General features: G+C 36.6%; 1 protein-coding gene and 1 long non-coding RNA gene across 4 annotated transcripts in view; both read right to left on the bottom strand.

Annotated features, from left to right (window-relative positions):
* LOC127935051 (uncharacterized) overlaps window positions 1-4,708 on the bottom strand; it is a 6,561-nt gene extending 1,853 nt beyond the window's left edge. Inside the window, exons 1-2 of the long non-coding RNA XR_008147961.1 lie at window positions 4,543-4,708; window positions 177-244 (exon numbers count right to left, since the gene is read on the bottom strand). This is a non-coding gene — a long non-coding RNA (uncharacterized LOC127935051). The remainder of the gene's footprint in view (window positions 1-176; window positions 245-4,542) is intronic.
* Window positions 4,709-32,804: 28,096 nt separating this feature from the next.
* On the bottom strand, window positions 32,805-71,200 carry LOC127934840 (histone deacetylase 9-B). 3 transcript variants are annotated; one of them, XM_052532369.1, is made up of 12 exons: window positions 71,046-71,200; window positions 69,293-69,359; window positions 58,631-58,845; window positions 57,234-57,396; window positions 56,069-56,189; window positions 55,866-55,987; window positions 43,016-43,147; window positions 42,571-42,668; window positions 39,715-39,837; window positions 38,348-38,498; window positions 35,702-35,919; window positions 32,805-33,184 (listed from the first exon to the last, which is right to left on the bottom strand). In XM_052532369.1, exons 2-12 carry the CDS (start codon window positions 69,315-69,317, stop codon window positions 32,891-32,893), a joined length of 1,662 nt encoding a protein of 553 aa, XP_052388329.1. In that variant the 5' UTR covers window positions 69,318-69,359; window positions 71,046-71,200; the 3' UTR covers window positions 32,805-32,890. The 3 variants fall into 3 exon arrangements, with proteins under 3 accessions (XP_052388329.1, XP_052388328.1, XP_052388326.1); XM_052532368.1 differs by lacking the exons at window positions 69,293-69,359; window positions 71,046-71,200 and adding an exon at window positions 64,819-65,372 and having other exon boundaries at window positions 35,702-35,913; XM_052532366.1 differs by lacking the exons at window positions 69,293-69,359; window positions 71,046-71,200 and adding an exon at window positions 64,819-65,369.
* Between the last annotated feature and the right edge of the window lie 889 nt (window positions 71,201-72,089).

The raw sequence follows: 72,089 nt of genomic DNA, 5'->3' as shown, positions 1-72,089 counted from the left end.
ACTGTACCTTGAATGCAATGTTGTAATGTAAGTGACTTTGAATAAAAGTGCACGCATAATGGATAAATAGAGATGTTTAATGTGACAAAAATTTAAATGTGGACCTTAAAAGTCATGCCTGAAATGAAGGATGTTCTAGGAACCTGAGAATATAAAGGACTGAGTCATTTACTGACCTGTTTCACTAAGATGTATGAAGCTAGCTCCCTTCTGACTTCCTCTGTTTCTCCTCTGGATCAGATCCCTGCTTGGAACAGAAAGTTATGAGCGTGCTTTATTCTCCCTGAATAGCTGGAATACACACCAGGTCAAATCTATTCACTGGAAACTTTTAAAAGTGAAATATTTTCATTAGACTGGACCCTGAAGCCATGTCCGTTTTCACGCCCCTCGCCAGGAAAATCTGATGCTCTGGATCAGACACACAGCGCTGTGCGTTTTGTTCCTGGTTGACAAACACAGACCATTGTTCTCGAGGTACACGGTTTGGTTTGGTGTTCACAGATTCAGCATGAATTAGTTTAATTGTGGCGTGATCTGGATGTTTAACACATCGAGCAGACAGACTTGAGGCGTTGGACAACTGGCGATTCATCCAAAACTGAGTGTGCATGTTTCTAGCAGTCAATCACAATTTCCCATCGTTTCTACTATCTTATAAAAGATTACGAAAAAAAAACTTTCTTGTGGAAAATACAGGTTTATCACATCACATAAAGTGCACATAAACATAATTCAAAAGTTAGCATCTGTGGTAATTTCACATGTTTTCAAACTCTGCTCTAGATTCTGATAATGGGAAGTGCATTGAGAGCCGAAGTGCATTTCTTCTTAATCTGCTCTTTAACTCATCGTTGGAAATGCTGCATGAGATGTACTTTACCCCTGTGTATCAAACAGCCACATTCTGACAAACTAAAGCAGAGAGTCCTGCGCTGCACGGCGTCAGGGGAGGTTAACGTTTCAGAGAGATCTGCTTAATGCATCTTTGTCAGGCTCTCCTGGAGGGGATCTGTAGGGGGTAAATGCAGACCAGCATCCCCCTGGGGGGTAATTAGCCTTCAGTGACACCTCCAAACATTCTGCTGCCCCCCTCCAGGCAGAGCTTCAAGGCTTGATTAAGCCTCGTTGACTGGTGTCACCCTGACAGAAATGCTGAACAGATACACACGTGTATAAAGTTCATCATGACCGCATGATTCGTGCTTCTTTTCAACATGTCAGCCAGTTTGCTCAGGGTGCATGCATTGTCAAAGCTACAAAAAAAGAATACATGCATGCATGAATGCACCCAGGTTGTGACTTATATATATATAAATATATATATATATATATATATACACACACACACACACACAGAAGTCACTGCCCATGTGTGTATGCATTCATATGCAGCCAGGTGTAAGATTTTGGATGTAAACATACATCTCTCAACATGAAGTTCTGTTTGCGAGCCGTTTAATTACTTTGAAACTTTGAAACTTTTTTACTTTGCAAAATTATTCAAATAAATGACAAAGAAATGGCAAGTAAATTTTTAAGTATTTTCTAGTGAAATGTACTTTTTTTTTTTTTTTACAACTTACAACTTACAACTTAAAATAATTATTTACAGCGTAAAATTAAAAAAAGTACTCCAATAATCTTTGTTTTATTAAAACAATTTTTTTTTTTTTTTTTTTGTGGTAATCTTACATATTTAGTTTTTCAATAGGAATTTTTTTTATTATCCATCATAAATATTTTTTTTCAAAGGCAGGGCATGTTATTTAATTCTTGTATATAAATTATAAGAAGATAAGTGCAATATAAGATATATAATTTAAGGAATACAGATACAATATATAATTTAAGGAAATCATCAATCATTAAAAATAAATTGTATGAATGCAAAAAAAAAATATATATTTTTTATGCATCAAAAAATCAGAATGAACTTTATTGCACAGTGTGTTTTCATGTCAGTCATGATGCTGCCTTACTAGGGAGCTGCCTGTGTAGACAGCAAGGCAGCTCATGCTGAGTCACAGCTATGGCATTTTAAGTGTGTATTGCGTTCCTGCTCACCTCAGTGTAAAAGTGATTCAAACAGTTTCACATCCTGTCTGTTACTCTGAGTACTTCAGAGGAAACAAGAAAATTACTCTGCATTTGAAAAATCTTTCCAAATGAGTGAGCTTGTTTTTTTTTATCCTTTATGAGAAGATGTTGTGCACACATGCATCATGTCATTGCTAAAGTATGGCAATGTGATCCTCGAAATGTCAAAAACATCAGTGAAGATCCAAGAAGTGAACACTTGCATGCAATCCACCCACCAGAAACAATTAAACTGCACATGCTGCATTTGAAGAGCGCTGAATTATTACACGTTCGTTTTAGTTTTAATGCATGTTCCAGAAAAACATTCCTGAGAAGTGAGTGTTGAACTTTTATTAACCCTCATTTGTGGGTGATTAAAACCCCATCTCCCAGATCCAGATTCATGAAGCTTGATTTGCAAACTCTGGTCTGAATTGCGTTTGCCTGCTCTTCTCTAATGAAAGTTCAGTCTCACTACAGTAACGTTTCCTTCTGAGACGGTCTCTGATTTGTAAACAGTTCGTTGGTTTGACTCAGATCTTTTCAATGAATCAGATTTTGTGCTGCATTTTACAAGATCAAGCAACATTTTAAGTTTTTAATATTGAACTTAAATTTGCAGTGCAACAATGTAAAATGTATTTTATATTTATATCATGTAATATAGTTAATCTATATCACAAGAAGAGTGCCATTTTTTCTCCAGATATCAGCATCAAAACAAATGTAAGATTGATTTTATACAACTTTAATAAAGATAGCATTAGCTGACTTATATTTTGACACAATATTACCTGTTTTTGCTCAGTTTTGCAAACAAAAATAGTTCCAAACAAAGATCACAGCACTGTTTTGCGTCTCTGAGAAATGTTTCCTTATTGAATGTATCAGCTTTTTGAACAAATCAGTGGAATGAATGCTTCAGGGACGCACTCATTATCACAAGTACATGCTTTGTTCCTGAATGAATCACCCGTTTTAATGAATATTTTTTCATGTTTTAAAAATGTATTTATAAATAATAATTTATTTTAATAATAATAATAATAATAAATTATTTCAATGAAAAACCATCACATGTGAGCTGTTGAACTAGCTGACTTGATCATATAGATTTAATATTTTTTATTTTACTGTAAATTATAAGATGACTATATTTAATGGTATTTTACTGTAAATTATAAGGTGACTATATTTAATGGTATTTTACTGTAAATTATAAGATGACTATATTTAACAGTATTTTACTGTAAATTATAAGATGACTATATTTAATGGTATTTTACTGTAAATTTGCATAAAATGTCCCAGCATATTCTTTTTTTCACCATATATAGTCAGGAAAAGTTGACCATTTAACATGTTTTTTTTTTACATTTTTACCGTCTTTTACTCTTAAAACTATGATAAATTTAATCACGATTATTTAATGGTCTACACCACGGCTTTCAATCTGACTGAAATTTATTTTGGATTAGTTTAGGTATTTCATAGAGGCTTTTCAATTCAGTTGTGCCACCCAAACTATTACAAAAAGACAGAAAGTTACTTTTAAAAGTAATGCATTACAATATTGCGTTACTCCCAAAAAAGTAACTAAGTACATTACTTAGTTACTTTTTGTGGAAAGTAATAAGTTACATTCCTTTTTTGTTACTTTTTCCCATGATGGCTGGGCTTGCTTGTTAGTTTTTAATTAAAAAAAGAGTTTACAGTAGAGGGCGCAGCTCAAACAAAGCTTTTAGCTGTGAAATCCATTCTGGATTAAATTATAGAACAGGAGAAGAAAGTTCAACACTCTTCATCAATAAAAAAGTTTAACAAATGTTATGTTTATGTAAAGTAATTTTTTCTTATTATATGGTTGAATCGAATCATCAAAGGTCAGCAAGAAAAAACATTGCTTAAAATTTTTTGATTAAATACGAATTTTTTTGTTGTTTAACATATTTAATTATTACAGGATTGCAACATATTCTGAGTTTGCATTTCACAGTTTTTATTGATTTTGAGGAACACTGTGTGAGTGAAATGAATAAATGCATGTTGACATTTACTCTAGATCTTCACTAGCATCATGTTCACACAACGTGTAAATTAAAAAATAATGCATAACTTTACTAGATACTTGAAAACAGTAATCTGATTATGTAACTTGTTTTACTTGTAATGCTTTACCATCACTGCTAACAGATGGTTTGGAGCATGTTAATGTAACTAGTGAAACTAACTATATGCAACAAATATCAACCTAACTAACTTTCCGGATATGTCAGACCTTCAAATATGATGCATAATATTTTTTTTTACAAATACAGAATCTAGAAAAATAGGAATGAGTTTCAGATTTTCTTCATTCTGAGATCCAAAGTTGCTGATTTCCAGAGGTCAGGAGCAGGTATCTCCTGCTGCTCTGCATGCACCATTGTACAGAGGATGAGAAAAGTAAAGACAGAAAACCTGAAACAGATGGTCCATCGCCCCATGCCGTCTCAACCAACAAGCGCCGCTCTAGCATTCATCACCCCTGTATTTTCTGCCCCCCTGCAGGGGTAAAAGAGCCCCTCGCCCCCTCAGCTCCTCCGCGGGGGCCCGCCAGGACTATACGGAAGTGTGAAGCTCAAGTTAAAAGTTGCAGACAGATAAGAGGTTTTAAAAGCCCAAACTGGGTTTTTATGTCTCAGTGGGGTGTTGTAAATCCTTCCTCATTAGGTTTCCGTTCCTCCTTCTTCCCAGGATCTGTTTGCGTGTTAAATTAGTTTTTAGTGCCGTTTGCAAAGTCAAGCATCACTCTTACTATTTCTCGAACTTAGGGTAATGATTTCAAACAAATAATCCTGAGAATTAAACTAATTTGCATAATGCATGCAATGCCATTTGTGCTACAGTTGCATGTAGCAACCCCCTGGCATCATGGCAGCACAGTTTAAATCTATTTGACCTTGTTTTCATTAAAACCTGTAATTATGTCCTGTCTTTATATATTCAACTGAAATACCAAGCTATAATTAATAAAAATAAAACTCGTTCCACTCATTTTTTCCACTTTTCTTTCTCTACTGTCCTGCCAACGCTTTCTTATGAATTCCTTTATGAACGGTAATGTGCAGATGAGGTCAAACCCAAGCTTTCAGTTGCATTAAAGGGATAGATTTACTCGCCCTCACAAAATGAGTTTCTTTCTTCTGTTGAACACAAAATCACAAGAAAATTGGAAGTTTGTTTGATAACGGTAAATTATTAATTTCTTTATATACAGTAAAACATTGTAATAAAACTAACGATTCATGTAAAATATTGTTACATTTATAGTTTTTAAACGTGAAAAAGAACAAGTGGTAGTATGATTTATTTAATTTAATTTTATTTGATTACTGTAAATGTAAGTAACTTCAATCCAAAAAACGTAAAAAGCCTTTTTTTCTTCTTTTTTTTATGGTAAAGTTCACTCTTTTTTGATAATGCTATTTTAATACAGTGCTGCTTTTAAATTAATCATATAAAAAAAGACAAATTTACTTACAAAACAGTCACAAAAAAAAAAGAATAATTTACTGTCAGAAAATGCTAAATGAAAAAAAAGGAAAAAAAACATCTTCCATTGGTCATTCAAACAGATAGTCCCGCCCCCAGACTCACGCCATTGGCTGAGCCACTGTTGCTGTGTTCGGCTCAAACTATAAAACAACAACAACAACAAAAAACACCACAATGTTTTAACCCATGAATGTCTTTCATCTCTGCATATTAAACTGAAACAGGAAGGTATTTAAACGGAGCAAAACACCAGATAGGCTACATCACCTGTCATTAATCATTATACTGCGTGAGATTCCCATCCAGTCTTCAGTTTTTCTGCACCTCCATTTGGCAACCTTTCAAGCCACTTCCCTCCACATTAAAAAACCAATATGGATCAAATACATAATGACTCTTTTCCTGTGCTGCAAACTCCAGCAGCAAACATGCGATAATTAGAGTCTTTAAAGTTTTAGAGACTTCAAACAGGCCTACGTGAACATAAGAGGGAGAAAAAGAGAGAGACACTGACAAGGAGAAAAAGAAGGAACGAATAAATGGATTTGAATGAAAACATAGTAAAAGAGAGAGAGAAACCGAATATATTTGGACTAGGTCTGGATTTTATTAGAGCCAATTACCTTATCTGTTTCATCTCTGGAGTGACCTGCGGGCACACTGGTCCAGACACACACACACACACACACACACACACACATGTAACCATACTCGCCGAACATATTCAAACACACACGCAAACTCCACATGAGTGCAAACCTACCAAAAGAGAAAAACAGCCACGCTTCACTGCTCTTAACTTCAGTGCAACTCAAAAGTGCCATGTTAGATTATTTCCCATATTAAAGTAAGAAGAAGCAATGTTTTTCTCTCTTAGAGGCTTTTATTTACATAATGTTCTTTAGTGAAAGTGTTGATTCAAAGCGAGCCTATTCGAACACAACAAACTTCATCTAAAGACAATACAGCTGTGTTTTGCTGCTCAAACTGTTGTTAAACATCTGTGCAGCACCAAAAACCCTCAAAATGCAAAATATTAAGGCCTGGTTTAATAGATGGGGTTTAGCCTAAACTAGGAGTAAGCCATTGTTCAATTAGCACATTTAAGTAATTGTTATAAATATGCCTTAGCAAAAAAAAAGCATCACTGGTGTGCATCTTAAGACAAAACAAAGGCACTGACTTGTTTTAAGATCAGTCATTGCGAGTTTCTTTCAGTTGAAACAGCTTAGATTTACATTTTAGTCTGGGACTAGGCTTAAGTCTGTGAAACCAGGAGTAAAAGCATGGCATTTTCTGACGAAGATGTGCAAAACTGCTCCCCAATAAAAAGAAAAATAATTTTAACGGTGAAAAAATGCCACTATTCATTGGTTAACAGTAAGTTTTCTCACTCAATATGATAAAAACTGTAATACTGTAAAATAAAGCTGTTCAAACTTATGAAACATTTGCTGACAGCCCAGTGTTAAATTGTGATATTTTAACAATCAAACAAGTCTTTGAGGCTTTCCTTCAGTACATTGCATGCAGATGTAGCTAAGATGAGTGTCAAAATCTTAAAGATTTTTTTTGCATTGCATTTATGTATCATATCTTGTGTCGTTTGATTAATGCATACCCCCAGTTGCTATTTGCTTTACTAAATTCATACTCGTCCTTACCAAATATCTGTCCATCGTAGCAATTCAGCTGAAGGAACCAGTGAAGGAGACAGAACAAAACAAACAACGACAAAAGAGTCGACTCGCTAACCTCCACTGATGCTAATTCTGCCTAATGAATCGTGACACAATCAAACCCAACCGCAGAGAGGAAACCGCTAAGATAAACACATGCCATGTTGCTAAACCTTAGCTTGCTTTCCTTGACTATGAAATACAGTGATCAGCACACAGAGAACCAAACACGGTCCAAACCGAAACCTCTGAGGAGATTCACTGTCAGGTTTGATTAATGGCTTTGAATATGAGAGGAAAACAAACTTTATGCTACGCTAACAAAGTCCCATTGCACTTGAGACAGATGGATGGGAGAAAAAACCCTCAACTTAAACCACTTAAGACCAGCTTGGTATTTAAGATTGACCAAACTAGTCTAAGATAGCAAATGCATGTCCTATTACAGACAAAGACTAATCAAAGCAGCTAAGAATCAGCATAAAACCAGCTCGATATCCAGGGTTAAGATGGTTTTCATCTGAAATGCATGAAACCCAGCTTATCATATAGAGCGAGTTACACGGTTTCCTTTGACTAAAACCCAATAGGATTTTTTTTCAAATGTGCATTTTGAAAAGTAGAATAGTTTGCATGATTGCAATTATTAACACAATGAGCGACTAGTGAGTAGATGAGTTTATCTGCTGGATGTGATGGTGTTTAATGTCTCGATTTAGCTACTTGTTAGCAACTGCCTTTTTAAGACAAGTAAAAGCTTCAAGAGGGGATTACTCTTGTACTTTATCTCAAAGAATAAAATATTAAAACAAAAGAATAAACACGGCACTTGCAAATGTATCAAAACACAAAGTATTCACTCATGACATTTCATAGCCGTGACCTTCATCATAATTGTTGATTGATATAATAAAATATAAAAAAAAATCTTGAGCTTGTGTTAAACACTGACCTTATTTCAAACATTTAACCAAAAAACATTTAAAGAACCCACTGATTTTAAGACGACAGACACTGAAGTTAAAAAATGCAACTCGTTTCTGGGTTTCAGACTCGTGAGGAGATTTTAACTGCAGCATTGATTACCATTAAAAAATAATAATAATAAATGGTTAAACCTGTCTGAGATGGTATAGCAAGTGCCCCCAAACCATCAAATGTGGCCAGACCAACACAACACAACACAACACAACACCGTCTGGTTTATGTTTTTTTCCTAAACTAAAATGTCTTAGTGGGGAACCATTGTTTTCTAGTATAAATATATATTAAATTTAGCCTTGGCATTCATTTTTATGTTTTGTTTATAGTTATTTTATTTTTAATAAAAAAATAAAATAGCCTTGAGCAAAACATAAAGTATCTTTAAGTTTGTAGCACAATGCACCTTATTAATGTGTAACTTCCTGGAGTTCTTACATTAGAGAGAGAGAGAGAGAGAAACCTTCACACTCTGGTTCTGATGGCTTCCATGTGTGGCGAGTCCAGCTCTCTGTCCGATGTCATATCCTGTTCCAGTCTGGATGTGCTGTAGGGGTCTGCCGTGTCACAGAGGGGGAGTCTGGGTAATGACTGCAGGAGACCCTGCAGGTGTGCAGCTCTCCTTCCAGACACACATACCATGCATCGCCAGAATCTCGCTTTTTTAATACCCAATAAAAACCCATGTTTACCCCAGGAGATGATTTTCAGCTGTCTGCCAAATACCTACATTTAATCCATGCTTAACTTTCAATGCTTAATATTTAACTGAAAATATATTAATTTAATGCATTTAACGTTATCTATACAATTAAATTAATATCAGCTCATGTTTTGTATAAGACTTTTAAGGGTATTTGTCACCTTCAGTGCTTAGACCCATTCATCTCTGACACTGATACTTTCACATACATGTCAGCTTAGCTAGTATTAATATATTCAGTGGGTTAAATTTAAATTTAAAACAATTAATACATTAATAAATACATAATACATTTTTAAGAATTTCATTTTAAATTAATTACTGTAAATTCATGTGTTTAAAATATGTTTGTGTATATTACATGTAATCTGGATTGCATAATTAGATTCCAAAAAGAAATACTTGAAATTAGATTATATAACATTTTAAAATATGCAGATTACAGTAACTTTTTTATGGATTACATAACTACACATTATTCACAGAATGCCAGTAAAACCATTATTGATTGATACACCCCAATTCTTTCCTAATGTAATTCTGAAATGTAATGTTTCATGCATTACATGATATTGATAACAGGGAATATATTTTCTTTCTTTCTTTCTTTCTTTCTTTCTTTCTTTCTTTCTTTCTTTCTTTCTTTCTTTCTTTCTTTCTTTCTTTCTTTCTTTCCTCAGTATGGTACACAAAAATCCCATTCAAGTCTATGTGAGAAACGAGATAGGTCAGAAGTAATCTAAAAGTGATCAGAAAGTAATCAGACTACATTACCTAATATGTTTAATCTAGACTGTTACTAACAACAGTTTCCTCATGTAACGTAATCAGTAACAGACCACAATTTGTAAGTAATCTCCCCAGCAGTGCATATAGATGATATCCTCAGTGACAACGGATATAAACTAAAAATTATAGCCTAGTAAAAAAAACTGACGCTAATTTCAAGTAAAAACTTCAGAATTTTTTTCACATTTTAGTTAATTTATTCAGACATGTGATCTGTTGACTTTGCATGAACCCCAGAGTAAAGCTGTCAGTAAAATAGTTAAGTTATGTGTGTGTGTGTGTGTGTGTGTGTGTGTGTAGCATCTCCACCTGAGCAAACAGGAAACATGGCTGTCTCAGAGAGACAGATGAAGATAGTCAGCATATGACAGACAGACTGAGGAGGAAAAGAAAGAAAGGACTGTTACGTCAAGGATGACGAAAAATCACTGAGCCCCAACCTAGTGCCACCAAAACATCTCTAAAGCTAAATGCACAAATGTAAACACAAATGCAGATCACTCTGCATGACTGAATCTGACATGTTCACCTATGCACATTTATTTATATTTCTGGATTCGGAGCATGCCATGAGCAACACCAAGGTCATGGGTTCAATTCCCAGGGAACTGCTACAATACAAATGTGAAGCTTGAATGTGTAAGAAATGAAGAAAGTAAACTTTCATCCTGTCACACTCTCTTTTTTATCATTCAGTTCTGTCCAAATGGATCAAATCAAGATCTCTGTCCTTGTTCATTGAGAGGTTCAGAGATAGTAGAGAGAAGATGTTTCTGAGATGCACAGCTCCTCCGTCAGTCAAAGCACAACACACACAGCAGGAGTCCTTTTAGTCCTGCCGACCGCTGACACACACACACACACACACACATCTGTCTCTGCTTGCATGCAAAACTAAAGCTTAACTCGACTACAGAAGCACATTTACTTCACACAGCAGCCGAAGAGACTCCTGGTATTAAACACAGGCGTCAAACAAAACAGAAGCAGACTTTCACAGTCTTTGCAAAGCCTTCTGATCATTTAAAGTTCACTGATATGGGAATATGTATGGTATATTGATAATGATGCTGATAATACTGTAATTAGATGGGTCCAGTGTAATTATACATATAATACGGATAGAGTGTAATGATAATGTGTCATCTGTCTGGAATATGAACACGTGATCTAAAAGCTTATATCTTACTGATCAATTAAGATTTTCGTTGATGCAGGACATTTTTTTTCTTTGTCACTGGATGGATATCGTCCTCTGTGTGAACAGGCTCATAACAGATATTTCAGTATCATTGATAAAATATACATTTTGTAAAAAAAAATATTTTCATATTTTCTGTTTTTACGTTCATGTTTTAATACTTTTTGTACTTTTTGTATTTTTATTTATATATTTATTTATTTTTTTAGTTGTAGTTTAATTTACTTTTAGTTTTTCAAGTTAAACTAAATGAGATACGTCTTGGGATATAACAGAAATAATAATTTTTTATGGTTTTAGTTTTAGTTGACGATGATAACCCTGATCAATATGAATGCATTATTTCAAAAGATCAGAGTCACCAAAGCTGCATTGTTTTGATCACAAATACAGTAAAAACAGAAATATTGTGAAATGTTAATACAATTTAAAAACGCTGTTTTCTATGTGGATATATTGTAAACTGTAATTTATTTCTGTGATGCTCAGCTGTATTTTCAGCATCATTCCTCCAGTCTTCAGAGTCACATGATCTTCAGAAATCATGAAAATATGATGATTTACTGCTCGAGAAACATTTCTGATTATCATCAATGCTGAAAACAGATGAACAGAAAGCTCAGAAGAACATTATAAATGACTTTACTGTCCCTCTTGATCAGTTTAATGCATCCTTACTAAATAAAAGTATTATCTTCTTCCTGACCCTAAACTTCTGAACAGTAGTGTGTATTTTAATGTGAAGAAGTCTTGTGTTTGGTATCCATCTGCACTAACCTAAAGGCAAAAAAAAAAATCCTGTACAAATACAGAACAGTGATTGTATTGTTTTCAGTTTTGGAGCCAAATTGGATTTGTGAATTTTCCTCCATGAATAAATACAGAAATACCGACGAGTGTTGTTAGTGAAGTGTACTGTATTGTTGCTCTTTTCTTTGCCGTGTTAGTCTAAAGTCGTTTTCCATTTCTGGGTTCCTGAACCTCCAAATCCACAAATCCTGCTGGATTAGAAACAAAATGCCAATAGAAATAACCAAGACAGAAAGCATACAGTCTCGCTGTAATACCACCCTCATCCTCGACCCCCAAACAACACCAGCCCTCCAGCCCAAAGCTGACTCACAACCTCTCTGCAAAACATTATTCTTCATCTAAAAAAGGAGGAAAAACAGCTGTCTTTGTTCTTTTCAACTAAAAGTCTCACTGGCTTGGGTTTGGACACGGATAGCCTTCACGGTTTGGCTGAAGTGGAGCAGTTGACTCCAATTAAAGACTACAGTACTACAGTAAACGTCAACCTGACACGATGCATTCTACACTTTCATAATGGATAGTACGTATTCCTATCCCTCAAACTCTCCGCCAGTGTTTTTTCTAGCATGTAAGTCATGCATTAGAAGCTGTGCATGTTGGGAAGTCACGTGGCTTTATATTCCGAGAGATTCGTCTTCTGGAATTATTTCGTAATCTCTTTCACAGCTGGAGTTGCCCAGGTTTGAAAGGCAGTTTTGCAACCGAAAGCGTGATGAACCAGTTTATCATGCCAGGTAATGCTGTCATGAAGTGCATCTCTCCGCCTGTCTCCATGTCTATCTGTCGCTCTCTCTTCACACCACTTCATTCATCTCCAGACTGCTCCGTCCAGATAAGCCAGTTCAATATTTTTGATGGACCTGTAAATTATAGTTGTTGAAATCCAGGAGAAGTCCAAAGCATCGGTTAGATTTGCTCTGGCCGAGATTTACTAGGGTCATATTTATCTGCCGCCCCAATGGACCGCTTTAAAAATAGGGAGGCTCAATCCAGCAGCACATGAGATGAAATATAAACTCCTCCGAAACAGAGGATCAGTCAAATAAAGGACTATTTGAGTGGAACACAAATTTTCACTTCGAGAAAATGTAAAAAAAACATCACTTTATGAAATGTGCAACCATGTTTTACTGCTCAAGATGTTAACCATATTTCCAGATGCCAGTGTAGAGCTTAACAGGGTCTTGCTCCATTAAATTCCTTAATTTCAAGTGAATTATTGATACGATGCAGAATTCCCAACTGAATTCAAATGTAAGGCAGCAGGATTCAAGATTCAAGAGTTTATTGTCATGTGTAAAGGCCTTTCACACTATACACTGAAACTGTTACCCTATGAATCCTCTCAACATAAACAAGTTAAGGACATAATAATAAAAGACACAATATGTAAATTACAAAATTACTACAATTACAATATCCTGATAGTGATTTTTCATTAGACAAATTTTATTCATTAAAAGAGGTTAAAAAGTTTTGCAAATTATAAATATACATATAAAAAAATTATATATATATATATATATATTACATTTTTAAAATGTTAAAATTTAGTTTTAGTTAACAAAATTTTAGATACATTTATATATCTATATATATATTATTCATGTAAAAAGAGAAAAGAGATTTCAATATTTATAATTACATTTTTAAAATGAAATTTATATTGTTTTTTTTATGAAGTTATTTATAAAAAATATTTAATATTTAATTAGAATATATACATAAAAAAGTTAAGGACATAATAATAAAAGACACAATATGTAAATTGCTAAATTTGTCACGCCCCCGGGCTGATCTGTCTGTTTTTCCCCTTAGTGTGTGTTTACACTTACCATGTGCTTCTGTGTCACCGTGGTGCCCGTCTCCGCCCTCTTGTTTCATTATTATCTTGTTATTGGTCACCATCACCTGCTCTGCATTATGATAATCACTCCTTCTCTATTTAGTCTCCTCATGTGTGCTGTCTGTTGTCAGATCGTCGAGTTGTTCGTCCATGTCTCAACTTTATCCACATCTCTTGTTTAGCCTACACAGAGATCGTGCCCGTTTTGTTTTCATCCTCTAGTTTGTTTGTTTTCTCCCACTTCCTCCTGCTTTCAGGCAGCGCTACTCTCCAGCCTTCCGTGTTAGAGCTCTCCGATCGCTGTCACTCCTCTTCTTCGCCGCGCCACAGCGCGCCACCAGTTCCCCGCCTCAACAGCGCCCCCGCCTCCCTGTCAGTTTGTCCGGGCATTGCATCAGAGGATTTCCAAGTGGAATTCGTCCAGGAGGCTCTTTTGGATCTGCTCCAGACTGCCCTGTTCCTGGATAGTTTTTTGTTAATTATTATTATTATTTTTTTTCTCTGTCCTTTGGAATTAAGCCATCTAATAAACTGACCTCTTGAGCACCTGCAACTGAGTCCCAGTCTCGCCCCTTGACAGAACGATCTGACCACCATGGACTCAGCAGGTGCAGATCCTCTCAGATCAGCCGTCACCCAGCAGGGCATTCTCCTGGGCCAACATGCCTCCCAGCTAACATCCACATCGCGGGAGGTTGAGTTCCTTAATGCCAAGTTGTCGGAGCTGACTGCCCAGCTCCAGGAACTTCAGAGACAGACATCTGCAAGATCGGAGGACCCCACTAGCCTTTCCTCTACCCGTCATGATCCTGAGCCTCATGCCAACAACCCACCTCCCTATGATGGGAACCCTAACTCCTGCAGAGCCTTCCTGTCTCAGTGCTCCCTAGTCTTCGCCCTCCAGCCCCGCCGGTATGCCCAGGAAGAGACTAAGGTGGCTTATGTTCTAACCCTCCTCACAGGCAGAGCCCGTGACTGGGGAACTTCAGTGTGGGAGGCCCGGGCTCCCTTTTGTGCCTCGTTTGGGGCTTTTCGACAGGAGATGGTCAAATTATTCGACCGTTCTGCTCGGGGTGATGAAGCAGCGGCCCAGCTGGCACGGCTACAGCAAGGAGGACGCTCAGTGACCGAGTATGCCATTGAATTCAAGACCTTAGCAGCGGCCTGTGACTGGAATGAGGGGGCTTGCAGAGCTGTGTTTCGTGCTGGACTAGACGAGGAGATCCAAGACAAGATCGCCACCCAAGAGCTTCCACGCAGTTTCGATGATCTGGTCGACCTGGCCCTCCGTGTTGAGAACCGCCTTCGCCTTCGTCACCAACAACTGACTGCTCGCACTTCTTGGAGGGTGGGTGAAATGACCAGCGAATCCACCCCGGTCCTGCCTCTGCCATCTCCTGCTGACCCTGAACCCATGCAGGTGGGACGACTGCGTCTTACTTCCCAGCAGAAGCAAGAGAGACTCACCCGGGGCTTATGTCTCTACTGTGGGAGGGCCGGACACTTCGTTGGAAAATGCCCGCTAAAAGCCAAGGCCCATCAGTAGCCAGGGGGATTCTGGTGGGCACATCTCCGCTTAATTTCCCCCACTCCTCCCGCACACTACTTCCCGTGGGTGTCCAGTTCGGAGGGTCTCGTCACTCCTGTTCGGCCCTGGTGGATTCTGGGGCTGGTGGTAGTTTCCTGGACACGGCACTGGCCAAGCAGTGGGGAATTCCCGCCATTCCCCTCTCTACTCCTATCTCTGTTCGGTCTCTGGATGATTCCCCTATCACTACCATCACTCACCTCACCCCTCCTGTAAGTCTTATCGTTTCTGGCAATCACCATGAGATAACCGAGCTGTACCTTCTTGATTCCCCGAGTGCCCCCGTGGTTCTGGGACACCCGTGGTTGGTGCAGCACGGCCCTCATGTGGATTGGGCCAGAAACTCAGTCTTGTCTTGGAAACAGTCTTGTCTTGAGTCTTGTTTGGGTTCTGCCTCTTTTCCTGGTTTTGTGTTTCCTGTTGTGCAGGTGGATGATGCTGATCTGTCCGGGGTGCCGGAGGAGTACTGCGATCTGCGGCAGGTCTTCAGCAAGTCCCGGGCTGTGTCCCTGCCTCCTCACCGGCCTTATGATTGTGCCATCAACCTCCTCCCAGGCACTTCTCCGCCCAGGGGTCGGTTATATTCCCTGTCTGGTCCAGAAAGAGAGGCTATGGACAAATATATTCGTGAGTCCCTTGATGCCGGTCTCATCCGTCCCTCCTCGTCTCCTGCTGGCGCAGGGTTTTTCTTTGTTAAGAAGAAGGACGGCTCCTTGCGCCCTTGTATTGATTACAGAGGTTTGAATGACATTACCATTAAGAATAGGTACCCCCTGCCCTTAATGTCATCTGCCTTTGAACTTTTGCAGGGAGCCAAGGTCTTCAGTAAGTTGGACCTCCGTAATGCTTATCACCTGGTTCGGATTCGAGAGGGGGATGAGTGGAAGACAGCATTCATCACTCCTTCGGGACATTATGAGTACCGGGTGCTACCCTTTGGCCTGACAAATGCCCCAGCTGTCTTCCAGGCCCTGGTTAATGACGTGTTGCGAGACATGGTTAACAAGTTTGTCTTTGTGTACCTAGATGACATTCTTATTTTCTCTCCTTCACTTCAGGTACACACCCAACACGTGCGCCAGGTGCTACAACGGCTGCTGGAGAACCAGCTATATGTTAAAGCGGAGAAGTGCGTTTTCCACTCCAAGTCAGTTCCCTTCCTGGGCTATATCATTTCGGCGGAGGGAATCAAAGCTGATCCCGCTAAGGTAAGGGCCGTAGCCGAGTGGCCACCTCCAGACTCACGAAAGGCACTGCAGCGGTTTCTGGGATTTGCCAACTTCTACAGGCGCTTCATCAGAGACTTTAGTCAGGTTGCTGCACCCTTGACAGCTCTTACTTCCACTAAGGTACCGTTTAGGTGGAATTTGAAGGCTCAGGAGGCCTTTAATGACCTAAAGTCCCGATTCATTTCTGCTCCTGTTCTTTCATTTCCAGACCCTGAACGTCAGTTTATTGTGGAGGTAGATGCTTCTGAGATTGGAGTAGGTGCGGTCCTTTCTCAGAGATCCCCCAGAGACGGGAAGGTACATCCCTGTGCCTACTACTCTCACCGCCTGAGCCCAGCAGAACGGAATTATGACGTAGGGAACCGGGAACTGTTGGCGGTCAGGCTAGCCTTGGGTGAGTGGCGTCACTGGTTGGAGGGGTCAGCACAGCCCTTCTTGGTTTGGACGGACCATAAGAACTTGGAATATGTCCGTTCGGCCAAGAGGGTGAGTTCACGCCAGGCCCGATGGGCACTCTTCTTTGGCCGGTTCAACTTCTCTCTCTCGTATCGCCCAGGCTCCAAAAATATTAAACCTGATGCCCTCTCCCGTCTTTACAGAGATACAAAAAGAACCAGTGTATCTACTGAAACAATTATCCCTAAAGAGATTGTGGTAGGGTCCCTCTCCTGGGACGTGGAGAGGAGAGTGCTGGAAGCCATACGAGAGAGAGAGGTGCCGAGGGAGTGCCCAGAGGGTAGACTTTTCGTGCCGGATGGGCTGCGCCCTGAAGTCCTCCAGTGGGGGCATTCATCCAAGTTAGTCTGTCATCCTGGGGTTCGGAGATCTCTGGCTGCCATCCGCCAGCGATTTTGGTGGCCATCCATGGCCCAGGACGTCAGGCAGTTTGTGTTTGCCTGCCCAATTTGCGCCCAGAACAAGAGTTCTAATCAGCCTCCTGTTGGTCTGCTACAGCCCTTACCCATCCCCTCGCGCCCCTGGTCACACATAGCCCTTGACTTTGTCACTGGTCTTCCACCATCGAGGGGTAACACCGTAGTATTGACGGTGGTTGATCGCTTCTCTAAAGCGGCCCATTTCATCCCCCTTCCCAAACTGCCTTCGGCTAAGGAGACCGCTCAAGTGGTGGTTGACCACATCTTCCGGATTCATGGCCTTCCGGTGGACGTGGTTTCTGATAGGGGGCCACAGTTTGTCTCCCGATTCTGGAAGGAGTTCTGTCGACAGATCGGGGCCTCTACGAGTCTGTCGTCAGGTTTTCACCCTCAGACCAATGGGCAGTCCGAGCGGGCAAACCAGGTTCTGGAACAAGCTCTCCGCTGCCTGACGTCCCATAATCCGAGTTCTTGGAGCCAACAGTTATCCTGGATTGAATATGCCCATAACTCCTTGCCAGTGGCGGCCACAGGTATGTCTCCATTCCAGTGCTCCATTGGTTTTCAACCTCCCATGTTCCCCTCACAGGAACCCGATGCTGCTGTTCCGTCTGCCTTAGCCTTCGTCCGCAGGTGTCGCCGCACCTGGAGGAGGGCTGAGGAAACCTTGGCTCGGGTTTCCAGACGAACCAAAGCAGCGGCTGACCGTCACCGTATTCCTGCTCCCCGCTACGTATGTGGTCAGAGAGTATGGCTGTCTACCAAGGACCTTCCTCTCCGGGTGGCTTCTCGCAAGTTAGCCCCCAGGTTCATGGGGCCATATCAGATCACCAAGGTATTGAGTCCGGTGGCGGTAAAGCTCAAGTTACCTCCCATACTTGGTCGGGTACACCCAGTCTTTCATGTTTCTCGGGTCAAGCCTGTGTTTCATTCTCGCCTTAACCCATCTGCTACTAACCCTCCCCCTCCCCCTCCCCGTATAGTGGATGGTTCCCCAGCCTTCACTGTCAGGAGGTTGCTGGATGTCAGACGTCGTGGTCGGGGATTTCAGTATCTGGTGGACTGGGAGGGATATGGTCCGGATGAGAGGAGTTGGGTCCCGGCTCGGGATATTCTGGATCGGTCGCTGATCGAGGACTTCAACCGGCAGCGTGGTGGTACCTTCCCTGGAGCGCCAGGGGGCGCTCCTGGGGAGGGGGGTAATGTCACGCCCCCGGGCTGATCTGTCTGTTTTTCCCCTTAGTGTGTGTTTACACTTACCATGTGCTTCTGTGTCACCGTGGTGCCCGTCTCCGCCCTCTTGTTTCATTATTATCTTGTTATTGGTCACCATCACCTGCTCTGCATTATGATAATCACTCCTTCTCTATTTAGTCTCCTCATGTGTGCTGTCTGTTGTCAGATCGTCGAGTTGTTCGTCCATGTCTCAACTTTATCCACATCTCTTGTTTAGCCTACACAGAGATCGTGCCCGTTTTGTTTTCATCCTCTAGTTTGTTTGTTTTCTCCCACTTCCTCCTGCTTTCAGGCAGCGCTACTCTCCAGCCTTCCGTGTTAGAGCTCTCCGATCGCTGTCACTCCTCTTCTTCGCCGCGCCACAGCGCGCCACCAGTTCCCCGCCTCAACAGCGCCCCCGCCTCCCTGTCAGTTTGTCCGGGCATTGCATCAGAGGATTTCCAAGTGGAATTCGTCCAGGAGGCTCTTTTGGATCTGCTCCAGACTGCCCTGTTCCTGGATAGTTTTTTGTTAATTATTATTATTATTTTTTTTCTCTGTCCTTTGGAATTAAGCCATCTAATAAACTGACCTCTTGAGCACCTGCAACTGAGTCCCAGTCTCGCCCCTTGACAAAATTACTACAATTACAATATCCTGATAGTGATTTTTCATTGAATGAGTTTTATTCATTAAAAGAGATTAAAAAGTTTTGCAAATTATAAATATACATATAAAAAAATCATATAAATAATATATATTTATGCATATATATATATATATATATATATATATATATATAAATTAAATTTAGAAAATGTTAAATTTAAAATAAAATAATTAATAAAATAATAAAAATACAATTATATATATTATGCATGTCAGAAGAAAAATAGTCTAAATATTTATAATTACATTTTAAAATTAAATTTATATAGTTTTTTATGTAGATATTTATTAAAAAATATTTAATATTTAATTAGAAAATATATATACACACACTCATACTATATATATATATATATATATATATATATATTTTTTTTTTTTTTTTTTCAGAATTCAAATTCACACAATATTTACATTCTTCTTGAGTCTAATAAATGCAGGACTATCAAGCTTCAGAAATCACAGGCACTCAACCCTGCAGGTCTGCTGTAATTCAGTGCCAATCAAGCTGTGATGAGCGGTGCATACAGTCCAGTTGCACTAACTTCACGGTCAAGCTCGCTTTGAACATCTGCATTTGTGATGAAGCAAAACTGAGGTTTCCGTGCTGTTGCAGTTCAAGGGGCAGACCAACCCCCCCCCTACCCAAAAAAAAGCTTTCCGCTATAATCAAATGCTGGATTGCAATAGCAACCGTCCTGTCTTACTGAGCGCTTGATCAAAAAGCAAAGCGAGGGGCTGAGGAAGGGTTTCCGCTGGCTCTCCTCTCTCTCACACAGGGGCATTTGTTCTGCAGCGGGGGCTTGATTTGTGGTCACGTCTGAAAGCAGATCTGCTCTCTTTGACCCATGTTAGCAGGAGGGAAATCAATGTGCTGATTAGGAGAGTGGATCGAGTTTCTGATTAAAACCACAGCGTGCAAAAAAACAACAGACACTGAATCCTCTTCTCAGTGCAGGAAGATTCCCAGAATTCCTTTAAATGAGGCATCAGTGACATCACAGACTGATAACGGCACAGACTGATACGGGTCGTCGAGTTTAGGGATGTGAGTGTGTTTTTGGACGTAAATGGCTGAAACGAATAGTGAGATGAATCACATATCTTTTTAATTTTACATGTATGTTTTGCTATTATTATTAAGAAGAGAGTAAAATATCTGGAAGTCACACTTGTGCCAGACTCAAACTTGTTCAGTGTGAATTCAATTAGAACTGGGATCATTTTTACATTAAGATTGACTGAAAGTTAACTAATAATAATCCTTGTCTGCACACACACACACACACACCTAAAAATGGATATTCAATGGCCATTGCACTGATCAGAGTGACAAATTGACAACTAACAGAGATGTGTAAAGATTAAATAAACTGTATCTGCTTTCAATAAAGAGAGTCGCAATCTAAAGAGCATCTCAAATGAGAGAGAGACGGACAGAGAGCGAGCCAATCAAACACTACCTTGCTGTGGGCTATTTGTGTTAGTAAGTAAGTTAAGTATAACCTCTTTAGCCTCGGCATACCAGAAAAAAATAAAGAAAGAAAAACTCATTTTTTGATGTGGCTCTTAAATGAAGAAAAACAAACATGGATGTATTACAGAGAGCAGAGCAGCGCTGATTCCAAGAGATATGTGTGTAATTAGATTCGTGCCTGTTATTAAATTATAGGGAGTTTCAACAATATTTTTGTGAACCGAATTCCTCCCTCTTGGGTTTTTAGGCATAAGAAATGGGAGACTGTAGACTGATGATGAATGATTCTTTTAAAGAAAAGACAAGTGTGAGAGAAATGTTACAACTGAAAACGTATTCAAAGAGAATGAGAGAAAATACTAGTTCAGCTGAGAAAATTAAAGGAATAGTTCACCCAAAAATGAAAATTAGCCGAAAATGTCCTCAACCTCATGTCGTCCAAGATGTAGGTGTGTTTGTTTCTTCATCAGATTTGGAGAAATCTGCATTGCATCACTTGTTCACCAGTGTATCCTCTGCAGTGAATGGGTGCCGTCAGAATGAGAGTCCAAACAGCTGATAAAATCATCACAATAATCCACAATTAATCCACCACACTCCAGTCCAATCAGTTAACATGTAGAGATTTTAAAGAAACAAATCCATCACTAAGGTCTTTTAACTTTAAACCATTGCATCTGGATGAAATATGAAGAAATATGATTTTATAATCCATAATAATGCTTCCTCCAGTGAAAAAGTTGTCTCTTCTTTTACAATCCAAAACAGCTCTAAACAAACATGTGGGTGGATATTGATGTGAGACACGACAGGAGATGGACTTTTTCACTGGAGGAAGCATTATTATGGATTATAGATTCATATTTTAGCCAGAAGCAATGGTTTGAAGTTTGTTTCAAACACACTTTTGGCTTTAAAAGTCATTAACTGATGAACAGGAGTGTGATGTATTGTGATGTTTTTATCAGCTGTTTGGACTCTCATTCTGACGGCACCCATTCACTGCAGAGCATCCATTGCTGAGACACTGATGCAATGCTACATTTCTCCAAATCTGTCCCGATGATGAAACAAAGTCATCTACATCGCGGATGGCCTGAGGGTCGGCAAATCCCTAAAATCCCATTAATTAAATGTTTGTATTTTACCAGGTAGCTTAATAAAATAAGCATTTATTATTTAACATGTGTTGTTGCTAGTTAATCAACAGCTAGTGCTATATAGCAAACATACATGATTGCATGCCAAATAGTAAATGCTTAATGAGTAAAGCAGCATTAAACTCATTTTTTGACATGACCATCCTCAACCTAAAAGCTCCACTTTTCACCGCAATGATGATGAAACAGAACACAAACCATTCAAAATCCCAACATAACAGGATATTGAACAATGAAAGGAGACATTTTTCTCATCTTACGCATAAACACTTGCAATGTGTCCCATGCAATGCACACTGGGAACTACAAATCCCTGGCCAACGTTTGCCAACAAAAATGATTCATGCTTCCAATTGCCTCTAATTTAAACAGATTGCATGCAATAAAAAAGTTGCAACAAATTGATCATGAATGTGTTGCATTAGTTTGCATTTTAATTGAGGAAACTGAACAAGCAGCTTGAGTTGCATCAGCAGGACTTTTAATCACTGAGGCACATTTACCAATTTAAACTCACACTGCATAAATTATTCCTGATCTTGCATACTATTTACAGTAAGACAGATCTACAATGATGAGACACAATCATGCCGATGTGCATGGGCTGAAAGACTGAGGACGTGTTTTTAACGGGATGGGGGGAGGTGGAAGGGACCTAAACCTGAATGGATGAAGATCTCTTTGGACTGGAGTCTGCCTCCCATCTACAAAATGTCTCTCCATCACCCAGCAGCAACTTTTCTCTTTTGAACTCCAGAAGTGAGTTCTCCTCCTCCAGAGGTCTTATCTCCCATAACTTGAGAGGGAGTGCTGATCCTTCAGAAGGGTTGAGATAACAGCGAAGACCGTAAGAGCAATCGGCCTGACAAACTCATAAACCAGCTCCACTAAAGGCTCATTCATCTTTCTGTACATGAGCTCTGTGTGTGTGTGTGTGTGTGTGTGTGTGTGTGTGTGTGTGTGCATATTACATTGTTGGTTTACATAATTCCATGGTGCAAGACATTTAAAACTTCAATAATTCAACTAACAATTGTGTCAACATTTACTCAAACTTGTGTCCTTTTATACTTCTATGCTGATATTCAGTGGAAAACCGCTCATGCCAACGCTGTCAAGGCAAGGCCGTCAAGCTTTAAAATGACAAAAATGCAGTCAACACAATCTGTAAAACTGAAAAGCTAAACATCACAGTTCCAGGACTTCAACATCACCCCCATTAAGCTTCTGACGAATCTATTTACAAGATATTTTCCCTGAAAGTTTAAGTTAGAATAGTGTGCAACAGAGCAATTATAAACAACCTGTTCAGTTCGATGACGTTTAATGCCCATGACAACCTCTGCAGTCCCGTCTAACCACTGGTTAGCAAGTAAAAGCTTCAAGGGGATATTAATAATGTATTTTATGCATGAAATAATACCTATTTCATGCATTAACCAAAAACCATGCAGAACGATGGAGCTGGAAGTTAAAAAATGCAACTCGTTTCAGAATTTTGGCCTAAAATAATATGTTATCCCTACTGCACTCCATTCAAAGCTCTTAATTTGTCCATATAGCTGTTGGCAAAGGCATTTGGAGGAAACCCTGTCGCCCCCTCGAGAACTGAGGTTCATTACCACCATTGTAACTCAATGGGACCACACACCTACAATGCAGCATTGTTGAGTCAATCATTTTCATATCCTCAACTTATATTGGAGCATGAGCAAACATCTCTCTATGGTTGTTTCAGAGGATTGCATAAGGTCTTCAGATGTTATCATGCCTTTTAAAGATGGCAGAATATGGAATTAGATGACAAACACAATAAGTTTTATCATTGAAAATCCAACAAAATTACACCAAAAACCACAGTCTTCAAAGATATCCAAAGATGAATGAGATTTAAAGTGTGGTGTTTTTACCTTACGATTTGACTTAGGGTCAACTTCTATGCTATTTACTTTCCAAAAGCATGCTTCTGGTCTTATGGTGAATGATTCATCGATGCACAAATACTGCATCTAATAACTTGCTGACGTTACAAATGCCTCCAACCACTTTGCAAAGATTTTTCCATGATCCAGATGTTTAAAATCAAGTTTGACCTCTGTTTTGTTAGATTACAGAGCTTCTTGCGCTTCACTTTATGTTGACTTTGGGTGTGAGATTTTGTAATATTGGTGCAATTTGCACCTGCTTCTGCTCCGAAACCAAAATCCAATGTCTTTCGCTGATTCCCACCGTCATTACGAGACTTTAGACAGCTGCACCCGAGGACAGCGATCATACGTTCAAAACAAATTCATTCATAAACAGCAGAGTGTTTTGATTATTCGCCTTTAGCGGCTGCTGCTATGTTATTGTAGCCTTTAAAATCTACAGTGATAAAAACTCATGCTGACTTTTTCAAGAACGAACCTGTTAGGCTTCATTAGGAGTATTTTCAGTTCTGTCAGTCAGAACAGAGAGTAAAGGTTTGCTGTGGTCTGCCTTGGGTGCATGGCTCATTGCGTCATTTATCCTGTAAAACTCAATTTTCTCCATCTATGCTGAAGCTGTAAGCGTTGCCTAACCGAACAAACCCATGTATTATAGTAGACGGGTCGCTCCTAGTCGTTTTGCTCAGGATGAACACTCGGACAGCTCTTGGCAGCTTCAGAATCAGACAGAAAGGCTTCACTCGGCCTGTGTTAGAGTCCAGGGTGGTCTGTTTTATTGTCACACATCGAGTCTTTTCCTTTAGCCCACTGCCAGCGTTGTCCCACACCAACCGTGAGGTAATAATGTACGGAAAGAATAACAGCCAAGATACATTACACTTTATAGCCGAGCGCCTGCGCACACAGAAGAAGAATAAACCAGATGCATCATCTCTAAAACTTTCAGAAGTCCTAATTCTCTGTGCTATAATCTTTCCTACAGGTGGATGATGTAAAATTGCCACAAATCACAGAAGTTACGACTGTTTTACTAAACTGACAGTTACATCAATTGAGGAACCGATAAAATACCGTTAATGAACAGCCACCCCAAAATAAAAATCACCCTGTCATTCCAGATCTGCATGCTGTTTTTGCATCCACAACACAATATGCACAATATGTTTTCCATATTATGACAGTTCATAGTGTTTGTTATGGAAGCTTGTTTCCAAATGGGGGAAAAAAAAGTTAATTGATAGCCCCAAATATATATATATATATATATATATATATATAAACTCGCAATTGTGAGAAAAAAGTCAGAACTGTGTGATTAAAAAGTTGCAACTTTCTTTTTCTTTCAAAAAATTACTTTTTTTTTCTTAATTGTGAAACCTAAACGCAGAATCTTATTTTTTTGCAATACTAAAAGAGAGAGAGAGAGAGAGAGAGAGAGAGAGAGAGATTTGAGTGATAAAAAGTCACAATTAACCATTTCATTTTGTTTTTATTTTGTTTCAGGAATGGTCTTTCACGTTCAAGACCAAAAACATTTAAATGAGACTTGAATGTGTTTTGATGTTTGTTCTTCAGACAAAACTATTGCACTTTAATGGTGCTTTTGTGTCCTTTAACAGTGACTGAAAAATAGCCTAGTTACATTGAAATGGAAATGATGACAGATTTTTTTTTCTCCTGTATTTCTGTTGTTTTTACTAGAACACCCAGTTATGACATTTTGATTAAACCTATCAAAAAAAAATGAAATGCATAGACCAGGGGTTTCAAACTCAATTCCTGGAGGGCCAGAGCCCTGCAGAGTTTAGTTTCACCTCTGCTCCAGCACACATATCATGTAGTTTCAAAGAAGCCTGCAGGACTTGATTAGTTGGATCAGGTGTGTTTAATTAGGATTGAAGCTAAACTCTGCAGGGCTTCCGCTCTCCAGGAATTGAGTTTGACACCCCTGACACAGATGAATTAAGACCCTTTTGCTGATTTCTCTTTCCTAACCCTGCACAATTATAGTTTGTTCCGTTTATTTATAGTTTATTAATTGCATTTAGCATTGTGTAGCATTGACAGAACAAACCTGCAAACCACCAGGTGAGAAGAGTTTAAAATCTTTTCAAACATTCAGTGAGTCTTAAATATATTTCCCCACGGTCTGCAATGCAGGATTTGTTTCTTCAGGGGCACATCGTTCTCTACATGGGTTTTGGATGACGTCATTTGAGCCCCATTTCAAAGCATAAAAATGCAACTGTTTTATGCGTTTTACACTATTTTATGGCAGTATAATTCATAACACAGCATCTTGCTGACACGCAAGGTAAGTCTTTGAGCTTTTCGAATGTGTTGATATCACATATTTTATGCACAACACAAATTTATGACCTTTCACACCAGGGTTTCTCTGCAGCACAGGTCATGCTGCAAGAATGTGCTTTCCTCTAGTTTTTTTCTTCTCTCCCTGCCGTCTTGAGTAAAAGAGGGGAATAATAAACCTCTCGTGGGACCTCGGTGTCAATGCAGAAACAGGGATGAATGTTTTGTTTGTTTAATGATCAGCTCCGAAGCATTTCTAGATTACCCGGGATAATTGTGAGGTACACGTAAACCGAACTCGGGCACTTTATGAATATTTCCCTGGTGGAAGGGGGAACGGTCTCCACCGTGTTTGTGGTTCATGTGCCTCCCTGTTCTCCAAAAACATTCATATTCTGGTTTATCAGTTGCTTTACAATCATTTGCCCTCTTTACTTTTAGCACTCCCTCTATGTAACGATAAATCCTCAGGTGATCTAGTCAGCTTCATCATTTATAAACCCCTCTGGATCAGAAATAGCTGCTGAAGTCTCTTTTTTGTTGTTGCTGATCTTTTCATTTTCTATTAATCTTTTCAAAATAACTCAGACTCTGGAGTCTTTCCGTGATGAGTGACAAGTTTCTCTGTCAGAGTCGATCCGTGCAACATCATTAAACTAAATGACAGGAAGTTTCTCTTCAGTAACCTCAACAACACACAACACAAGGGGTTAAAACAGCACAAAACACTCCTGAAAAAAACAATATTGGCAGATTATTTCTCAATCCGGTCCATGCATGTGCTCCATTCAGCCTTGAGCAAGAGTTTTTGCTTAAAATACCATTTAGCAATAAGGAAAATTCTTCATTGTTTTCATTGTTGATGTTTTTATTTTTCAAAACGATGAACAAAAGGTTTTTTGAAAATATTACTGAGGTATGTTTTAGAAGAAAATATGGTTTCAGTTTTTCTTCTTCAAAATGTCATGTTTAACTCTATGTGTTACTTGCTCTTTCTTTGTACGTGTGAAATGTACGAGTTTCTGAGTGAAGGATAAAATGCAATAAACACGGCTTGTGTTGATCAAAATGTGAGGTGAATTATCGACTGCTGAAAACTATGAAAAGTTCAACTGATGTTTAGAAACCAAACACTGCAAGCACTTCTGCTGTTATTTATGCATTCATAAAATGTCAGTTTTGCTCATGGTAAATATTATGCATACTTCCAGGCCTCTGCAGTTTGTGGCTATATACATAATAATAACAGACAGGTTTACAAAGTATTTTCACTGAATATTCTGCTGAGTTCGGCACACTGCACTGCTTAGAAATAAAGGGTCTTTATTGGCATTGATGGTTCTATGAAGAACATCTAACATCCATAGAACCTTTCCATTCCACAGATGGTGCTTTGTTGTGGAAAAAGGTTCTTCAGAATAATTAAATAATCTTTGCAATTAGAAAAAACAGTTGTTTCACTCTTAAAACTAAAGGTTCCAAAATAGGGTTTTTGCAACGATAGAAGAACCATTTTTGGCTCACCAGAGAACCTTACATTTAACAGTTCTTACATTAACACTTTTTTTTTTTATTGTAAAGAACATTTTCATAATCTGAAGACCTGTTTTCACTATAAAGAAGCTTTTGTCAAGTACATGCCAATAAAAACTCCTGTTGACTTGGATTAAATTCAATTAGTCAAGAATCAACACTTAAAAAAAAAAAAAACCCTGAAGAGTCAGATAAAAAAAAAACAACTGAAAATCATATTGTAGTTTCTCAAACACTAAATATGAAATGCATGAGATTGTATTCAATTTAATACTCAAAGTTTACTTGAAATCAAGACTTCTGCTCTGAATCATCCATGGAAAAATCTAAATTTCTTATAGTTGCTAAAAAATATGCTTATTATTATACTTTTTTTTTTTTTTTTTTTTTTTTGAGTTGGATCTCAATTACTAGACTGCATGTTGCATCACTGAAAAGGAGTGTGAGAAATCAATTTTCCCCAAGTTCAAATAGGGATAAATACTACTTACACAAAAAACAAATCATGTAAGATATTTATACTTGAAGTTATTTGCACATCAGTGCACAAATATTCACTACAAGTAATCATGACAAAATAAAAAAATCATACAATTATTGTTGTCTTTTGTCCGTGCAACAAATTTTTAACATAAAACATACATAGAATATTAAAATAACTCTAGAAATTAAGGGAATTATTCAATTTCCCCATATTAATACATGAATCTTTAGTGTTTTTCATCATGCTGATTTTTGGCAAATTGCATGGAAACCAGTTTGAACCCCAATACATTTGAACGCTTCTGTGGGAAACCCCAAAAGGTTCTTCTATTTCATCACCTGCAAAAACCTTCTTTTGAAATCTTTATTTTTAAGTTTACCGCCAAAACTGCTTTTCCTGCTACTCAGATTTGGCTCCAAAGTGAACATAAATCAGTTATGCAATGCCTAACATGTTACCTGCAACCGTCAGACTAGCTGCTAACAGAAGTATCCCATGTAGCATTTCATCTGCGGCGCTGGAGTTTGCTTTCACAGCTGGCTGTGGATTCAGGTGGGCCTGTTTTCTGCCGGTGGGAAACCCTGCTGAGGCTCAAGATGAATGGCTGGTGGAAGGCGGTCTAATTGGGGGCGGGTGGAATAATTCCTCTGTTTTGAGGCATTTACTAATCTGTGTGTGAATGATGTTTGCCCTCATTTGTGGAGAACCAAGCGGCCCTTTGCTCAAAATAGAGAGCCAACATCAAATTGGGGTCTGACCGCAGCGTTTTCCAGAAAATAAGTGTATAAAACCAGGATGCTTTCTGAGTCGAGAGCGTCTGAAAGCAAACCAAAGGAAGGAGTCACTTTACAGCAGCTGGAAGAGCGTGGGAAATAAATATTAATTTGACGAAAGATGTATGGCGTATTTAAATCTTTCATTTCCTAGATGTTGGTCAGACATAGTCATAGATTTGCTGATATTTGAGCATTTATTGTTTTGGTTTGGGTCAATGCAAGTTAAGTCAAATGAACAAATGCAGATTTAGTTTCAGTAAATAAACAACAATTACCGTAATGCACTTACTGCACGGAATCACGTGAATCTACCGTTTACTGAATCTCTAAATTTGTACTACCCAAACTTTTTTCTGATGTTCATAAGAATATTTTCTTAAGGTTGATCTGAAAATAATATTCTTACAAATCATAATTCTTAAAGTTAGGATAACTTCTAACTTCTAAATTCTGAAAGGTAACATGTTTAATTACTTTATTGGGTTGTTTCAATATTAGGAATTACAACATAACAATAGCTACTATTACTATAGGGATCAGAGTTATTATAGTTAAACTGTAACTCAAACTGCAAAAAAATGCCATTCTAGATGGAGGAATTAAACATTTTTAGCACATATTTTAAATTTAAAAAGCCATTTTCTTGCTTACTGGGTTAACTGATTTTGGACATACATGGTTATTAAGCAATTATAAATGCAGAATGTTTAAGACTTGTTGTAATACTTTCAAAACAATTTGTAGGCTGCATTTATTTGATCAGAAAAACAGTAAAACAAAAAAAAAAAAAAAAGGTAAATTGTGAAATATTTTTACCATTTTCTGTGTGATTATATTGTAAAATGCATAATTACTCCAGTCTTCAGTGTCACATGATCTTCAGAAATAATTCTCAATAAATATTTCTGATAATTATAAATGCTGAAAACAGTTTTTTGTGGAAACTGATACATTTTATTTTCCAGGATTCTTTGAAAAATAGTTCAAAAGAACAGCATTTATTTGAAAAAAAAAAATAATAATAAGATTCTTATAAATGTCTTTATTGATCCACTTAATGCATCTTTGCTAAATAAAGTTATTCATTTGTATAATTATGGTAGTGTATATTGTCCCATAAATGTGTAACCTTTAGAAAAGCCGAGTCCCAGAGGTCTGAGATGTGATGGTTGTATATCTGCAGCCAGAAGATCACAGATTCTCTTAAGCACACTTCAAAGGGTTAACCTGATCCCACAGCTCTGCATGAGCACAAGAGGTTAACACAACGCCCGAGACATGAGGAACTGTGGGAAAAATGTGAGGTAAAGACAGCGAGGTCAAAGCAGAGAGATCGCAGTCCCCTTCACTCAGAATTACCTTCAATAATGCAACGAGTCTGAGAGGTTTAGAGAAGTTTTACAAACAACTTTTATTTTAAAACTATAATTTCAACGTAAACATGACCTTTGACACAAGGTTTTTCATGCAGTTATTGTTTCAATCTAGCGTAACACTGGGTAATAAACGTTATTTACATAGCAGTGAAGTACAAACAGGCTCTTGTTGTACTTTTATGGCCACATGATTAAGAATCCGTCAATCATTCGTTTCATTAGTGTGATTAGTGACGGAGATTCTCACAGGCCTTCAGCACAGTGTATGATCACATACTGATAATGCAAATTCACAAAACTTTATACATCTCTGTGCTGGCGTCATTGTGAACTGTGAAAATCTTACATTTTAGATGTTATAGACATGAAATATCAGTGTTTTTTTCTACAAACATCACATGGAGAAAACGTTTCGTCATTGACACCATTGGTGAATCATATTATATTGTATTACATAGTATATTGATTCTGTTCACTAACAAATGAGAATCAAACACCAGGCAAGACATAAGACACATCTAAACACCAACACAGACTGATCTGAATCATGTAAATCAAACAATGAGTGAATCACTGGATCATGTGAATCCAACATTGACTGAATCACGTGAAACCAACATTGACTGAAACACTGAATTATGTGAATCCAACATTGACTGAATCACTGAATCATGTGAATCCAACATTGACTGAATCACTGAATCATGTGAATCCAACATTGACTGAATCACTGAATCATGTGAATCCAACAATGAGTGAATCACTGGATCATTTGAATCCAACATTGACTGAATCACGTGAATCCAACATTGACTGAATCACTGAATCATGTAAATCCAACATTGACTGAATCACTGAATCATGTGAATCCAACATTGACTGAATCACTAGATCATTTGAATCCAACGTTGCCTGAATCACGTGAATCCAACATTGACTGAATCACTGTATTATGTGAATCCAACATTGACTGAATCACTGAATCATGTGATTCCAACATTGACTGAATCACTGAATCATGTGATTCCAACATTGACTGAATCACTGAATCATGTGAATCCAACACTGACTGAATCACTGGATCATTTGAATCCAACGTTGACTGAATCACTGGATCATTTGAATCCAACGTTGACTGAATCACGTGAATCCAACATTGACTGAATCACTGGATCACCTCCGGATGGATCATTGCCATCATCTCTTCCATGTCAACATCAGTTTTTGTCAACGATCGTGAAAAACAATGAGTGACCGAATAGTTTTCATTGCAGCAATGAGTGTTTTCAGGAAATGTAGGCACGTCACTAAATTATATTGTGTTAACACTGACACTGGCCATTGGTCGAGCACCAGAAACCAGACAAAAACAGTGACAGTTTCAGGACAAGGACGTTGTTTAGCATCATTTCTGACAGACGTTCAAGCGGCAGCGGAAAAGCTCACTAGCATCATTTCCTCAGGTCACATGACGAGTAGCTGCTGCGCTACTGCTGGTTTAATGTGGGGGGTAAAATGAGCTCCGTGGTCATCGCTTTTCTTTATTTAGCTTCACACACAACAGCAATGACCGAGAGGGGAGATCACAGCAGAGACAGAGGTCAGAGGTCACGGACAGTGTCACACTAACAGGGCTGAGGACGGACACAAGACAGACAGGCACATGTTCGCCCTCATACTTTCTGGAGACTTTCTCTTTCCTTTCAGGATTCCTCTTCACTTTCTTTTTTCTTTCTTACAAATCGCTGTCACTCTTTCTTTGGTTGAACCTCAAATAAATTGTCCAGGTCACGTTTCACTCACATTTTTTTTCACTCGAGTTTTGCTTAAAGTAAATGGAACCTCTTAAGTAAGATTTACTTATTTTTATTTTATTTATTTTTTTGCATTGTGATGGCAACAACACATGCCTTTCCCCCCAAATCTTCAAAGAAAGACACCTTATTAATGTAATGCAATGTTGTAATATTTTAAACTATTACGGTAATTCTCTCCCAACTTTTCAGCATCAGAATGGATCAGATTTTTTTTTTAAACATAATATGTGTTGCTAAATGAATATTATATTATTTGTATAATTTTTGCATTCTGGCAGAATTTTTTTCTAAATAACCGCTTTTGGTTAATGATTAAATAAACAGAAATGTTAGCCACTTTTACTGTATTACAGTAAATAACAGTTAGAAAATATTGCTTTAAGAAAATGTAATACCAAATTAATGTTATGTTATGTGTGGCATTTTTGCACCATAGCAGTATTTGTTCTAAATATCTGCCTTTAATACATGCCTAAATAAAAATAAAATGTTGTATATCTAACTTTATTTAATTTTATCGAACCCAATGTCTCATAATTGTATTGGATCTGAACATTTTGCTGTCAAGTTAAAATATTCTATAATTTAAACTTCTAAAAATAAATGTCACAATGCAAAAAAAAAAAAAAAAAAATTAAAAAAAACCTTTAAAGCTATATTTACTTTAAGTAAAAAATATTTTATAATATTGTAAGATTGTTTTGTGTATATATATATATATATATATATATATATATATATATATATATATGATGACGTAGACATTATTTTTTGGCAAGTTCCATGAGATTCAGCCCTTCCTTGCTCATCTCTTTCTCTTTTTCAGACATCAGTTTCCGTCATATTTTCCAGACTGTGTTCCTTCTGTTCTTCACCTGTATCTCTCCCCATGTCCCGTCTCTCTTCCTCTCTCTGTGTGTCCTCGGGCTCAGTTTTCAGCCGGATGACTCTGGTGTGGGCGGCCTCGGGGTCACTGTGAGAGTTTCTGTGAATGACTCCAGCAGGGGGCGGCGTGATCTCCGGTTCTCTGTGCTCCACAGACGCTCCCTCGTCCTCCTCCTCTTCCTCCAGATGAGTGCTGGGGTTCCTCAGCTGCTCGATGGACTGAGACAGAACCTACAGAACAAACACGAGAGAGAAAGAGAGAGAAATAAGCTGTTTTGCATTTTATATCATCATGGCTGATGTCCAAAGCTTCATGGGAGTAGTTCATTGCATTAAATAAAGTAGGGTATTTTTTTTCTTCTTCTTTTTTTTCCTTTTCTTTTTTTCAGATTTTCTGACTTTCTAAAACCTTATCAGTTTGTTTGGTTCATATGGAGAAAATTATTTGGAGAAGTTATTTTGGCATTATGATTGTATAATTGTGCTGTATTGTTATTCTAGCTTTAACTGCATTGAGATCAGTTACGCGTCATATTTAATTCATTAAAAAGTGTCTCATTACTACTATATATATTTTTTGCAATATTATTATAGCAATTTTATATATATATATATATATATATATATATATATATATATATATATATATATATATATATATAAAAAATTCTCATTATATAGTAATATTTTTTAAATAATTAGCATTAATAATATTAATTATATATTATTAATTATATAATTTATATATTATTTGACCTTTAATTACTCTTTATTTTAATGCTATTACTTTTATTTATTTATATTTTGATCAATTTACTTTAAACTTATTTTTTCTTTTTCAAAATACCTGCCTTTTAATTATGCATAAATAAAAAGCAAATTTGTTAATTGTTTTTATATTACAGTGAACAATTGTCTTCAAACTTCTCAGTATCACAGTGAATATTATTTATTATATAAATATTTTTTTTTTGTATAAATACAGAATATTATTTATTGAATTGTTTTAAATATTTATTAATATTTTATAAATTATTTCAATTTTAAAATTTGATATTTAATTGATTTTACATTTTAAGTAAGAATTGAAAAAATAATTATCACATTGCAAATTAATTAATTAATTGAAATAAAAATGACAAATTAAATGCATTTATTAATTTATTTAAATATGACCTGAACATATTTTTGACAAGTTTACTATTACTATTATTGCTACATCTGTTATTTATTTATAAAGTTTGTTCAATTTACTTTGCACTCTTTCATACATCCATTTTTCTTTTAAAACTTATTTGTTTGAGTAAATGGTTTGGAAAAGTACTTCTGGAACTGGAGTTCAGTTTTGTGTCATAACTTATTAGAAGTGACACATTAACATGATCTTTCATTCTTTCTGGTATCTTCTTGTTAAAGTGGCTCATTAAATGTGTCTCCCTCCCAAACACGCCGCCCGTCTGCCCTCAGTCCTCCTGTAAAAGGGTCAAATAATACCAAACCCCCCAAAACAGCAGCTGTAAAAGATCTAGATGAAATAAAAAGTGGATGAATGATATACACGGATACATGTGTGTGTTAAACTGCCTGTAAAATCCTCTACTAGACCTTCAGGAAATGAAAGAGAGAGAGAGAGAAAGTAATACTGAATAGAGGAAGAAAGTGTTATTAGAAAGGAAAAAAACAGGGTGTATGGGGCATTAAATAAAAAGTAAAACTCCCCAGTTTAGTCACTTCGTATTGAAAACTGTACAATTTTCCAAAGCTAAATTGTAAATATTCAAATAAAAACTAAACTAAAATAAAATATAAAATATATAGAAAATGAAATGAAATGTTGATTGTTGGAATGAGAGTGACTGCTGGGATTTATTCACTTCCTGTCCTTGTATTACCTCACTTCCTGTCGCAACGAGGCATCAGTCAGATCAATTTACACCGTCATTTAAGAGAAAAGAGCGCTTAAAAACTCCTCTATTAGGACCACACTGCAGGACACACAGGTTAAACACACACACACACACACACTCTGAAATGTTCAGGTTCACGAAGTTTAAAGGAATTTCTCATTGTAGTTTTCAGACACAGTTTGCTGAAGTTGCTCTCACACAACCCAGATGTGTTTTGTCGCTGTGTCGCTGTTAAGCAAACTCTCTTAAACTCTCTTTTTTGGTGTATCTCATACGTAAGGTGATAAATCATGACCGTCCTTTTAGTTGTAATGATGCTCTGTCCATTAAATGATCCTGAATGGAAAGCACTCGATGCTTTCTGCTTTTAGAAAAAAAAGATGACATGTTATTATTACTTTTAAAGGCCCAAACCTTTGTTTAAAATAAAAATCCTGAATGTTTGAATGCAAGTCTAAAAGTTAAATGTGTTAAAACTCCCATTAAAAAAACATCCTGGGATTTACTCACTTTCCAATCATCCAAATTACAAAAAAATATATTACAGTAATTCTCTTCCAAGTTTTTCAAGTTTTTTTTTTTTTTAAAAGTGAAATTTTTGATTTAAAAGGCGTTTAAAGGGCCTCTAATAAAGGCTTTATTTTCTTAAAGCCAGAATATTTATTTTCATTTAATTTCCTGTTTCATGAATTCAGCCCTTACTTCCTTTCTTAAGTTTTTGATTCTTCTTTCAAAGTTCCACCAGTTTTATTTTATTTCATGTAAAGTTTGAACTAAAGCAGGGATCAATCTTTAGCTGTTCTGTAATCTTGAGTTGTTCTCGTTGAGCGAGCTGAGATACCTGGCTGATGTGGACGTGCTGGTGGAGCTGTTTCTGTTTCTCCATGAAGTTGTGGTGCTGTTGCTGGAGCACGAGCTGAGCCAGTGTGCTCTGTGGCAGCGGCGCTGACTGCGTCCGGTTCAGAGGTCGATGCCGTGGTAACCTGCTGCGAGAACTCCCAGACGCACGCTCCTTCATCACCAGAGGAGACGAGGAGAGCACAGGAACACTACCTGTGACTGAGAGAGAGAGAGAGAGAGAGAGAGAGAAGCATATGAAGCACACATCTGACATTTCATACCAGACGCTCACACTGGTTGTGATATATATATATATATATGTGTGTGTATGTGTGTGTGTGTGTGTGTGTGTGTGTGTGTTTTATGCTACTATTATGGTAATGATACTTGTGGTATTAATTTATACAGTTTTTTAAATTCCTTGTTTACTTTGCACACACACACACACACACACACACACACACACACACACACACACACACACACACACACATATATATATATATATATATATATATATATATATATATATATATATATATATATATATACAGGAGCTGTGGCAAATGCCACCCTAAAAGAAAGCCTTGACACCCCTGCTGCCACCCTAGTTGGCAGCAACGAATTAAAGTTATGGCCAATTTGAAAATTTATGAGCGCGAATCTTTCGTGATTCGTGATCCCGCTCCGAACTCCCGAACTGATTCAAATGATTTGCGATCCCCAAACTGACTCAAATGATTCGCGAACCCGCTTTGAACTCCCGAACTGACTCAAATGATTCGCGAACCCGCTCCGAACTCTCGAATTGATTCAAATGATCCGCGAAGCCGCTCCGAACTCCCGAACTGACTCAAATGATTCGCGAACCCGCTCCGAACTCTCGAATTGATTCAAATGATCCGCGAAGCCGCTCCGAACTCCCGAACTGATTCAAATGATTCGCGATCCCCAGACTGACTCAAATGATTCGCGAACCCATTTTGAACTCCCGAACTGACTCAAATGAATCGCGAACCTGCTCCGAACTCCCAAACTGACTCAAATGATTCGCGATCCCCATAACTGACTCAAATGATTCGCGATCCCGCTACGAACTCCCGAACTGATTCAAATTATTCGCAATCCCCAAACTGACTCAAATGATTCGCGAATCCGCTTTGAACTCCCGAACTGATTCAAATGATTTGCGATCCCCAAACTTGAATAATTTACAAAGCATTAATATACCATAATATTTTGTTGTTGTTGTTGCTATAAAAACAGACCTAAGCCATCAATAGCCTTTAAAATGGCTTAAAATGCATTATATAAAAAAAATTATGAGGCAATAATAATTGGTTAATAATTACACTGTTAAAATACATAATGTAGGCAAATACAAAATAAACAGTTTATGTACATGTTATTACAAATGCCATGTGATTGCTGCTGTTACACTTACAGGACAATCAAATCCTTGTTTAGGCTACTGACCAAACATTTCATTCAAATATTCACTAAATCTTTCATTTTTGGACACCTTTTTGCTATAGATGACACAGGCTTTATAATTTATTCAACAAAAAATTTGCATATTACAACCCTTACAAAAAACAACAACATGGTTTTATTATAGTAAAACTGCTTAATTTCCTTTTGCATGATTTCTGAATGCTTGAGACTATAAAATAAATTAGAGTCATAATAAAGTTATAGCCACAGGTAAATGTCGAGAGCTACAATTGTGATTTGTAAATAATACAATTTATTCATTTAGTTTTTTATTTTATTAAAGTTATTTTTTCACCCCTATAGTAGGTTTTTCCCCCCATCATTATATTTGAGGAAGGGGGGCACAACAATAAATCCTGCTTATGGGAACCCTTAAGGTGTTGTTATACACATCTCTGGGAATGTGTGCTCTACTGCACACACACACACACACACACACTGAAGCACGCGTGGTGTTTTCAGCTCTTCACTATATTAACACATGATATATGCTACACATGTGCACGTCAGCGCGCTATGAGAGGATTTCACCATTTCATCTGATAAAACTATCGTCATTCATTCATATCGTCTACACAGACTGACAGAAACTGCAATGTCTTTACGACAACCTGTCAGAATAAAATTTCGGAATAACTTGAAGAAACTCAAATAGAAATATAGTACTATTGCACAGTAGAGTATACTATACTTCAAGTAGGCCTAATAGCTAATAATAATAGTTTATTAAAAAAACACAGAAACTCTGTCTACAACTCTCCTAAATAAAAGTTTGGTCTAACTCAAAGAAATGATGTAAGAAATTTCTTAGTAAAATATACTTTAAAAAAGATATACTAAAACATTATTTTAAAGGAATATCACACAAGTTTTCATAGAAGTTTTAATTTAAGCTTGCCAAAACAATAACACTATATTTTTCAAAAACAATTTATAAAAGTACATTTGTATTTGTGCCTATAATGTTTATTTATTTATTATTATTGTCAGCTAATAAAACCTATGCTTCAGAGACCATATTCATATAACATCTAAGGCTAATTGTAGCTCTTGACTGGTTGAGTTAGATGGTGATTAACACTAAACAGTAGTTAACTATAATAAAGTTCCGCTGTCACTTTAAGAACATGCACTTCCTGTGTGCTCTGCTCACCAGGTGACATCATCCTCTGCTGTCTCTGCTCCTTCAGAAGCAGGTGTTGCAGGAGCGCCTGCTGTCCGTGGCTCACTTTAGCCTCCATTGAGACGGGCGACACGGCGGCCACGAGTCCTTCTGCGCTCCGATCCTTCAGCGCCGTTCCCGTCTGAAACACACAGATCAGACAAACACTATTAATATTCAAAGTTTGCCTAATTTTGCATTTAGACACGTATTTTCACTCAAGCATGAGCGAGACTTACATAACACCAGCATATGAAATATTAATTACAGTGCTGTTTTAAAACGCATCCTGTCAGCGTTTGTACCCGGCGTCGTCCATAAAGTGCACATAATTATCAGTCCACATTTAGAGCTCCCCAGTGAGTCATTCAGCTATTTTCAAATGTGAAAGTGTTGAAAGTATTTGGTAAAAGTGATCCATGTTTTGATTTGCTGGCATGTTAACGCACTTTCCTGACACCATTTCTTAAACTATTAAAAGCCTGTGATGAACGAAATGCCCTGAAACCCTAAACCGAGGGCCTGTTTACCTAAGGGCTAAAGATCCCACGGGGTCAGAGGTCACGAGCCCCAATAATCCACACAAGCACTCAGAAAATGAGACGTGCTCCTAAACCCTCGGCAAACAACAGCTCAAACCTACATCTCTGTAAAAACACGGCTCATCTTCGCGCTCTATAAAGAGGATCATCTCATCTCGTCTCCTAACACGCATGGCACATTCCTCATACAGTATTTTGTGCTTTCACCACAAATAGATGCGACTCCGTGTCTCACTGTCTCCTAAAAATACCTTTCTTTTTCTGCAGGATCTATTTATTTCTGTTGCGTAGCAGATCGAGAGCCGGCGATGCTGCTTTTGTCTTTAGGCCTCATATTTCTCAGGAGTTGCTCTTTCAAAGAGCACGAGACCTTGTCTCCAGATTTTTCTCCTCTTGAACGAGCTGAGAATTTCCATATAGTAAGAATATAGAGCTATAAAATCACTGTAGAAGGCAACAGGTTAATTTAGTTTGAGTTCAAGCGATATCTGAGTTTTTCTAGATCTAGCTCTAGATGTTTGCTAGGGATTGATGAATGCTTGGGTGTTGTGAATGGTGAAGTGGTGGAAATAGTGGATGATATAGACACAGAACATATTATTTCCTGGTAACAGCTACTGTAAAAATGTTTTGCTCAAGTGGCCAAAATGACCGTTGCAACGCGACAAAACAGTTAGCTTTCATTGCCGCTAGTTCTTTGAGGTTGCCTTGGTGTGTCCTGGCCATAATGTACTTCAGAACCTGATTATATAAATCAAGCATTTCTAGGTTTTTGTTTTTGTGTCTTTGTAGAGTTTGATGTGATGGACGACTTACGCAGATGTGTGCGTGAGCAGGGTGCAGAGCCAGCGTGAGGTTTGGCAGAGAGGGGGACGTGTAGAGATTCAACAGAGACATGGACCCCTCCGTCTGTAGGACGCCCCCCTGAGACAGACAGCGCTGGAGGACAGACAGACAGATAGAAAGCATTGCTTCAGCTCTTATATAAAGCACTAGAACACTAGCACAGCAACAATAGTAAAGCATGATATTGAGAACATCTGAAGAAGGAGAACCAGTATCAATGATGTAACTTTGCATAAGCATTCAGAGGGACAGAATTAGATATTGACATATGAGCTTCCTCACTACAGCAATCAATCTGTGTATGTGTGTGCGCGCTTTAACCAGGCGTGATGTGACAAAATCACAGCCAGAATGCATTCTAGGTTTTATTAAAGTATACATATAACTCCAAGGAATGGGATTTTGGACCAATGGGATTTTCACTCTGACTCTTGAATGGTTGCTAGAATGTTCCCAGATGGTTACTATGGTGGTGCTATGAATTATTTAATTAATTGTGATTGGATTTTGTATGTTACATTTATTGACATTTATGCATTTTAGCAGACGCATTTATCCAAAGCGACTTACAGTGCATCCAGGATATACATTTTTTGACCAGTATGTGTGTTTCCTGGGAATTGAGCCCACAACCTTTTGCGCTGCTAACTCATTGCTCTACCACTTAGCCACAGAAACTCACAAAACTCTGGTTGCTCTTCTGAATGTTCCCAAGTAGTTTTTCGGTTGTTTCTAGAGTGTTTCAGGTAGTTATGCTGCACCATGTCAGTCAGTATCAGTTAATGGTGTGAATGTTACTGATATGAGGTCATCTTTAGCTACTAGTTTTGAAGCTCATGAAGCAGTGAAGTCTCAAGCTCACACACATTGCTGGCTGTAGGGCTGTAAGGATGAACTCATTCGGCCGTGTGCCTACAGGAGGAGAGGAGAGTTTGGCCCGTGAGGAAATGCTTGGGCAGAACTTCACAGGAGAAACTAACCTCAGCATCCCAGAACACCTCACCCCTTCCCCAAACCTCCAGCACAGCCAAAACCACAGCGGAAAAGAGCTGTCACAGTTAGTACAGCATATCACCATCATACATACTCACATGCACGCACACCTTAAACTCCATTTAACTCCATACATGCTGCACTGATGTTCTGATGTGATCTTAAAGTCAGTGTTTGTTTGTCAGGCTGATGGTACGAGCGCCCTGGGACGGGGTCTGTGTACTCTCAGCTCCAAACAATGGATCATTGGGGGCCCGACTCCTTCACCCCATAGTCTGATAAGAGTAATGAGACGTGGGTCCATGACCATTTTATTTAGTTTCAGTTTTGTGGGCTGTATGCTTCAGTTCTCAAGAATGCAATCAAAAGCTGGAAACTGCACGCAAGCGCGTGAAACTATTCCGCAGCTGCCTTTATGTGCTGAAGGCTACTAACCAGTTTGCTTAAAGGGAGTTTGTTAAAGAGGACATTTATTTAGAAGAATAGCACAAACCCACTTTACAAGTAAAATATTTCACAAAAAAGAACGGGAGTTCATTAAAAGACACTGCAAAAACGGCTCAGAAAAGCAACAGAGTTCTGAGAAATGCTTATGCAATACCTGTTTGCTGAAATGCCACTTGCTTTAATATTTTGTTATACAATGTCATGACATTCTGACATTTTTATTAATGCTTGCAGCCCACAAGTTAGTAATTTTTCATGTGAAAAGGTTAGTCACAAAAGAAGCTATATATACGTTTTTTACAGTGGCAGAAATTGTACATTTTTGTGTATATTTAAATTTATACTTAGTCATTTAGCAGACACTTTTATCCAAAGAGATTAAAAAATGAGGACAATTGAAGCAATCAAAATCAACAAGTCTCAGTTAGCTTAACGCAGTTCACATAACAAGGGCTTTTAAATAATATAATTAATAAAAAGAAAACAACTAGAATAGAAAAATAATAGAGCAAGCTAGTTTTAGAAGTTTTTTTTTTGTTGTTGTTGCTTTTGTTATTGGTATAATAAATGAAAATAAAACAGATATAATACAAAAATATTAGAAACCTAGCATTAGTTTTTAGTTTAAAAAAAACAATCAGCAAATGAATAGAATGTAAGTCTAAAAGGGACAAGAGTTTTTTTAAGAATAGAATTAGAATAAAGAGAGATAGAGTTAGAGGGTCATTTTACTATTAAAGTATATTTGGGCATTTATATTTACAAAATAAAGAAACAAAATATATATACACATATGCTTTAAAGTAAGTAAACTAACCTTTGTGAAAATAAAATGTCAAAATATGGGTGAAATAATGTTCCATAATCATTCAGCCTAACAGATAATTATAAATAGTCCTTTCTGGTCCTCAAATCTGATTGGCTGAGAGCCTTTTTCACGAGTGCAATATTGTAAAACCATTTCACCGTTTGCATCACTCCGCTTGCAGTTTTTCCCATAGTGAGAATCATGGCAAATGCCCAAATCCACTATAAATTAATAAAAATACAGTTTTTGTGTCACAAAATGTAGATTCAACTTTTTTTTTAGGTGAAAATATGCTTGTTTAGACTTCAAGTTTGCTTCTTCTTAATAAAGATGACGTCTTGAATTTACTGCTGACTCTGATGTCTCTATAGTGGTTAAACATGAGATATAATTCACTGTGGGCAAATCTTAGGCGCTATCTTAGGACTCATATATATATTTTGTTCCAAAGCAAATAGTTTTGGCTGAGGGCAAAATTTCTTAACGTTATATTTTATGTAACTTCAATGCAGTATATCAGCGTGCTGCCATTTAAGATGTTTAAATGTAGAAGTGAGATGAGTGTATTTGTGTATTACCTTGATTTGAGAGGTGCTGGACCGGCCGTTCTCATTGTTGCACAAGCCAATGGGTGAGCTCGGTCCAGAACCTGCAGGGCTCTCATTGGCTGAGGAATCTAGACGGGAGGAGAACAGGAAGTGCTTAAAGAGACTACAGCGGTCAGCTCTAATACTGACTGTGAGCTCCGCCCACAGTTAATGCTTATTGATCTGTGTTTCATACATCAAATATGATTTGATTAATTAATTAAAATCAGTTAAAAAATGCAGTGAGCAGAGCTGTCATGGGAAATCATCCTTAACAGATGAAAGGATAGTACGACAAAGATATCGCTTTCCTTAGTGGGCATTCAAACTTTAATTTTGTCTCTTCACATACAGTAGTTTGCTACAGATCTGTGTTTTCTGATATAAGGGCTGTTTATCTGTGTTTCAGGTTACAGGAAGATGGTTGTTTGCTCACCTGTTAGCTCAAGAGTTCGTTTTTTCAGCGGTGTAACAAGGACACTGCCGTCTCTGCGGCGTATCGGTCCGCTTCGTCTCTCAGAAACCTTCTGCTTGAGTCTGGAGCGCACCTTCAGATTGGGCTCAGACGCTGAAAGGAGAGAGAAAACTGATAAGGTTAGTCATTGTTTTAATGAATTATCTGATATTTGGCTATTTTGGGATTATCATTTAGTTCTAAAATCTATTTATACTGTTCTCAGTGGATGATAAACAATTTCTTTATCAATTTTTACAATAGTAAAAATTGTATTCAGTGCCACTTTCTTTTCAGTAATTTTGTGTACATCTCATCTGCTGTTTATATTGTATAAAATACCATTACACATTGCAAGAAATGGTCTTCTCACACAGTGTTTTTGCCATCTTTTCTAGTTCAAATACATAAACATTCCTAAAACAAGACATTTTACATATCAAGTCTTATTTTCTGTTAAAGTTAATTTAAATTAAATGAATGCAGGCTTCCAATGGGGTAAGTGGGATTTTAAATAAAAAAAATAACTTAATTCTAATACATTTTCTGAGACTTAATATCTTAAGTCATTTTGATTTTCATAATGTCTCTTGATTTAAGGAATGTTTAAATATTTGTACTGGAAAACAAGACAAATACATTTCCATTTTAATGCCCTGTCAACCATAGATAGGAAATCTAAAATGTAGAAAATATAAAATACAATAATAAAACCAGAGATTTCAGCGTATAAACAACAATAGAAGTGTTTTAACAGACAGCTCACATAAAGTGCGGAGTGAATGTGTGGCTGCAGTCCAGCTGCACTGAGGAATTCTGGGATATCTAGCAGCTGTAATGAGGTAAGAAGTGGAAGATCAATTCCATCGATCATCTGGAGGACATTAAAACCGTCTCCACTGGCTGTAGGAGTCCAGGACCTGCCAGACAGCCAACTACAAACCTCGACGGTAGCCGTGTTTAAACCAACACAGAGATATCGGCACCGACAGAGAGAGCAAGAGCGAGAGAGAGAGAGAGATTTGGCTTTAAATAAGGGGAAATCCTATTTTTTTATTTTTTTTGTCTCACTGTGACCTGTGAAGTCCCAAAATTCCCTGGATTTTACTCAGGCGGGAAAGGAAAGCCAGCAGCCGGACTGACGCCACCTACCGCCGGTCTGACCGCTGAGTGGGCATCAAACATACACACATCAGGAGCCCGACGTGATTACAACACACTGTGAGCTGAGAGCAGAGATGAAAGGAGATGTGGAGTACGAACATAAACACACACACATACACACACTTCACTGCCAAGATTGATTCATGAGAATATACTAAAGTGGTAAAAAAATAAATAAAATAAAATAATAATAATAATATTTGTATAAATAAAATTGGAATGAAATTTAATTGTATTTATAATAAAATAAAACAAAAATGTATTTCAAAACTAAAATCTATTTTAAATATAATAAAAAAGATAACTAACAGATAACTTTAAAATAAAATAAGATAAACTAAGACAAAATAAAACATTTGAAATGCAATATAAATGTATTTATAATAATGTAAAAAATAAAAATGTTTAAAATTTGCAATTAAATTAAAATGTATTTATAATACAAATAAAATAAGATGACTATATTCTATCCAGGCCCGGCTGCAGGATGAAATGACTGAGGGGGCATGTGAAATTGTTAAGGGGGCTTAACTTTATTAAACCATCAAAATGCTTTGATGGCTGTCATGTTCATCAGCTGTACTCTCAATCACACTTTCAGTGTTCTTTTTGTGGTCTGAAATACACTGCATATACTTTCTTATGTCCATTTTTAATGATATTAATGATAATTCACATTTTAGCTGAAACTGAATTGCTGATAATATCACATGTTCAGATATTTGCTCGATGGACACCGAATGGCGCGGGGTTGGATAAAACCACGCCCCTTGCTTTAAATTTAAACAACTGTATTTTCCATGTGATTTAAAGCTGCGGTAGGGAACTTTTGACGCTCTAGCGGTTAATAAACAGAACTGCTTGCGTCTTGCGGAGGAACATTGTAGCCGGAACTACTTCTCTCTGTTTATGTCTATGAAGAATCACAAAGGTGCTGGGTTACTCCGCCGCGGTACCCCCGAAGCAATCTAAAATAGTCCGAATATAAACACTTATTATAGGTGCACCCTAGTGATTCAGGACAAGCTAAAAACACGGTTTGGAAAATGGATTCATGGTGTACTCGCTTATTATATACATTTTTCTACATTTTGAACACAAAGTTACGGACCGCAGCTCTGATTGGTTATTTTTTACCGGGAGCGATGGAGTTTCTGCAAATGGCAATAGGACCACTGGGAGGAACCAGAGGAGCTTGATTTTTTTTTCAGATTATCTGTCTCATATTCTACTGTCAGGACATAATGACAGGTTTAATAAATATGTAAAAAATTTACAAAAGTTCCCTACAGCACCTTTAATACCCACATCAGGAAATCACACAGCCAAGCCAGAGTCATTTATTATGAATAATTAACCCTTTCACACTAAAGTTTAAAATATTCTAACTGACTCCCGAAAGTAAGATTTTTCAAGGCGACAGTTATTTTAGAACGTTCCACCTTAATGTTTCCATGGCAACGCGTCATATTTGTCACGTGAAACACAGCAGCCACAATAACTGTATAACAGATGTAGGCTATCCTTCATTTCGTTTTTCCTTTTTTATTCGAAATATTCACAAACTTACTTACCATGTCATCAACTATCCTATATGCCTATTCTCAAATATGTGTAAGTGAGTGTGTTTGGTCGTTTTAAAATCTTTATAACAATAGAGTAAACTTTATAGATAGCCTACTTCCACTGTGTTTATCTGATTTTAAAAACACACGTCGGCAAATTACATTTGAATAGATTGTTTTTGCTGCTTTCACAGACTCCAAATGTAGCCTATTGTTTTACCAGTGCTTACGTGTAGCCTATTTAAATGTATGAAATCTAAAATAAACATTATGAGGTTGAAAACACTGCATAGTTGTGATATGACAGCGCTGAGCTCGTCCGTCTCTGGCTCAGCGCCAACCAACGCGACACTAGCACTTGCTTCCACAGACATCAGTGTGTATTTTACAAACTCCAAATGTAGGCTGTTATTTTACCAGTGCTTATGTTTATTTAAATGTCTGAAATCTAAAATAAACATTAAGAGGTTGAAAACACTACATAGTTGTGATATATGACAGCGTTGAGCTCGTCCGTATCGGCTCAGCGCCAACAAACGCGAAAGATATTTGAATCTGGCAGTAATGTCACGAGTCACACTGAACATTCTAAATCCCATGGGGATAAGGTTAAATTATTATTTAACTCAAAAGGTTTACCATTTATTTTTAACCACGAATACAAAAATGAAACAGAGGGGGCACAAGTCAGATCTGAGGGGGCATTGACCCCTTTTGCCCCCTCATGGCGCCGGGCCTGATTCTATCCCTAAAAGATAACAATTTTTTCATAATTTCTAAAATAAAATAAAATTCTAGCTCTTAAAGATAGTTTTAAAATAAAACTAAAAATAAAATTGTGTATAACACAATTATAAAATAAAATTGAAAAGTAAAATTAAAATTAATAAAAAATATAATTGTAATTATAATAAAATACAATTACTGCACACTACCCCTAAAAAATGGGTACATGTTGACAAAATAAAGTTTATGAATAATTTAAAAATAAAATCCTACCCTAAAAGATAACTTTAAAATAAAATGTATAACAAAATATTAAAATAAAACTGAAATTAAATATGAATGCATTTATAATAAAACAAAAGCTTGAATATGAATCCTTCTGAATGTGACTTCACAATCATGCATATAGTTCAAGGAAAGGGAAGTTTTATGTTTCCAAAGTTTTCACCACCCCTGTAACCCTTCAGTCCCTTCACCCTTCAAACTCGTTTGGGAAAAACCCAACATGCAATTTTTTGGCCAGAAAGAAGTAATAAAAAGAACATAGTAAAATAATAATATTGAACACGGCCGACAAAAAAAGGACGATTGTTATGAAAAGGATGCTTACGAGATTATAGCGATGGTGAAATACTGTTATTTCGTCTCTCTGACACACATGATGAATAAGAGCTATTAGAAAAATACCGAAAAAATATTTGCCCAGCAATTAGCTGGAAGGATTTACACGTTTTTAATGCGTAGGGAAAATACGCAGAGCGGTCGGCATGTTTACGTTGGGTAACGTCATTAAAGGGCAATTTCAGCAAACTTCTTTAAACCAACACCTGTGGGACGGAGGTGCACGGGATCCGTCCCGAGAGATCTCACGTGCACCTGCTGCTGCTGACCGGGTCCATATGTACACAACCCCGACATCACCACATGCTTCTCATCGGAGGAAACTCAGACTGCAGGACTGGGGTCACCAGCACAGATTATTAACCACTAAACCACAACAGCTTATAAGAGAGGGTCAAATCCACACAACAATACCACCAAAATACCACTGACACTGCAGTGAAATCAGATCAATACAGGATCTGCATCAGACCCAGTTTTTAATTTATTAATTATTTTAGAAGACAGAAGTGTCTAATACCAAAGTTAAAAGTTTAACTGTAGTAAAAAATGAATTTATTTAATGTTTCATGAAAGTTTTAGTGTTTAACTTACTTTCTTGATGTTTAATGGTTGCCAGAGTGTTGCTATGTTGCTGTTATGAGTAGGTTTTTATTTTTATTTTTATTTTTTAGCACATTCCTGGGTAGTTTAGGCTCAGTTACATCTTTCCAATATGGCACTAAAAAATTATATTAAAATATATTACAAACTTAAAAATACATTTTGGGTGAATGCTTTGGGTGAAAATGTATTTGTTTAAAAAATTAAATATATTCACACTTAAATAATATATCAAATTTTTTTTTTGCATTTATATTTGTGATATATTGGCTTTTTTTTGTACATTTTAAAATATATATATATATATATATATATATATATATATATATATATATATATAATATATATATATATATATATATATATATATATATATATATATATATATATATATATATATATATATATATATATATATATATATATATATATATATATATATATATCGGTATTCAAGTGTCTCTCCTGCTGTTCTCTTTCCTTACACAAACAGACCTGTCACCTGCATATCAACAGCACTCAGAGTCCCGCCCCCCTTCACACCTGTCAATCATTCTGCCGTGAAGGTCTTGACCGGGGCAAAGAACAAACAGTACCTTCATGATCACCAGCCCTCCATCCCCCCCATCCCCATTCTCAGCAGGAATCTACTGGGAATGCGGCTTCAGAGCAGTGTTGCCAAGTCACTGATTTTCCCGCAAAATTGTTCTGCTTTTATACTGTTGCTGCGGGTTGTTTTTTTTTTTTTTTTTTTTTGTTCTTTACAGGACGAAAACAAGCGTCCTGCCACCAGGAATGCTATTTTGAGCACATATTTCTCCCAAAACGGGATTGGTCTAGTTTTGAGTAGCAGTTAAGCTGGTTTTGTTAAGCAGACCTGGCAACCCAGAATTCAGATATTTCAGTTTATACATGAAAAAAACTTTTTTTTTCTTTTTTACGTTTTGTAAGCAGTGCTTAAACATCTTGAAACATCATAAAAAAGCCTAAAAGTCATTCCCTTCAGGCATAGAGAGGTGTTTTGTGTTTTAATTGGCTGTCTCTGCTCTATTCTTGTTCGTTCTGATCTACGGTCTGAAACCGGAGCCGCAGGAAGTGGCCCTGCAGACCGTCTTGTCAGCGTTGACAAATTATTCCATTGACAAAAGCTGGTTGTTTTTCTTCTCATTTTTTCTCTGTCTTTGCGTCGTTCCTGTTGTTTTTGTATCCCCACAGCCCCCAATTTACCGGACGGGCCTCTTTTTAAAAGCTGTTACCTGAGTTATTGAGAGGGGATGAAAATACATCCCAGGGATTCGTGCTGATCTCTGATGCGGTACGAGGCACACGCAGACCCCTGTGCTCAGGAAAAATCTCTCCGGAGGTTTGCGGTATTCCGGCCCACTGAGAAATTCCGTGAAAACAGTGCCTGGATGAAAACCAGGTCTATTTCTGGATTTCCTTTGAAAGGGGTTTCAGTCTTATCATGGAGTCAGGCGTATCACCTTCCTCTGCAAACTCATCTCGAAATCAGCCTCGCAACCAGACGCCGAAATACATCTGATCATGTTGACTCAAACAAGAGTTCCTAGAAAAACATGCAGCTTTCAGATGTACTTTTTGTTGCAGTGTTTGCACTTTTACTATCACTATGCACACTAATGTTTGAGGACGGAAAGATACTTTTCTTTTTTGAAAGAAATTGAAGCTTTTATTCAACAAGGATGCATTCAATTGATCAAAAGTGACAGTGCAGTGAAGACATTCTAAAATGTTACAAAAAATTCTATCTCAAGTAAATGCTTTTCTTCTGAACATTCTACTCATCATAGAATCCTGAAAAGTCAAATGTATCACAGTTTCCAAAAAAAAAAAAAAAAAAACAGGCAGCACAACATTGATAATAATCAGAAATGTTTCTTGAGCAGCAAATCATCATATTTTCATGATTTCTGAAGATCATGTGACTCTGAAGATTAGAGGAATGATGCTGAAAATACAGCTTTGAGTCATTAAATTAAATTGAACATACAGTATATCACAATAGAAATAAAAAAAAAAAAAAAAAAAAAAAGGTATTTGCACAATTCAGAGTAAATGTCAGCATTGCAAGATATTAACTCAGAAATATGACTTTATATCCGAGTGCATATCTCACAATTGTTTTAACTGTATTTTGTTAAAACAAATGCATCGTTGTTGAGCAGAAGAGACTTCTTTCAAAAACATTACAGTTCTTACCAGCCCCAAACTTTTGAATGGTAGTGTAAGTTATGTATTATAATAAAAAAAATCACTTAAACTGTAGTTTTGATTAAACAACTGCATCTTAGATGAGCATAATGTTCAACAACTCCAAACTATTAAACATTACTGTCACTAAACTCTTAGACATTTCAATCTTGCAGACAATTAAAACATGCAAAACAATCCTAAAGACACGGGGTCAAAGGTCAAATGCTCACAATGAGGTGATTCGTCCCCAAACGACCCAAAGCCACCTACTTCCTGTTAACCTCTGCGCTCTGAATAGGGGGCAGAGAGCTGGACCCAGTCCGTCTCTACAAGCCCTCCGCTGGATAATTGTTTGCAAACCTCTGCACCGGCCGCCCCGGGGCATTCAGTGGGCACAAGCGTGGTCATTCTCACCCTGCTGACCCGAGAGCTAAACAGGGTCACTCACCGGTCCCACTGAGCTGTGCCCACAGGCCACTGCGCTCAGTTGACTCCTGACCCGGCGATTAAATATCGCCCAGATTCATCTGCAAACATTTAGGCAGTGTCACCTCCGCCGGGCGCCCGTGACACTCGACTAATGCTGTTATATTCTGCACAAGCAGCAGGAACACACATCTGCTCGTATCGCCATGAATGCAGGTCACTGGGCTCTGTTCCAAAACCTAGTGAGCACCCTATGTAGACAGCATCACAATTATGCTGCCTTCTGTCAAACAAACTGAAATTACCCAAAAAGAATCATCAATTTGATTTGATATAATACATGTTATTTGTAATGCGCTTTTCTTAAACCCAAAACGCTACAGTAATAAAGTAATAAATAAAATAAAACAAAACACCAAAAGCAATACAACAATTCATTAAAGAAAGACAGTCTTGAATAAATGTGTCTTAATCAACTTTTTAAAATCACCCAGCGTTGGTGCATTTCTGACGTCCAGAGGAAGTACATTCCATAGGGGCTTTACATGAAAAGGCTCTTTCCCCCATGGTCTTTAGTGAAAGAGAGTTAGTAGAGCGAAGAGAGCGTGATGGAATATAAGGACGGATGAGTTCACAAAGATACTCAGGTGCAGTCCCATGAAGTGCCTTGTATGTTAAGATAAGAATTTTAAAATCAATTCTCGCATTTACAGGAAGCCAGTGTAATTGTGAAAGAACCGGTGTAATGTGTTCACGAGGAGAAGTACAAGTCAGTACACGAGCGGCAGAATTTTGTATATACTGAAGCTTGCTCAACGATTTAGCTGGAAGGCCAGAGAACACGGCATTACAATAATCTAACCTAGTTGTTATGAAGGCATGTATAAGCCTTTCTGTGTCTGCAAAAGATAGAAAAGGTCTAAGTCGAGCTATGTTTCTCAGGTGGAAAAATGCAGTTTCAGAGATGTGTTTTATGTGTGCTTCAAATGATAATTGTGGATCAAAAATGACACCAAGATTTCGCACCTGTGAAGTGGGGATTACCGTACAGGAATCAACAATCAAACTGATCTGCTCGGCCTTACGAGTAGCTGCCACTTTACCAATCTGCATCAGTTCAGTTTTGGAGCCATTCAGCTTCAGGAAGTTGTTGTGCATCCAGATACTGATCTCTGGTAAACAACCACGCCAAGCTATTAATGAGCAATGGACATCAGGACTAGTGGTGATGTAAATCTGCGTATCATCCGCATAGCAGTGATACCCAAGACCATGTTTCCTAATGATCTGCCAAAGTGGAAGCATATAAATATTAAATAGTATTGGACCCAATACTGAACCCTGAGGAACTCCCTGTCGAACAGCCACGGTATCTGATTTGTAGTTACCTAAGCCAACAAACTGGGCACGATTTGTTAAATAAGACCGAAGCCAATTGAGGACAGCTCCAGAAAGATCCAACCAATTTTCCAGCCTGTCAAGCAGAAGAGAGTGACATATAGTGTCAAAAGCAGCACTGAGGTCTAACAAGACCAAAATTTAGTCAAGAATGGGAGGTTAGAAATCGGCCTGTAATTGGATAAATCAGATACATCACAACCAGTCTTCTTAGGGACTGGTGTAATGGCAGCTATTTTTAGTTCTGGAGGAACAATTCCAGAAGTCAATGACAAGTTCACAATGGAAGTCATAAAAGGACAGATTGATGCAAGGCAGTTCATGATGACCGAGCAGGGAACCGGATCTAAAATACTGGTTGTAGAGTTCATGGACTTCACTGTACTTATAATAAAATCATCTAACTCCATTTCAAAGTTTGAAAAGGTAGTAGTTGGGAAGTTTGAAGGCTGGATATTAACTAGCTCAAGAGGAGTGATGGTATTTAAATTGCTATATATACCCTCAACCTTACCAGTGAAATAATGAAGAAACTTATTACACTGTTCAACAGAGGAATGCCTTAGTGGGTTTGAGAAGATTGTCAACAGTCTTAAACAGTGATTTAGAATTTGTTGCAGCGTTACCAATGATGCTTGAATAGTAGCTCTTACGTGCAGTATTCAAAGCAGAATGGTAAGCAGACTGCTGTGAACCTGATATAATATGTGAACCTGGATAACGAAACAAAAGTTTTAAGTGTTAATTTTTCAAAATTGAGATTTATATTGTACATCATCTGAAAGCTTTCCACTGATGTATGGTTTGTTAGGATCGGATGATATTTGGCCGAGATACAACTATTTGAAAATCTGGACTTTGAGTGTTTAAAAAAAAAATCTTAATACTGAGAAAATTTGCCTTTGAAGTTGTACAAATATATATATTTACAGTAAGAAATGTACAAAATATATTAATGGAACATGATCTTTACTTAATATCCTATTATTTTTGGCCTATACAATGTATTTTATCCTATCAAATATACCCCAGAGACTTAAGACTGCTTTTGTGCTCCAGGGACACAAATATATTAAAATATATTTACATGTTTGAAAAATACGTTTTATTAAATACTGAGAATTATGAATGAACAATAGTTTAAAATAAAAAAAAATGGCCAATTCACCCAATGTTTGCACTACAAAAATGATTTTCTTATATAAAACGTTTGTCTTGTTATTCATTACACAAGCCTAGACATTCTAAAATTATGATAAAGTTACTTGAGAAGGAAAAATTACTTAAGATTTTTTATTTTTTTAAGTTATTTTTTTTCTGAAAAAGAAGAGAAAAGGGTATCAAAATTTGAAAAAAGTGAGTTTAAACCAGCTAGGGGTGGTTCTAGGGTGAGTGGAGATCCGGGGATTAGCCCAGAAAAATCCATGTATGTGACTTTTTATTTTAATAAATCAGAAAGATTTACCTTGTTTAAAATATACAAAAACAATAAAAACAAAAACAAATTTAAAACATTTTATTTAAAGTATTGAGGAAAATACATTTGCTTTTTGCAAACAAAATTAAGAATTGCAAAACAAATGAAACAGCGTGAAAGCACGCTGGTCATATCTATTAATTCCATGGTCATATCTATTAATTTATTTGCAACGCTGCTTTTATTTTGTGTGTCAGTCCGAGCTTGCGATACCATTTTTCCTTTGTGCTTCACTTTTCTTCACGTCTCTCTTTGTGGCAATGTTTTGATGTGGGAGCGGAGTCAATGGATGGGGGTGTATTAGTGAATGTGTATTAGCAGCGTTTGCTCAAGTTAAAGAAGTTGTTAACATGAACATCTGCTGTTTATTTCTCTGGATGTGCACACTTTTATAGCATTATGTGTATTGGGATCGCAAATCTTTTGAGTCAGTTCGGGAGTTCGTAGCGGGATCGCGAATCATTTGAGTCAATTTGGGAATCGCGAATCATTTGAATCAGTTCGGGAGTTCGTAGCGGGATCGAGAATCATTTGAGTCAATTTGGGGATCGCGAATCATTTGAATCAGTTCGGGAGTTCGTAGCGGGATCGCGAATCGTTTGAGTCAATTTGGGGATCGCGAATCATTTGAGTCAATTCGGGGATCGCGAATCATTTGAATCAGTTCGGGAGTTCGTAGCGGGATCGCGAATCATTTGAGTCAGTTCGGGAGTTCGTAGCGGGATCGCGAATCATTTGAGTCAGTTTGGGGATCGCAAATCATTTGAAGCAGTTCGGGAGTTCGTGGCGGGATCGCGAATTATTTCAGTCATCTGACTCCAGTTTGGGAGTTGGAGCGGGATCGCGAATCATTTGAGTCAATTTGGGGATCGCGAATCATTTGAATCAATTCGGGAGTTCGTAGCGGGATCGCGAATCATTTGAGTCAGTTTGAGGATCGCGAATCACTTGAGTCAGTTCGGGAGTTTGTAGCGGGATCGCGAATCATTTGAGTCAATTTGGGGATCGCGAATCATTTGAATCAGTTCGGGAGATCGTAGCGGTTTCGCGAATCATTTGAGTCAGTTTGGGGTTCGCAAATCATAGCTGTATATGGCATTTTAACTAATTTAGTAGTTAGTTATAATTACGTTTTCCAAGCTTGTTTAGGTGTGAAATGTGAACTCGTATTTTTGTTTTAATGATGTGCCTTTTAACAGTATCAAGTATATTCAAAAACTAAACAAACCTTGCCTAAAAAGTGCACACATCTAGGCTGATGTAAAGTTACATGATGAAGTCATACTAGTGCACGTGTGTATTTTGAGTGCGTTCTTTCACTGCATTATTTGGTGTATTCAAATGCATTTATGAATGCATGTGAATGATCACAAAATTCAAGATATGAACCTTTTTTTGCCATTATAGAACCTTTTTAGCATAAAAGGTTCTTTGGAGTTGAGTAAAGAACCCTATGGTTCTATATAGAACCACAATGATCCCTTTCTTCTAACAGTTTGTTGTCATAATTAATATCTGCCATTGTGGTCAGAAAAATCATCTTGTCTTCCTTCTGAATTAAGTAGTTTTTTCTGGCCCCACTAGCATACATTTGTTCTGGTTTTATTAAGCCTAAACTCACATTTTGATATTAATATAAAATGTATTAATAACACTTAATATAATTTCAGAAAAAAATACTTAATAGTCTGTATTTCTATTTTATTAATATATATTGCATTTATTCAAGTAAATGTATCCTAGTTTAAAAATGTTTAGATATTTGTATTGGGAAAAGAGACAAAAATGAATGTCCTAAAATGTATTTTCTTATTTAGTCTTATTATTATTATTATTATTATTATTATTATTATTATTATTATTATTATTATTATTATTATTATTATTATTATTATTTATCTAGCATAAATATCAACAAAAGTATGTATTATTTATTAAAATACATTAGCATTAAATCCTATGTTCAGAAAAATGCATTAAAATGAAATGAGTTTATGCTTAAAGCAAAAAAACAAACAACAAAAAAAAAAAACATGCCATTAGGTTAAAAATATATATTGTTTTTATTTTAAATTACATTTATTTTTCTTACTCTATTGGTAGATATTTTTTCTTTCTAAAAAAAAAAAAAAAACAACAACAAAAAACACAAACTTAATTTTGAACACTTAAAAAAACTTATCCAAAATATTTTATCTTATTTAGTATTTTAGTATTAGATATTTAGATATAAGTATTTTCTTTCTGTAAAAAATCTGCAAATGGGGTTAGAAAAATCTCTTAAATTAAGTTTATTTTTCTGACCTTACTGGCAAATATTAAAATTTATAAAATTATAAAAAAAAAAAATCTTTATTTATTTATTTTTAGAAAACAAAACAGCAATAAACAGCAAGGCAGATCACTAGCTTTTGAAACAGAGCAATTCAATCTGGACTAATCAAATTGAACAATAAGCTATAAAATGCAAAACACATTGTAAGACCTCTATATACATTCAGAATGAAGAACCACACACCTTTCCCATCATCCCACTGCCTTTCGCAAAGACCCAAACCTGAAGACTTCCAAACATGTCTCAGATAAGAGTGGTTTTGTAAGGATCATAGGACGGCGTGACCTCTGAACTCTGACCTACCAGTCTTCCTGAGAGGGAAGTCCTCTCTGTAGTCCAGGCCGGAGGTCAGAGGGTATTTGAAGGTGGGCGGAGTCTCTCCTAGAGGAGGCGAGCTCTGCTCTGCAGATCCTGGGTGGGCGGAGCTGTGAGAGATGACATCATCAACACAACCTTACACATGGAAAAGAAGTCTAAAGGCTCAAATCTGCAGGAGGCTGTTGTACCTGTACCACAGTTTGGAGCGGTTGAGAGGGTAACCAGCGCTGGACACCGATGGGTCTTTAGCTGATTTACTCATCAGAAAGTCATGAAGCTTCTGACGGACTTCAGTGCTCGCCATCGCACCTGCAGAACACAAGTCAGAAACAAAGGATCAGTTTAAGCCTCTATGTGATTCTTTTACAGAGTTATTATATAATGGAAATGAACAGTTAATAGAATGGAACTGTGCTTAAATGTTATTTTATTAAATATTTATTTAAATATTAATTTTATATATTTTCAATCTATTTGTTATTTTTTTTTTCTTTTTTAAACCCTAATTTCCTTACAATCTGTATATTAAATTAAAATGTAAAATTCTGTAATCTATCTTCATGACAATTTAGTATTTTAATTTATATATTATATCAATTATAATTACTATTTAAATATAATAGTTAATTATAGTTTTATATTTAAATATTAAGTATAAATTTAATATTTCACATATTTTTATATTCATTCATATTTCATAATAAAAAAAAATATTTGTTTTAAATAAATTAAAATAACAAAACAAATGTCTCTATGACATTATCTCAAGCTTATTTTTATATAATTGTATATTTTAATATGATCCATAATCATTATCTTAAATTCTTAAATATAATTTTATATTTAAATATTAAATATTTCATACATTTTATTATTTGTTCTTGCGTATTTAATTGTTTATTTTGTTTTAAATCATAATAATAATAATAATAATAATAATAATTTTAAGTAATTAAAATAATCTAATTTTCTGTTCTAAGTACACTTCACAAATTAAATAAAATGTGAACTGTCTGAAAAGTAAATACAACTTAAAAGCACAAATATTTTTTGATATAGTGAAGTCAATGCATTTTGATTTTGATAAGTTACACGTGCAGCTGGGAAATTAGAGCCGTGTGCAGAAACAGCGTCACCTAGTGGAGCATGAAGCAATCTGCAGGATTAAGTCAGACACGAAACGTTTCCGGATATAAAAATACAAGCAAAAACAAAAATACTGCCATTATATTTTATACATGTATATAATGATTCCCAAGTATATCATGAAGAAAAACACTATAGGAGAAGTTTGGGGAATTATCGAGATGTCACATGACCAGGCCTGATGACAGGAAGCAGTTGTATTCTCACTCTCTTTAGATCTCTCCTTCCTCCTGTGGTTCTGCTGGTGTTTCTGTGTGTCCCTCCTGTGAAGCTCCTTCTCATCATCCTCTCTCTCCTCCTCAGCCACCAGCCGACGCTCCTCAGCGAACACCTCCTGCTGCTGTCGGAGAGTTAACAGAGCCTGCTGGAGCTGAAACAGAGAGAAGATCAACAGAAAACATACGGTTTAGAGGGAAAAACCCTGACTGGTGTTGATATTTGGAGATCAAAGTGGCCTCTGACTGATAGAATGGTGATATACAGTGGCACCAAGAAGGGTTTGGGCATTTAAAGCACACTTTATCTATAAATGTCATGCAACAGGCATTTATTTTAAATAGGCTTGCGCAAAAATAGATTTCAAAGATTAAATTAATAGTTCACTCAGAAATGAAAGTCTGCTGCTCCCCCTTAAACCATCCAAGATTAGTTTGTTTCTTCATCAGATTTGGAGAAATGTAGCATTGCATCACTGTCTCATCAGTGGATGGTCTGCAGTGAATGGGTGCCGTCAGAATGAGAGTCCAAACAGCTGATAAAAACATCACAATAATCCACAAGAAATCCACTCCACTCCAGTCCATCAGTTAAAGCCAAAAGCTGTGCATTTGTAAGAAACAAATCCATCATTAAGATGTTTTAACTATAAAAAACTTTGCTTTTGGCTAAAATATGAGTCCGTAATTTAAAACAACGCTTCCTCTGGTGAAATCTGCTCAGATCAAGCACTGCTTACAAGCCAAAACAGATAACTAAATAAATATGTGGGTGGATTTTGATGAGAGAGAACAGGAGATGAACTTTTTTACTGGAGGAAGCGTTATTATGGATTGTGGACTTAGCCAAAAGCAAAGTTAAAGCATAATGATGGATTTATTTCTAAAATGCACAGCTTTTGGCTTTAACTGATGGACTGGAGTGGTGTGATTACTTGTTGATGTTTTCATCAGCTGTTTAGACTCTCTTTTTGACGGCACCCATTCACTGCAGAGGCTCCATCGGTGAGCAAATGATGTAAGAGGGAATCACCCAATTTTGGGTGAACTATTCCTTTAAAATTCACTGAAAATGATTTAAAACACTAGAGCGAAATACTGCAGCATTCAAGCGCAGATGACCATTACTTTGATATTTTGTGATTTACTTCATTTGTGATGACCGCTTCACAGTTTAACATTTAATTCCGAGGTTCACTTGCCATTTCTTTGTAATAATTTGTAATCATTTTGACAGTCGGGGTTGGTGATTTTGCTCAGTAGTGTCCCAGCTGATGTAATAGTTTCTAAACAGTATGATAATAATCGCATGCTGAATGTGTATTTGCAGACTGTGCTGTATTTGCAGTCATGTTCTTCCGCGAGGTCAAGGTGAATGAAGGCCTGTACCTTGACGTGCTCCTCGAGCTGGGCCTGATGTTGTCTCAGCAGGTTCTGATGCTGTTTCTGGAACTCGGAGATGAGCAGCTGTTTCTGGATCTGCTGCTGTCTCTGGATCAGAAGCAGCTCGCGCTGTAACTGCTTCTCCCATTCGTCTGAATCACGCTCCCTGTCCAGCATGCTGACCCCAGACGTGCTGCCCAACGCAGACAACACCTCTGAATCTGAGAGAGAAAGAGCAGACCCAACAGAATAAAGCCACATTTGAGACGAGATTGTAGCTTTTCAAGTCACACTTTTGATTCGTTTTAGTCAACTTGTTTTTCTCAGATCAAGAACAGATTCCTGCCATTTTTTGCTTTTGTAAAAAACAAATTACACTACCCTTTGAAAGTTTGTGATCGGTAAGATTATTTGATGTTTCTCAGAGATTACCTTTTTTTACTCATACAATAAAATCAGGAATATTGATGAATATTATTGTGATTTAAAATAACTGTTTTCTGTGTGAATATCTGTTAAACTTTATTTATTGCTGTTATCAAAGATGAATTTTCAGTCTTCAGTGTCACATGATCTTCAGAAATCATTCTGATATGCTGATTTGCTGCTCAAGAAACATTTCTGATTATTATTAATGTTGAAAACCATGATTCATTTTATTTTTTTAGGATTTTTTTGATGAACAAACTTCAAAAGAACAGTGTTTAATTGAAAAAGAAATCTTTTGCTGTATTATAAATGTCTTTACTGGCACTTTTAAATCAATTTAATGCATCATTGCATAATAAAAGCTCTGATTTGTTTAAAAAGAAATAGAAACCTTTTTACAAATCCCAACTTTTTGAACAGTAGTGTACATTTAATTGTAAAAATATATTGCCCCTTTAAACAGTATACTGTAGGTACTTTTTGACAGTAAATTAATACTTTCAAACTAGTTAGAAACATTAGCTTCCCAGGCTACTCGCAGTTTAAAATAGCTTCTAATTACAGATCTGAACTTTGCATCTGTTAATTAGTTGTAAACATTTCAACAGTTTAACTAACTTTAACTAAATTGCTCATCAAGATTCTCTTCGATCTGATTCTGTTGCTCCACCATGACAGCTGTCGACCTGAAACTGAGACAAGCGTACAATAATATACTCAAATTTGCATTGCATTATGAATTGTGTTCTGACACATTTCTCTATGCAACAAAATGTGAAAGTGAGAAGATTGCTTCACATTTTGACCGGTTTAATGCTCACATACAGACTGCAAACTAATTGTGTCAGAAATAAAGGATTGCAATGTTGGCTGCATGAAAACAACAAATTAAACCCTTCTTTAGGCCTTTAAATAAACCCAAGGGCAATTACTGACATAATCTACAGGGAGGGTCTTTTTATGGGGTCTATTTCGAATGCCTTGAACATAAACATGGAGGTATTTCAACAACCTCCTGTTCGAGGCCCAACTCTTATTTGAGCTCAATCTAAAGCGAGACAGCATGTGACTGTCACATTTGAACTGCACTTAATGTATTTTTACTCATGTGAACGAAACGGTGAGAAAAGGATAGGCGTTTGGCGTGTATGTGTGTAGTATGTGTGTGTGTGTGTGTTTAGAGAGAGAATGATCTGGCCTCGTGCCTTAAAAAAGCTGCGCTGTAAAAACTCGCTCATAAACATGCCCTTAATCTGCTGCCTGAAGCAAACTCCTCGCTGATAAAACTATTAGTGCATGTGCTGCGTTCCTCGTGGGCTCTTTATGAGGCCCACAAATACAGCCATATAAGAATGAAATTAAACAATGAGATAAATTTGATCTCTTTTAGTAGCAGTATCAGTGTCTCAGTTGTTTCTGGTGGAGAAAAGACCCCAGCAATCTCAAAAGCTGAAAGTAGAAAAAGTATTATTGATTGTGAGAAAGTGAGTCTAAATTATGACTCATGCATCATTTTATTTATAATTAAGACAGTATGCCATAATAATAACTTTTATCAAAATATTACTTTTTGACTTTTTATCTGATATTTATGACATCTTTGTACTGTAGTCATAATTTGAACTTTGTATCTCATAATTAAGACTATGTGTGACATCATTTAGACTTTTTCTCTCATATTTATAACTTAGTTTGTGAAAAATTCTACTTTTTCTACTTTATCTCATAAATATATGACCAAATATATCATATTCTGACTTTTTAATCTCATAAATGTGACCTAATGTCATAATTTTTACTTTATTTCATAATTAAGACTTAGTATGCCATAATTGTGACTTTGTCTCGTAATTATGACTTATGTCATAATTTGAACTTTTTATCTCATAATTATGACTTAGTTCGCAAAAATTCTACTTTGTCTACTTTATCTCATAAATATGACCCAATATATAAATATTCTGACTTTTTATTTCATAAATGTGACCTAATGTCATAATTTTTACTGTTATCTCATAATTAAGACTTAGTATGTCATAATTGTGATTTTGCCTCATAATTATGACTTATGTCATCATTTCTACTTTTTATCTCATAGTTGACCTAAAGTCATAATTTTGACTTTTTATCTCATATTTATAACTTAGTTCGCAAAAATTCTACTTTGTCTACTTTATCTCATAAATATGGCCAATATATCATATTCTGACTTTTTAATCTCATAAATGTGACCTGATGTCATATTTTTTACTTTTATCTCATAATTAAGGCTTATGTCATCATTTCTACTTTTTATCTCATAATTGACCTAGTCATAATTTTGACTTTTTATCTCATAATTATGACTATGAGATAAAAAGTGATAAACTATAAGATATAAATAACATAAAAATAACTTTCAAAACATGTTATTTTTATATCATAATTATGCCATTTTAATGATTATGATTTACCAAATCATGATTCTTTTTTTCTTATGTGGCGGGAATTGGGCTTCGATATAAAATATATCACAATGTGCTCAGTTTGAAATCTCAATATGGACTCATAAATGTCATACTTTATCTCTATACTCTTACAGTATGTCAATAATTCTCTCTCTTGAGTCTATTTTTATTTTTTCCTCAAAAATTTTAAGCGGAACATCTGACACAAAGTTCTCCATGAAGTCTCCTGAGCTATGAAAGAAAATCCTCATTGCAATAAAACCTTGGTCTGGTCGCACACAGTTATTCTTTGACGGAAGGTTATGAGGCTAACTATGTAAGAGGCGACAGTTGCATTTGACTCAGAATATCTGCATCTCGTCCACGTTCAGGCGTTGAAATAAAAACCTGTGGCGTTGTGAAACCATCTCTCGCCACAGAGACTCCATCGGGCCCCCGGCCCAGAATACACAGGCCACAAAAAGCACAGACCACCAAAACAGAACCACAACATTGGCCAAAGGTGTCAGTCGACACCAAAAATACTGCAGCATGTGCTCTGAATGCAATAAAAAAGCAGAGATGTGCATGAAACACAACTCTCTGACTGACTAAAAATCTCAAAAAAATTCTCCCGCTGTTATTAAAAAACAGAGAAAACAGTGTGCATTATAAATAAAGCCTTCCGGTATGTAGTTATGTGAGGAGTTAACTCAGACGGAATGATAACCAGGGCTAATCTTAGCATCCTAATGCCTTAAGCCTAAAATACGGCGGCTAAGAATAGTCGAGCTTGAAGTCAAGAGGCCAGAACGTTCAACATGCAGCCGCGGGGCAGTAACGGAGCACAGAGGCACAGAGGGGTAAATAACTGCCCTCTCACGCCATTCCTAAAGTAGGACACCGCGCACAAACACACCTGAACACAACACAACACACTTGTCAAAAGATGTTTCTTAGAACCAACAAATCAAGTATGAAGTAAACATGCATCCACCTGCTAGACGCTGATTAGACTTGACAGGACACTACCATTCAGAAGTCTGGCGCTCTACACGAATGACAGTGACAGAAAATGTCACAATGTTACAAAAGATTTCTATTTCAAATAAACACAGTTCTTTTGAACTTTCGAATAAGCAAAGAATCCTGAAAAATAACATGTATAACGTTTTACACAAAATATTCATTTTCAACATTGATAATAATCAGAAATCAGCATATTAGAATGATTTCATATTAGAATGATTTCTGAAAGATCACGTGACACTGATGCTGAAAATTTTGATTTGCATCACAGGATTAAATCACAGATATTCACATAGAAGACAGTTATTTGAAATTGTAATAATATTTTGCAATTTTACTTGTTTTTACTGTATTTTTGATAAAAGTTAAATACAGCCTTGGTGGGCAGAAGAGACTTTTTTCAATGTAAAAAAAAAAAATGCATGCATGCATTCATTAGTTGTTTCTCAATTTGCATACTTTCCATCCCAAATATTATGCAAGATTACAATCTGTGCATTCCAAATCACTTTACATGAAAACAGCATGCTACAATGCCTAGATCAAACTTTGTTTGTACTTTTTTATGCTTTTTGGGCTGCTATTACACACAATCCCATGCATTACAGAAGATGAGTTTGTGACAAAATCACTTTCGAAGTACATACATACAGTGCATAGTAAATGTGCTAAATGGGACGCGGACACACACTTGGAGGAAAAAAGCACCTTACAAAGAGCACATGCTAAAATCAGAGTCCAGGTCACATCACATCACTGTTCAAAACTCAGTGAGTGAAATCTGTCCCTGACAAGCTGCTGGACTCCATAATCAATAGATATTTATAGAAGCATACTAGCATCTTACTCTTACTACTCTGCAAAAAGTATTTTTGTCTTGTTTTCCTTTACAAGTGTCTAAAATTCTTAAAACAAGATACAGAAAAATATTTTCGCAGTGCATTTCTGCGGCATGTGCAAATGTTGTTATTCACACATAACAAATGACTGAATACATTTGCAAAAACTTAGCACACAACAAAGCACTTTGCTTGAGATACAGTATACCGCAATGCTCTATAAGTGACCTTTCATTTCCAGCAAAAGGGAGTTTGTTTGAGTCCAGCTGCATTAAATGAACCAGGATTTATGAGGATATACTGATCTGAGATCAGAAACCTACAGCTGGATTTTAATAAAGCCTGAAACAGGCCTGATGCTCAGGTGAGTGTCAGATGGAAACCTGTTTTGATTCAGTGAAGTGAGTCACTTGCCTTGCTGAAAATCAAACAATGAATGTGAGATGAAACAAAACATGAAGATCTCAGCGATGTCTGGATATAGATTTGACCTGGTGTTGAATCATCCACACACACTCTGATGTGAAATTCCCCATAACTCACATCACAAATACAACAGAGATATTCAAATGAACTCATCATTTCTCATCAACACCTACCAAGAGCAAACAATCTGAGTTGCTCTCATGATCTTACTTTGTAGCTTTGTTCTCTTACAACTATTTGTCTTTTTTCCCTCTCTCTTTTAGAAGAAACATTTGAGACAATGCTGATTTGTAAATGATACAATTTAAATTTATTTTAATCATAAATCATAAATATTCATATAATTTAAATTTTTAAATTGCAATAAGTTTTTCCTCATTGCAATAATCCAATTTCTCATTCTAATTACTGGTAACTGAAATTAATTTAATTAATTAATTAAATAAAAAAGTAAATGTTAAATATTAATTTAAAACAATATATTTTAAATTATTATTTTATTATGTACAAAAACAATTATTATTACAAGATTTATTTAGATTTATTAATACAATATAACTTAAATTATTAAGTATTTTTTTACTGAATTCAATACATTAAATTACATTAATATTTAGAATTTAAAAAATTGTCTCAGTTACAAATTAGCTTTGTCTCATACGTTTCTCCTAAGCAAAAAATGTAAATATTTAAATATATACAGTATTTATATTTAAAAATGGTCTGTAAACATAACAAAATGAAGTGAGTTCATACTTAAAACAATAATAAAAAGAAATCTGCCACTTGAGTTTTTATGCGTTTTTAAGCTAAAATTTCTTTCATTTTGTTAGATTTTTCTTTACATTGTATGTAATTTAGTTTCTCCTGTTAATATGTCTTGATTTAACGTTTTGATATCTGTCCTGGAAAATGAGACAATGTGTGTAGACAGCAATAAGAGCGAATGGAGAGTCACCAACAACTCAATTGTTAAACCTTGCAACATTGTATCAGACGGAATTCCATCAGCGGAATTCTGAGAGGAGCATCTGACAGACTGTACCTGAAGCGAAGGCAGTGCTGTGAGAGTCCAGGCGTCTTCTCCTCCACTCGGCAGTGATGCTGGAGTCAGATTCATAAATGGTCTGCAGCATAACTTGAGCTTCAGACCGTCTCCACGCGCTCTCAGTGGCCTCTGCTCCTGTGCGGACTCCTTCAGGGTTTCCCAAGCTTCTTTGTGCTTCTTCTGTGAGTTCCTCTGGCCGTCTCTGCTGGGTTTCTTCAGGTAGACGTCACAGGTGAGGAGCTCAACTCTGTTACTGCCTCTCAGCCTCTGAACAGGAAACTGAAGCAGCGCTCTCACGCTTTCTCTCTCTGTTACTCTTCCTCACTGCGCTGTGTCTTTCTCTCTCTCTCTCTCGCTGTCTCTCTCTCTCTCTCTCAGGTGCCAAGAATAGCAGCAGGACCAGCCCAGGACAGAAATAGGCCGGGCCAGACCAGGGGAGTAGGGCAGCGGCCAGACGCTCAAAATAGCAACACAAAAACACAGCTGTCTGGCTTCATCTCTTCCCTGCGCTCTCTCTTTCTCCTTTCATTTATCTCTGCATGGGTGAATCGCATGAACAAACCACCACTTCCAGTTTCACCACAAACCCAGAGGAAACAAATATAAAAGTAGGCTTTAGGTAAAGAAAATGAAGGATGAAAGGCATTGTGATGTTATCGGCATTAGAATTAAGCACATATCCACCTATTAAATTCTCATGACTCTTAAAAAAGAACTTTCTTAATGCTGTAACATGAGAAATGTTATTATCTTTAAGCATTTCATTTACTTTAACAAAGAAAACATTTTTAAATATCATTATTGAAATTATTGCAAAATTACTCAAATTAATAAAAATGTAAATTTTTGTCTTTTTGTATTGTGATTTATTTAATAAAAACAAATTCAGTTCAAATTATTGTTTACTTTATAATTGTACTGTAATATAAAAAAAAATTAATATAAAAGTTTTTCATACTGTAGAAAGGAAAATGCTCATTCTTATTATTGTAGTTTATTGTCAACTTGGTCAAAAATGAAAAATATAAATGTAGTAGCATTTTCATTTACTTCAACAAGATGTTTATTTTTTATAATTATTGTCGTTATATACAATTATTCAAATTAGATTAAATCTAAATTGAAAATATTTTACAATTTTAATACTAAAAATAGAATTTTCATTTACTTTAACAAGAAAAAATTATTATTGTCATAACTGTAAAACTACTCAAATTAAATTAATTTTAAAATTAAAAAATATGAATGTAATTTGACTTTTTGTGTTTGTAAATTAAATAAAAATAAAAATTAATTACATTTGGTAAAACCTTCACCCTAATGTACTTTATTAATGAAGCACTATATCAAAGTTTTTACAGTGCAGAAATGAAAATGATAAATTGTGGAGAAATGTGGTTAACTGTCACAATAATGTCACAATGCAAAGCATGCATATTTATTTATTAATATACATTAATTTAATTTTAGCCATATCGAGAATAATTTATTTTATTGCTGCAAGTATAGAGTATTAAGTATATCTTTTAAATGGTATTTTTCACATTTCTTGATCTCTTTCCTTTGATCTTTTGGTAAAATACAAGCCAGACGTGTTCTGGACGGCTTTCTCCTCTGACTCTGAATCAGTTTCTCCTCCAGTCTTTCTGTCACTGTGTGTTTGATCCTGCTCTGTTATCTGCTCTCAGACGCTCTGTCTCGTCTCATCTTCACCTGTTTCTCTCAGCGGTCTAATCTCACTAAACGCATTAGCAGCACGCACCCAGGCCCTTCAATGTTGACATTAAACAGTCCACTTCCTGTTTCCCAAAGCTTCATCAGTAAACAAATTAACAAGACTTTGATTTTCCATCTGCAAGACGACACTCAGATTAAAATCTAAAGAATAAAGAGATGAAAATTAGGATTTTTACTTTGCAGACCAAAATGTCTCTTCTCAGATACTTTGCATTATAGTTAGACTTGGGTGTTTAATCTCAGGAGAATCATCAGAAAAGCAAAATTCTCCATTTAATCTTATTGCTGTCTGGAGAAACAACTACAATACAGTACAACTTCTCAAAATTCTTGTACTTTTTGGGAATTTTTTCCACGTTGGAAAACCAAAAACCAGAAGAAAACAAGCTAATAATAAGATTGAATCCAATATTTGGTGATTTCCATGGACTTTTTAAAAGGCAAGTCAGTTTTGACTGGGAACACCCTTCGAATCTCTCTCTTCACAGAATGTGATTTCATGGTTCTCTTCGCTCTTCAAACAACATCATGAAAACACTGTTAAACCCCACTGTGGGGAAAACACCTGACAATCAGCCAGTTTAAAAGAATAATAGCACGTAAAACACCGGTTCGTGACGTGGGATACCCTCAGGCCTGCCGAATGAATGAGGAAACGGAGGAAATCTTTTTATAATCCAGAAAAAGCACAATTCCCAGGAGCGAGACATTCCTAATGCGTGACAGAGATGAAGTTCCTCTGTGGCAGCAAATGCATCACAGCACTATTTTCCCAAGCAGTTTTTAGAGCAGTTTGCTAAAGTATGCATCACCCGGGACCTTAGCAACCAACCAGAGCACCCTAACAACCACATGACAACACCATTAAAACAATACTCTATGCAACACTTTAGCATTGCACTTGTGCATTTTGCATGGACAAACACTGCATGCTTTCTTGTGAATAAATGCATTTATTGACTCTGCATGCATGCTCTTGATGATACTTCTTGAACACACACAGTATAGGGACCTACAGTATAGCTTTCCTGCTCTTCCTCTCCAGACAAAACAATGGCAGTGTTGTAAAATAGGTCGTCTGCACAGGTCTGGGACAGAGAAACAGACACTCCCAAGGTAAAAGGGGACAGATAAAAATATCCACACCAGCAAAACAGCCTGTGCTATAAAGACCAGAGAAAGTACTGAAAACTGTGTAATGCACAGTATATATACAGTTTGTGATTGCTTCATGTGTTCCTGTGGCAGTATCTACACTACCTGATAAGACTATGCATTATGTAATTAAAAAATATTTCAAACAGCAGCTGCATGCATGCTCTTTCATGAAGTTACTGCATTACTTGTTTAATCCAGGGAGTGGTATAGCACATCATTATTTTGAATATAACAACAACCAAATCATAAGCAAATCAGACACACTGGACACCATATACATACCAAACCTCACAACACACATACAGTGAACAAGACAAGGCACTTATAACGCATTAAAATACACACGTGCTCATGAACGCGCATGTTATCTACAGTATAGGGCTTTTAGCGTTCGTTTGCAACAGCGCCCTCTTGAGGCTGAAGTACACAAGTGCGTGCGACTTTTATATACTGCTGGTGGAGATATGATGCAAAGCAGATGTGTGAGTGAACTATTGTTCAAAATGGATCAGTCATGTATTTTTTGTTCAGCAAGGATGCAATAAAATGATCAAAGGTGACAACAATGTTGCAAAAGAGTTCTATTTCAAATAAATGCTGTTCTTTTGAGTTTTCTATTCATCAAAGAATCGTGAAAAATAAACAGTTTCACAGTTTCCACAAAAATATTGGGCAGCACAACTGTTTTCAACATTGATAATACCCATTTACGTTTCTTTAGCAGCAAATTATCATATAAGAATGATTTCTGAAGATCATGTGACTCTGAAGACTGGAGGAATGATGCTGAAAATACTGCTGTGCATCGCAGAAATAAATTGCATATTAACAGATATTCACATGGAAAACAGATATTTTAAATCACAATAATATTTCACTCTTTTTTTTTATTTAAATTTTTACTGCATTTTTTAAAGAAATAAATTCAGCCTTGGAGACCAGAACAGACAACCAACTTTTAACCTGTAATGTGTATATGTATATTAATTTAATGTGTTTTATAAGTTGTTATCTGTTCATATATATGTGTTTTGTATGTCTGAGTGTGTGCGTGTGAATCTGTGTGTATTGTGTTGTGTAATAGACTGTAAAAGGAACTACATTCATATGTCAGTGTGTGAGGAATGTTGCTGGTCTCCACCCAGAAAGCTTTAGGATGGATGAGATAAAATAAAGTTTTCAGTGTTGACATCATTCAAACAATCACACCATCTGCGTCACTCAACACACACTCAGGAACTCGTTTCAAAACCAGATGAGATGAGACGGTCACACAATATACCGGAATATCAGCTGCACTGATTCACCTTACATTCACATGACCTTTTCCCACGTTGTAGAATAATATTACATAAAAAGTCATTAAAACTATGAAATAACAACTTTAATCAGTAATTCATCTTTATTGCGTGATCAGATGTACATCATGAAAGAGGGAATCTGTTTGTGTCTCTGTAAAGCAGCAGAAACACATCTAAAGTCAGCTAACTGTATCTAAAATGATCACTGACAGACATGTGCCTTCAGACCAGGTGTGTGTGTGTGTGTGTGTGTGTGTGTGTGTGTGTGTGTGTACCTGCATCCAGCAGTGAGTTCATCATGAAGTCAGCCAATGATGAAGAGTGTACAGCATCATGTGAGTCCTTTAACAAAAACACATAGAGACGCAAAATAAACTACAGTCTAAACAGCTGATAAAAGCATCAATAATCCACAGTACCCCAGTCCATCAGTTCACATCTGGAGAAGACAAAAGCCGAAACAAATCCACCAAGATATTTTCAACTTTAAAGCATTGTTTCATGATCCATAATACTGCTTCATCCAGTGAAAAAGTCCATCTCCTGTTGTTTCTCACATCAGATTGTTTTGGCTTGTAAACGTTGCATGATCTGTGCAGATTTCTCTCCTTATTCAGACAACTTTTTCAAAATGTCTTGAAGGATTTTGTCTTCTCAAGAGTTTAACTGATGGACTGGAGTGCTGTGGATTACTTGTGATTTCCTTGTGAATTACTCAATAGATGCAAAGCATTTCTAGGAATCTGATGAAGAAACAATCTCATCTACAATCTTGGATGCCTGAGGCTGAGTTTCAGCAAATATTTTTTTTGGGTGAACTAGTCCTAGGTGAGTCACTGTAGGCAAAAACATCTTGAGATTTGGGGCTGTTTGGCCTTTTAGTGTTATTTCAGACTAGTGGAAAAACTCATGAAATACACATTTAAATCTTTATTTTATTACATATAATCTATTTATGTCTGTAGATTGAATTATTTAATGTTATTTAATTATTTGTTTATTTAATGTTATTTACTCATGTTGTTGATTTAATAAAATATCCAGTTACATACACTAAACTCTGAAGGTTTCTACAGAGGGGTTTGTTTGTTCAAATATCATTCTTCATTTTTCAGGTTGTTGACTGTACTTTATGATTTACAGAGTGATAAAACGAGATATCCCCTCTGTAACAACCTCTGACTTTAATATGTCAACAAAGTGAAACTAAATTTTGATGCAATGTTCAGATTCCTGTTCCGGAAATGTATGCAAATTATGTTTCATTTGCATACTTTAACCTGACATAAAAAAATGATATTTTGATATTTTTAGATATTGTTTCACAGTTTGTATTTGACTAAAAAGCAGGCTGTGTAATGGCAGTTCAGTAATAGCGTCAGACAGTGGCACATTCACACTCTTATTTATAGCAGACCTGTTGATGTAACCTGTTGCCATACAATTCAGCTCAGCATCATATGAGTGTTCTGCACAGCAATGCAGTAAAATCAGCTGAGATGCACTGGAGAAACAGCTTCTGTGAGGCGTCCTCAGTGTAAAAGCAGGAGGCTCTGTGTGTGTGTGTGTGTGTGTGTGTGTGTGGCTGCTGTCAGGTCTATTTATAGCTCATGATGTGTCCCCCATGCGTCCTATGAGCAAGCGATGCTGGATATATTCTCTACCTGTTACCAAGAGCTCTACATCCCCCCCCCCCACACACATTTCCAGAAAAAAAACACACAAAATTATTCTAATGTATTGAGAATTGCATTATTACAGTTAAATTTTACTATTATTACCGACTAACCTGTATTGCAATCCATTAGGCTATGCTGGATTTAAGAATCAGTAAAAATTAATTGTAAAATTGCTCTAATTAACATCATATGCACGCATGCATAATCCAGTTCATAATGCACATAAAACGCATGACCCTCATTTTACACATTTTGCTGGTTCTGCAATAATATATTTAATAATTATTCAGCAGTGCACTCTCTCACTCACTCTCTGATTATAAAAATGAGACATGAAGCTGACACTCACCTGAAAAAGTGTATCTCTGTTCCTGTTCGTTTGTGGGGTGCTGTGACAGAAACGACGGCGATCACACACTCATTCATAAAAAACGCACCGCGGATCTTTTGCGCTCAGAGTAGCTAGACGCGCGCGCGCGCTCACGAGCGCAGCAGCCAGACGCGAGATCTAAAAATAGCGCGACAGAAGAGACGCAGCAGAATAACCCACAATGACTGTTTCTCACATCACCATAATGCCTTATATTACTCAAGACATGCTGACAGAGTAAAGATTATAACGCAATGAGTGTTACGTGCTCTTTTACAACATGCACATTACAGACATTCTTAATTGAATTGAATTGAACGCATTTATTTATTTGTCATTGTATTTTTCTGCCTACAACGAAATTAGGAGCACTGCTTCTGGGCTGGAGTTAGACAAAATAGCACATTGACATATGGTGTATATTATTGCATATACAGGTTATTGCACCTTTACTGCAGTACTGTGTTTCACATTTAGTAACCAGATATAATATTCGACCCTAACATATACTATTTAGTGAATTTGTTTGAAGTTTGAATTTATGTTTGAATTTATGATAAATAAGTATTTAGAAATACTGTTATACTTCATATTGTACAATATTGCACATATTGTATATTGCATGTTGTATAGCAGCAGTATAGACAGAAGAGATTTGAATAAAAAAAGTGACTGTAGTTAAAAGAATAACATGGTGAATAGTATTTGAACATTAATGCATTTATGAGTTTAAAGTTCTGATAGCAACTGGGAAGAAACTGTTCTGTAAGAGAGTGGTTTTAAGGATCTGATACAGATAAGATTCAGCTAATTTGGCTTTATTTTCATTTCATTTAAATTATCAGCACCATTTAAAGTTGAATTGTTGGGGATTTATATATATATATATATTCTTTCTCTTCGCTGGATTGCTGATGTACTTTACCCGGGCATAGATGTTAATCCATCAATCATGAACATTCAACCACAAACACGAGGTGCGAGCGGTCGCGAGCGCGGATGGGAGAATGGAGGAAGTTTTTT

This window comes from Carassius gibelio, chromosome A19 (assembly GCF_023724105.1).
Source record: "Carassius gibelio isolate Cgi1373 ecotype wild population from Czech Republic chromosome A19, carGib1.2-hapl.c, whole genome shotgun sequence".
Lineage (NCBI taxonomy): Eukaryota > Metazoa > Chordata > Actinopteri > Cypriniformes > Cyprinidae > Carassius > Carassius gibelio.
This window is presented reverse-complemented; position numbering and strand designations above follow the sequence as displayed.

Excerpts from the sequence above, each read along its gene's own strand:
- LOC127934840 (XM_052532366.1), bottom strand. The coding sequence starts at position 64,909 with ATGCTGCAGACCATTTATGAATCTGACTCCAGCATCACTGCCGAGTGG. Across the intron at positions 58,846-64,818 it reads CAGCACTGCCTTCGCTTCAG|ATTCAGAGGTGTTGTCTGCG; the intron begins GTACAGTCTGTC and ends TTTCTCTCTCAG. Across the intron at positions 35,920-38,347 it reads GCAGAGGATGATGTCACCTG|TCACAGGTAGTGTTCCTGTG; the intron begins GTGAGCAGAGCA and ends TCTCTCTCTCAG.